This window comes from Desarmillaria tabescens (assembly GCF_030435595.1).
Source record: "Desarmillaria tabescens strain CCBAS 213 chromosome Unknown EV420scaffold_138, whole genome shotgun sequence".
Lineage (NCBI taxonomy): Eukaryota > Fungi > Basidiomycota > Agaricomycetes > Agaricales > Physalacriaceae > Desarmillaria > Desarmillaria tabescens.
The window spans coordinates 31292-92666 of record NW_026848437.1 but is presented as its reverse complement, the minus strand read 5'-3'; the positions used below and the strand labels follow the sequence as shown (position 1 = coordinate 92666).

Sequence of the window (61375 nt, the reverse complement as noted above, 5' to 3'; positions counted from 1 at the left end):
CTTGGCGACCCTACATTTTATTTTTTTGCTCTCGGTTTCTCCTTCCTGGCCTGAGCAAGTTCATTTCGGGTAAGGCTGACACCACAAGAACAGAAGTGGCGCAGTACTTATTCCTCTTCGCGCAACATCTACGGGCCACACGTCGTAGGCGGTGGAATGATATCAACGTGTATTGGATAGCAACCTGATGTGATAGCAAATTAATCCGACGACAATTCATGTATATGTCCAATTTGCAAGAGTCATGAGATGCGACTCGCAGACTCGGAGTAGGAAGGACTCGGTCGCAGCGAAATAATTAATATTATGGAGATGCATATACTCGCCGGTTCTTGGGTAGTTCTTCTTCTCCGTGCGAAAGTCCTCGAAAGGAGAACAAGAGTCCATCAAGAATGAGAAAGTCAATATTTCTGAAACGCGGCCAAATTCCAATCCCTGCTTTGCCTTCAGACTCGTCGGTTCGGACCAATCTCATGGGAAGGAGTGTGGTTGGCGGTAAGGGTACATGTCCATTCCCTGAAGGCGATAGTATCTCTTCTGGTCGCTCAAAACAATCCTCAGATGTTCTCGGAAGTCATTTGATGATGAATACCCATGGACCTACACAAACTGGAGATAAAAACATACTGGTTTCCAATGAGGAGAGAGTGGCGATGAACGAAAGGGAGACCGAGGAGATGGACGGCACCTCCAACGCGGCGGCCGGCAGGGTAAGAGTCTTCGTGTATGGTATTTTTAGCTTGGTCAAGGGGCTGGATTTGGTGGTACAATCAGCCAGCGTAAGGTAGATGAATCTAACGAGTAACGATGGCCTGAACAATGTGATGAACAGCCTTAAAACCCCCCCTGGCCATAAAAAATCCAGATCGGAAGAATGGCATGGGATCCTGCATTTATGGTGAGAATCGGAATGTCAGGTAGATCAGTCATCCATTGAAGACTTTTGCAGGAGCAATTCCTGAAAGATTGCACGACAACGAGAGGGTGGAAGAATTGGAAATTGACATCTGTACCTCACGTGGGCATTTGATTGGTGTTATTTCGTAATTCCGGTCTTGCTTGCTTCCCTCACTGTGCGGAGACGCGCGATCCCCCTTCTTCCTCAGATTGTAACTCCAAGTTGGCAAGAAGGACATCTGATCGAGATAAAAGCAATCCAGTGATGTGAGCTATATTGGTACGCTTCTGGCGACATGATAACTGATTTTATTGTCTAGATTACTTAGCGCTCCCCAGCATTTATTCAAGACCAGCATAAAACACGGAACATCCTTCCCAAGACGATAAACATCAACCGGATCTTGTCACAGAGCTATATATCGACGTTCCTTTGCGTTCCTTGGTCCCTCGCAGGTGTATATCCTCGTGACGAAGAATCATCACGTTGTAGGTGGTATAGGAAGGGTCGAAGGGTCAGGGTCAATAGTGATGAGGTTAATGCGCTGTTTGATTGGGTGGGCTTGATGGATGACGCGATGATGGCGAAGAAAAATGACTACGCCAGGTAAGACTCCCCCTGCTTCCCGGCATGCGTCATTGACAGTGAGAACCCAGATGCACAAATGTTTCCACATGCTCACAGGACTCTACATCGTATGGATGAATGCTTCCAAACTCACCATCCTCTCCAACGACTAACCGTATTCCTGCGATGAAGCCGATCTCGAGCACCACACGTGCCACGCCTACCGATCCGCCCCCCGCTGGCTCTCCTCTCCCTGAGACTACCTTCACCATAACCTCCATATTCCAATGCTACCGTCTTCTAGCTGTTTCTAAGAGAAATCTGGTCTGTCCTCATGGTCTGCGTTATCGGACGCGGATACCAATCCTCAGAGTGGTTCCGGAGAAGCACGTTGTTCACTCAACACGGAACCTAAATATCTTGGATGGATGTCAACGACGGCTAACTTATGTAGGCTATACTCCTGCATCTGGACGACAACGGGAACCCTGGATGAAATCCACTCCATCGACTTTGACCTGCGCCCAGTCAACCTCACAGCCGACGACTTAGCTCCCAGCGACAACCCCTCCAAAATGTTGTCCTACATCTGGAAGGCCTGTGAAAACGGCTACCTCGATGAAGGAGACGATACGCAGGTACCTATCCTCTACCTATTCTAAACTCGCTTATTCAACTGTACCCACAGTATGACCATTGCATGCAAGTCATCCTCACCCCAGACCCCGACCGTGGTCGAACACACCACTATCTTCCCTAGCCCACCACCCAAGTCCTCGTTCTTGTCGAACAATTGGACGGCGTTGGATTATGATGAAGACTGGGCTTGGGGAGATCGCCATTTTTCTGTTGTAGAGGAATGCATGCTCTTTTTCTGTTCAGGGATGTTCAACTTCCGCACCCTTCGGAATCGGGAAAACCTCACCAGCTCCGTTCGCAGCAACTGGTTGTTGTTCTGGGATCACGTATGCTTCATGATGGGTCCATCATCTTCCTTCTCATAGGCATGCCGGATGTTCTTAGTATCAGCTGCCAGAAAGAAAGAAAGGAAGAAGTCTCAGCTCGATGCATTTCCATGGGAACCTATTGATCAACAAAACAGTCCTGCGCCGACCACTGCTCGTTTCGCTTAACATTGCCTATATCCACTACATTCTTGTCATCGTGCGAAGTAAGGACGAATCGTGCACAATGTCGGTCCCACGCACAGGCACGTAATCATACTAGTCCTCTATGACGAACACCATCACATTTTACTCCCCTCCTTCTATGCCAAGTATGTCATTGGTATACGATCCTGGTTCCTGAATGCGAACAGCTCACAAAGCTACACGACCACATCCACGCTTTGGTGTTCTTTCTGCTGACTACCCAGTTATACGGTTTTCCAACTACTCTAGATTCTCCGACTCGCCTGCTGTCGAGGACTGGGACGGCGTCCACAACTAAATGCTACGCGTACCAGGTCGACCCTGATGGTCTGGGATATTGGCGCGGACTAGTCGATTGTGGCGGTATCATTGCATGGGTAAGCACTCTTTGCTCTGATGAACAACGGATAACTTATTTAGGTTTCAGGTAACTCGGGGATTGTATTTCGACAACTTGTGAACTATGCACAAAATCCACTATAACAACTACAGTATCTGGCCTCGCCGTCGACATCCTTGGGAGACCGGCACGCGCGAGGCTTAAGCGACGTGCAGGTAAGCATACTCTAGCTCTTCTAATCACGCTTATTCATATCTGGTGCCCACAGTACGACCGCTACATCCAAGCCATCTTCACCGCACACACCATCCTAGCCCTCTGAATGCGCCTCCATCAACCTCTACGCTGCGCTCTCCCCGACCAGTCGTCTTTGCCCCCGACCTCCACCTCTACGATACCCCACCACTTCGATGGCGTCAGTGCTCCTTCATCCGCACCCAACGGCGCTCTCTCCATCCTCATCTAGTCCGAGAATGACAACACTTGAGCCTCTCGTGCGAGCTCTAAATTATCCCGTCGTGCATTATGAATGAACATGCCTGCCTATACACCTTCCTCCAGCGAGACAGCATCCCGTCGTCCTGCGCTCTAATACACTGATATTGTTCTCGGCAGGTAGAGAACGACAGTATGCATCCATTCACACATTCGTGCCATGGGAGGAGCATGACAGCGGCAAAGCACCAATCGCAGTCCTATTCCCGGGTCAACTCATGGCGGCGTGAAGAACTTGGAAGGGTCTGGGTTTTATATACCCTTCGTGGTGTATTGGCTACGTCGTTTCCACTACCATATATCAGGGGTTCGAATCCCTTCTGAAGGTGTCTTTTATCTCCCGGATTTCTTTTTCTTCCTGCACGGAAAGAAAAGTCGAGCATTACCATGTTGGACGTGATCTCGCTTCCGTTATACTCATCCAGTTGCTGGGCCTTTGGCTTCTTTACGTTATTCAAGGTCTCAAGTACAGTTTTCTGCATGCAGCTCGATACGTACCCCGTCTTTCCGTGGTTCGATTCCGCCAAGGTGCTATTTCAAGGTACAAAAACTCGTAACTTTTTCGTTTTTTTTTGTTCGAAATAAGAAGGGTGAAAAGTGTGATTCTCCGGCGAAAGACGAGCAAGCATTCCCATGCCAGCACCAATAGTGGATCGGCGTGGAAATTGGAGCCGAGAGAAGTAACTACATCGCTCAAGCTTCATTCTGCTCTCAGCACCACCCAAGCCAAGCAACGTTAATTATCACTCACAGAAAAGTTTGATTTTGATGTCATGTCGACAAAAAGGTTCAGTCGACGGTGCAGGTCCCTCTTGATGCGAGTAATAAAATGAAAGCCAATGTTACTATATATCTCTGCTGGGATTCGAACCCAAGGTGTACTTGTATCCACTACGCCACGAAGGCGTCCTGCAGCTAAATCTTACCAGACTTCGACTTGCGTACCAAAAGTCGGACAGGTATTAATTGCGGACAGCAGGAAGAAAAAACACGCATAACATCAAAATTCTTATCCTTCGAGTTGAACGTAATGTAGCAAGTAGACATACCCACCATCGGGATCCAAAAATCAGACACTAATAATATTATACTAATAGACGGCATGTATTGTAATAACCGCACGCCTTCAGCCGTTTCTATTAATAGCACCATCAGCTCTCGAAATCATCCCTGATCCTAAAATAGTTCTGAAAACCACAATTATGATGGGTGTGCCTAATACTGATCGCTGTCGAATCTCTCTTCGCATAAAAATAGAAAGTGTCCGGATTCTTAGTTTCAAAATTGTGTGCATGTACCTTTTGTCTCAATAGTACCCACAATGTGCCGCATATAATGGCCATTTATGTGGTTACATTCTGCACCCATGCTGAACAACATCTAGACCCAGGAACATGTCATTGCCTTCGGAATCCCATCACGTATACTGAGCGACGTGTCAGGGACTCGGAGACATGTTATCTTCAAGCTATACATTCGTGGGCCAGAAAGATCTATGCCAAGCCATAAACTCATCGACCACTGACTGTATCTATCATCGCCATGGCTGCTGGCACTGCTATCGCAGTTATCCACTCGACGCGGGTATTTCTTCATCAATTCAGCTCTGCAGATATGTATGCACAAGCGGTGGAAGAATTATGTGAACCGCTAGATCCATCATCACTATAAATTGATGGCAACACGGTCGATCTGTCAAGGAAGACTTCACTTGATGTTTCATCGTTTAGCGCAGTCCTCAGTGTCGCATCCTTTGATTGACTGATGATACATGCTAGACGATGTCAAAATCTCCAATCGGTCGCTTTAAATAGCCATTCTCATCATGAACGTCTTTCTTTCAGTGCGTTACTTCCCTCTTCCTCGTCTTTGACAGACCCTCCTCATCAATGGCGAGCGACCAGAATAATTCTCAACTATTTGCCAACCCGGAAAATGTCCTGCAGTGCCATGGGCCCTGCAATCCGCCGTTCTATCCTGATAGAATCCATGCATCTTGTACCATGGAAGAGCTTCGACTATACATCGTCAAAAAAGGCATCAAGCCCGGCGTTTACACTTCCTGGTGAGATACTTCGTTCTTCGATGCTGGGTGCCCGTATCTCAAAAGGTTCTCTTTCAGGGAGTCTTGCCAGGAGCAAATCGACACGTATCGCTTCCGGCCTGAATTCTACCGACGCAAGGATTGGAATGCATGCATCGAGACATGGCAGAAGGACTGCTGCCCTGGACCCCACTCCCATCCGCCACCTGTCCCCCTGCTCGACAGCTATGCAAGATGGAATAATTGGGCAGCCAGGAAGCGGGGTGTATATCAACATCGTACTACGTCTTCAGAGCCAGATGTACCTCACGCCCCGGATGCTGCACCTTCCAATACCACTCTTCCGCCGGTTGATATCACACGGCCTTCGACTCCAGATGCCAATCCACAGGCTCCATCCTCCCCCTTTCCGGGTCATGCTGGCTTGAGCACTCCAGGTGCTAGCAGCAGTAGCTCCGTCGCCAGCAGCTCTAAGACCGGGAAAGAGGATTTTTGTGTGGTTGGCTGCATGGCTACATGGTCGTGTGGAACATGGTCGTGTGGTCGTCGGCGTGGTTGACACATCATACGTACAATCAAATGTCCATAGAACATGGCCTCGACACGTTAGCCTAGCGAATACTCCAGATTAGTACAACCGCCACTCCTGAAGAATTTTGGTATCATTAACATCATTTTTGTTGAATTAAATAATTTCTTGAGCGTTTCAATGGTATGAAAAGGTCGCAAAGGTCATTTGTTAAGCAAAAATTGGTGAGATACACGAAGTGGGGTTATTCACTTTATACTTCCCAGTGGATGCGATGGTAACAGGCTTTATAACGCAGTGACCCGAGACCATGTGTCCGTCATTGTGTGCTGAGCGGAATCAAAATCACAGACCTGGAGTCGGACTCGTACTCCCAAGAATGGCAGTGCTCGTCATGGAATAATTCAGCACAAATGTAAAAAAAGGGAAAGGCACTATTATCTGTGCACCCTATGCGACAGGAGAGTGGAGAAGATAAACAATCGAATCAAAACGCGGGAAAGACCGAAACAGACTTAGATTACCGGTGGCTGTGCCCAATGATCTTCTTCGACCCGTTTCTCGTTCGACAATCGATGGAACAAGCAGACCTTGCATACGAATAAACACCGATGAGGATACAACCTGGGAGGACATCCATCCTTCTCCTCTGCACGGTGAGGCGATTTCTAATCCTAAGATCCTGGTTAACTAAGATTACAGACGTGTAAACGGGTCAATCCGCTCACAACAGATAGATAAAGGCGTTCAGGCTCAAAATCCTCTGCGATGAGTATTCCAACTACATCTGTCGCTGGCACCTCTTACATTCCCTCTCTTGTGGATTTCAATTTGAAACAAAAAGACGATTTAGCTTCATGTAGTCGTAAGGGACAAGAAGTATGGGGTTGTCTGAAGGTATTCTGATTAGTAGTTGGTGGAGCATTTACTGGCGTGGTACGTTCTAGTTTACAGGATCGCGTTCAGGACACCAATTCAATGTCACCCTTCCTAGAAAATTGGGAGTAACAACCAGAGGAATCTGAGGGAAAGGACGGAACTCTGTGTGCGTCTGCTGGTCCAACTAGACTAAGTACTTTGCGAAAAATGGGTGCGTGTGCTTAAATTACATGGACGTAAAGAACCTGATATGATTACTTTGCCTGGGACTTTTGTTCGATATATCCCCATCACGTACTTTAAAACTGAGACGCGCCAAGAGATGAACGCGCATGAGTAACTTCGAAGGCGAACGATGCTTACAACAAGGATGACATGCCAGAAGCTTAGTGCTGTATACGATCTGTTCAGCTTCTTATTTTCGCTTCGTATTTCCAACCTTCACGCTCACATTCGAGAAGATCAACCCTTCCAATCTTACCCTCCGATTTCTCATGGAAAGATATTTTAGACCCAGCTCCGAGATATACTTAAAGATTGAATCCGTCTATTAATATTCATCGCAGGGGCTCGCTACGTATTCCATGACTGCTGAATTTTCCAAAATGTACGAATCTATATCCATTGGTGCTCTCTGCGCCTCTTTGCACGTATCCATGAGTTCTAAGCTATTTGGCGTTCACAGTTTCCCAGCCATTCAGGCGCGGTTACCATCCGAGGCCAGGCGATTCTATCATAAATTCTACCCCATTCTATTTCTGCAGAGTCAAGTTCCTCGTCAGTCACTCTGTTTATTATTACTAATACTTGCGTTCCCTGCAGGTTTTTGCCATATGGTAATGTATTCGTATTCTATCGTCAGCACTTTTTCCAGCTTATGTTTGCAGGTTCCTCGATATATACCATCCCACGTTCTACTTCATTGACATTGAAAGGACCGATGGTGAGGCTGGAATATCCCCACAATATCGCGGTAAGGCATACCCCGAAAATCGACTTTATTCCAAAAACGTAGAAACCCTGTGGTTCACCTGATACCTATGTTCAGCTTCCATCTTTCTGATGATATTTACAGGCTCTCTTAACGTTCCCTTTCCTCCCATCTCACAATATACACCCGTTGTATTGAACATATGCTTCTTCGCCCATAAGATATTTATCCGTACATCTGGTCCCGTAGATTTATCGCCCTTTAGTTAGCCGACAAAATCTTAACTCTTGGAGTAAGACCTGCTTTTTTTCATGAGTAATGAATCGATATCCCTCACACGGCACAATGGTAAACTTTTAAGTAGGGCTCGATTCACCCCTGGTGCATTTTACGCTATTTCCTTAATTTTTGGCTTTGGACACTGGTGAATGGCGCCCGCACGGCAGTAGTGAGCCGGTGTGATAAAGTTTCAGCGAGGGAGGCACGTTAGAAGAACATATACTATTTGGCTCCGGACCAGAGCTGACGTTCGACCATATTTACTAGATCGCCTTGAGATACAATTCTGTTGGTAGTCGAGTGAAGCGTGAAAGAAGGGAGCGTATACATTCATTTAATCGAGTTCTCGTACCATAGGAGCTATTGAGATACTTAGTAGTAAGTTCTCTTGCCACGGTTTGAGCTCGCATAAGAAGCTTTTTATGCTGCGAGCCACGGAAGCCACATTGTTTATTTTCTCATCTAAATAAAAGAGGAAGATCTTATCTGCGTGCGCGGTCAAGCATGAATCTGTTGTTTGGAAAGCTGTGAGAAAGGGCTGGTAATCGTTTAGTACGAACATGGGCTGGGCACCTATGATGTCGCTGTTCCTTTTTTCAAAAGAGTGAAGCAAGGGCGAGTCGTGCACAACATCGGTCTCCGCGGTGCGACTATTGCAGTACCGACCATTGGTTCTTTCCTCGGTGGGTGTAGCAGGAAGAAATCGGAATTTCCGGAAATGCCGTAGGCAAGTGGTGGGAATGGCTTAGTCACTGGTTTATTCGGCCCGTAACCGCACAGTTACCTTGGACTGCAACGTCCATGAACGACGCACCATACAACTTACCTGATGATGTCCTGATCTACATTATCGCGTTTCTTCCCGTTCCTGACATCCTCCTCCTCCGACAAGTGAGTATTTCCCGACCCAATGATCCTAGCTGCTAATAATGACAGACATGCAAACGGTTCAACGCGCTCACAAGATTACACATCATCTGGACAAACGCATTCAAACTCGATATCCTCTCCAATGACTACCCCGCTCCCATCGATGACACAGATCTTGAGCAACACACGCTTCACGCGTACCGACTCACGTCTCGATGGCTTGCAGACTCTCCTCTGATTGGACGAGCGAGACGAGTTTCACCGGGTCGCCTGTATCCGAAGTCAAATTCATACCAGGCCGACAGTACAAGTGGTTGCTGACCGTATCGAAAGGAATCTGGTCGGTACTGACAATATGGGATATCGCGCGGGGGCACAAGTCCTCAGAGTGGTCGCCAAGAGGCGCACTGTTCACTGGGGTGAAGCTGAACACGGATACAGAGTCCGAGACTAGTATGGCTGTGGCGTTGGATGGGTGAGTGCTTGTTGTTCTGATGTCCCATCGCTAACTTGTGTAGATCACAGAGGATCGTGCTCCTGCATCTGGACGACGATGGAAGGCTGCACGAAATTCGCTCCTTCGACATCGACTTCAGGCCTGTCACCCTGACTGGTGATATCGTAGCCCTCAGTGACAACTTCTCCAAGACATTGATCTACAACTGGAAGAATAACGAACGGGCCTACCTGGATGAAGGAGGTGACATGCAGGTAACCGTTGCTAGCTGATCTAATTCTTGCTTATTCATCTGTGCTCACAGTACGACCACTGTATCCAAATCGTCTTCACCTCTCCAACCATTCTCGTCATCCGCGCACGCTCCATCAACCTGTACTTTACCATGCCCTTCCTACACGGGCAAACACACTCTCCCATTGCCTCCCACTCCTTCGGCTGGGTCGATGGCGCCAGTGCAACACCAACCTCCATCCTCATCCGTTCCGAGAGCGATAACCCCTGGACATCAGAGCTTAACTCGTTCGAACTCTATTCCCTTTCTTCCTTCCCGCTAACCCTCACCAGCAAAATATCCTCCTGGCACGGTGCTCTTCGATGCACAGACGTCATCCTCGGGAAACGTGGAACCGCAGTATGGATACGCCCCCATGATCGTGCGATGGTCTCCCATTGGGAAGAACACGATGGCTGTGAGACGCTCATGGCGGCCATATTCCCAAGCCCGCTTAACCCCACTGCTCAACCCTGTGTTCGCGAGGTGTGCTCGAACCCGTTGAATAACTGGACGGCGTTGGATTACGACAAAGAACTCGGGAGAATCGCCCTCGGGTCGGGGTTTGGGAAGATTACGATTGTTCAGTTGTAGTCAAAATACGTGTCCTTCATGACGTGCTGGATACGCTAACAAAACTAGGGTTCGGATCCGTTTGGAAGGGTTAAATTTTATTGTAATCTTTTTCTTCCTTGCGCATGAGCCTAAGCTTGATTCTGCGTACCCATTCTTCGTGCAAGTGACCGAAAATTTGAAAGGCAAATAGCCTAGTGAAAATACGATCTCTATCGTGTGTTCTGATTGGCCAGCTGAGCAGTTACTTAAAGGCGGCTTGTTTCCGCTATAAATAAAACTGCAAAACCAGTCTTCACGTAAATCTTCGTGGCGTTGTGGTGTTATCGTGTGTTCTGCGCTGCTTTTCTGGGTTCGAGTCCCGGTCGGAGGATTGTCGGCCAGTAAAATATCTTTGGTATCATTGATACAAAAAAACTAGTACTCTGTATGAAACCTTCAGGTAGGTAAGTTACGGTTTTGTAGCGACACTGAGGGCAGTGTTTTGATACGATATTTTACTTATCCCGTGCTAAAACCACACGACTCGACCCGTCGCAATTGCAATTGCAATTTTTTTCCAAAACCTCCTTTTTATACATTGCGCAACCCTAAATCCAACCACTGTGTCGTGATGATGTGGTATTATCCTGCGTTGCTCACCTGGGTTTGAGTCCCGGTCGAAGGATTCGCGATCAAAAGCAACACCTTTTTGTATCATCTCGCTCGATCTCTTATCGAACCTCCTTATCTCAGACTCGGACAGGATCAGAAAGGGCTTAGGGTACCACAGACAAAGCTATGGCTTTCTAGCAGTCGGTCACGTCCTCTCGCTCGGGTATCAGTCGGGTTCCTGCTTCGGTTTTAGTGGTACTTTCATTACATGACCCATTTCCAACCGGAATTCATATCAAAGAGGATCACGATGGACTTGAAGTTCGCGAACCCGGTAGAAACGAGCCTCTTTATTACCAGAGAGCACATCGCCTTCAGCCAGAGGAACAGAGACTCGTCTGTGACAGAGTCATCATAACAGGCGAGGTACAGTCAATGAACCCTATTATTTACCCCATATTGATATCGTTGCCCAGGGACATTCAACATGGGGAGAATTCAATCTTGTCGGCAGGGTTCGCCCATGTGACAGCTTCATCAGTCTCTCTAAGGACTACGTATGTTGCCAAGGTCTTGTCAAATTCGCTAACATTTACCTATACCTTATCTAGGTTGATGGCAATCGAGGAAAGTGGCTTTATCGGGGGTACCTTATCGGGAATGCTGACGGTAATTTGGCGGGAAGGTGGCGTGGCACTTTGAGCCCTGATGCTGTTCCCGGCTATGAAGGTTGCTTCACGATGTCACGGCGTCGATGAGTCATTTTGTTACGAGCGGTGTGCTATCTACCCTACAAATACAGTGGTACTTTGTCCATATTGGTCATCGTTTTATACGATGGTAGGTGGCAGAAATTTTCTTCGGACCTACAGACCAGCTTCGTTTTTCTCATCGCGATGAAATAAACAGTGGGTGTTTAATCCTTAACAGCGCGATTTTTCTGTGGATGAAGGAAGCTGTCAATGGTGTGTAGCGCTTCGACGTGAGAGGATCAGTGCTGATGTGTGAACAGGGCGCTCTCGTTCCTAATTTGGTAAAAAGACTAAGCACATCGCATGTCATTGTGATGGTAACATTCAATTTTGATGAAGAGCGGCGGAGCCAGTAGAACACCCAGTAGCGAAAGCTGAGCAAACTACCACTGCCAATAGGCTAAGGGACCTATCTTTTTGTCACTCCCGCTCCGTCGAAGCCCCAAATCACCGCTCTCGCCAGTCCGTTTTCAATGTGGCAACTTGATCTCATGCGTGACCAGCGACACTCGGACCTCGCTTATAGGACCTTAGTGAACTTTGACGAAGAGATAGGTTTGATTTCGAGTCAAAATGCAGACATGTAATGTTGTCATTAAGAACTGAATACGGGAGGAACTGAAACGATCGAGTGATCAGGTCTAAAAATAGTGCTGGTTGTGTAGATCGCTCGAGTTGTAGCTCATTACAAAATGAACTTTCACAGCGCTTTGGGGCCCGAGACTACCGACATCATCTTTGAGCAGTGCACGGAAAAGAATTATTATAATTATACATGTCTTTCAACAAGATTAGTATACTAAAAAGGGTCTACAATCTAGTGGCAAATAGTATTCTACACCTTCTACGTAATAGCTTAGTTGACATACGATGTTAGATTAAGCAGCAAGGATCAGGTTTACACCAGCAGCTAAGAGCCAAGGCAAATGATGCGTCATTTACAGTCCATTAAGGGGTAGCAGTGAGGTGTGCGATTCTATAGTGTCGGGAATTTAGATTCAAGATATCTTCAGGGTAGTTGGCTGGCAAAAATGCCTAAGAAATGTAGAGAGTGACGTTCAGTGTGACGAGTCTATCATTTTATTTATAAATGAGAGGTGATCTGTGATGATAAAATTTACTTGCCATTACAGAATCGAGCATTTCCAGGAGGGCTGGTAGTCATTAACCATAAAGAGATACGCGAAGGAAGCAGTGACAGCAAAGAGATCCAGACTTGAAGAGAGACAGAGAACCGAATACAGAAATAGAGTGTCAGAGATGTAAAAAGCCGCCAGAGATCATGAAACAGGAAGAAAGAGGAGATTGCTCTGGAGTGGAACGGTAAGAAGGTATGGGTATCGGCAGCAGGGGATGTCTTACCGAGTGCCAGAATCATTATTTTCTGGTGCAATTTTGACACAGAGATTTTGCACTTTTAAAAAGTGACGGTTGTCCTCCCTTATCGACACAATATGCGGGACAGCGATACAATATGCTCCACATACAGGTGCACTTTGGACACTGATAAACATGGGTAGTGCACATAGAGGAATACCATTCGATGGTACGGAGGTAAAGCATCGTTACTACATAAAAATCTACTTTTTAACGAGGACTGAGATCATTGGACTCACAGTTATAAAGCGCCCCGTTCTACCTAGCTTAACGCCAAAGCAACAAAAAAGGAGAAAATGCAATATTTAGACAGCATTGGAGACAGTGATCCATTGTGGGGGTGAAGGGAAGAATGAGGTCTGAGAACACGATGCTAGTCCGTAAATCACGAAGCTGGAAGAACACATACACCCAACATACACCATGACCTGGAAAGGTAATAAACGGTTGATGTAAAGCTCAAACAAGGACCCACATGGACATTCAAGGGGTGGTCCATCTCAGCCTAGTGCTGTCCATCAAGTAGGATGCTGTATATATTCAGGAACATCGATAGATTTGTTTGCCTGGACATGAGACAGTAACAATATCTTCGAAGTGGTACCGGTGATATAGCGGGAAGGTTAGGCCTACCCGCGGACCGGGCAGCGGACTGCCATGTCACGTCATGCCCCTGGCCATCCCACTGACTCTGAGAATGTGGACCCACAATGAAAGTTCCTCCCCATGCAATAGCACACATTTGTGAGTGTACAGCTCCAGCGTTTATCTTTGCCTGATGTTGTGTAGCCCTTCTGGCAGGGGATGGTGACACTGATAGTGAACATGTCCTTGTTTGAGATGGGCATGTTCTGCGCGCATTCGCTCCAAAATGGCACTGAGTGGGGCAACATAAGTATACCCTGTTGATACATGTCAAAGTTTGTTCTAACAGCTTACTCGACTCGTTTTGTTACATAAATGTAGGTAGGATCAGTGTCTCATCTTTCATTACCGACTGTTTCCCAGGAGATCTGAACAACTTACAGCTAGACAAATCGCCTGCTGGCTTACATCCATTTCTCGGAAGGACCGCCTCCCCATCTCCAATGGATCCATGCTTGCTTTAGTATCAACCATGGCGGCAACATGTCCTGGATCCAGTGTTGTAGGGTCACCACATCCATCGGGCGGTGATTCCAGCAGCGATGATGTGTCTGACTCCTGAGAATCTGGACTTGAAGTCGCAGACTTGGCCAAATGGACGCCGAGTGCATAGTACCTATGTGTGAATTACCTTTATACGTTCAGGATTTCCACTCTTTATTCATGCCAATGACCAGTCCCAACATCTATTTTTCATCGGCTGGGTTCGTCTCTTCATCATTCAAGTATTTTGTACTTGGACTCCACTTGTCGTGTAGCTTTATGCTATCCCGAGTCCCAATTCTCCTGGCGCTACTTGTAGAATAAGACCACACTGCATAATTCTCTCATATCAATATCCGTGTTTCGATGCTTAGATCTAGATCTACAACACTGCCGCTGATTCTAATAATCTGGTTGCTATGAATTTTGGCGGATCAATTTTTGTCGGATCAGGCGCGCGCTTGTTACAGTGTACCCGGTACGTCAGTGGGAGTCTGACTTTCTGCGAGTCCTGGCAGCCGAGCTCGTTCGTAATGTTAGCTGCTTCCGACTCGTCGGAAATAGTGGTTGAGGTCGTAAGACACATCAAACAGGCGATTTCCTAACACCTCGAGGTCGTCGAAGCGGGATGCTGTTTCAGTAGGGTCAACCCTTCAAGATGCGTCAAGTCTGAAAAAGCACTGATACCTTTCACATCTGTCAAAGGAACAGAGTAACAGGGAATGGCTTACCGTTGCAGCATTGGCGAGAATGATGCCATGGTCCTTGTGGCAGTCATGACCCTGCTTTTGGCTGGGACTAATCCGATTTACACAAAGGAGTATCTTTTCTCGAATCCGACGTCACTTAGATATCTTGGTGACCGTACATTTTATTTTTTTGCTCTCGGTTTCTCTTTCCTGGCCTGAGCAAGTTCATTGCAGTAAGGCTGACGCCACAAGAACAGAAGTGGCGCAGTACTTATTCATCTTCACGCAACATCTATGGGCCACACCTCGTAGGTGGTGGAATGATATCAACGTGTATTGGATAGCAACCTGATACGATAGCAAATTAATCTGACAACTCATGTATATGTCCAATTTTGCGAGAGTCATGGGATGCGCCTCGCGGACTCGGAGTAGCAAGGACTCGGTCGCAGCGAAATAATAATTATGTATGGAGATGCATATACTCGTCGGTTCTTGGTTAGTTCTCCTTCTCCGTGTGAAGGTCCTCGAAAGGAGAACAAGAGTCCACCAAGAATGAGAAAGTCAATATGTCTGAAACGCGGCCAAATTCCAATCCCTGCTTTCCCTTCAGGCTCATCGGTTCGGGCCAATCTCATGGGAAACGGTATGTGGCAGAGTCAAGCATGAGTCCACTTTTTGGAAAGTTGCGAGAAAGGGTTACTAACATGATGGCGGGGTGGTGGTCTAAATAGTAAAGAGGATGCCCACGATGTCGCTGTTCCTTCTTGAAAGTGGTGAAGCAGGGGAGCAGCGTCGAAAATTCTCGGCAGGTGTATCCGGACTGCGGGGATGCCGTGGGAACGGCTTAGTCACCGGCTTACTCGGCCCGTGATCCCACAGCTACCTTCGACGTGAACGTCCATGAACAACATCAACTTGCCTGACGATGTGCTGATCTACACTCTTGCTTTTCTCTCCGTCCCAGATATCTTGATTTTCCGCCAGGTGAGACTACCCGGTGCTGGTCAACTCACTTACTGAGACCACACAGGTGTGTAAACGATTCAATGCACTCACAAGATTGCACATCGTCTGGACAAACGCATTCAAACACGATATCCTCTTCAATGACTACCCCGCTCCAATCGATGACACAGATCTTGAGCAACGCACGTGCCACGCCTGCCGTCTCGCATCTCGATGGCTCGCAGACTCTCCTCTGATGCCATCGAGCGAGACAAGTTTCACCGGGTCGCCCATATGGGAAATCAAATTCATACCAGGACGACAGCACAAGTGGTTGTTGACCGTATCGAAAGGGATCTGGTCGGTGCTTACAATCTGGGATATTGCGCACGGGTTCAAGTGTTCCGAGTGGTCACTGAGAGGTGCGCTGTTTACTGGGGTGAAGCTGAACACGGATACAGAGTCTGAGGCGAGTATGGCTGTGGCGTTGGATGGGTGAGTGTTTGTTGTTCTGATGACACATCGCTAACTTGTGTAGATCACAGAGAATCGTGCTCCTGCATCTGGACGACGGTGGAAAGCTGCGTGAAATTCACTGTTTTGACAGCGACCTTCACCCTGTCACCCTCACTGGTGATATCATAGCCCTCAGCGACCACATCTCTACGACACTGATCTACAATTGGAAGACGGATGAGCGAGCCTACCTCGATGAAGGAGGAGACATGCAGGTAATCATTTGCCAACTGATCTAATTCTCGCTAATTCATCTCGAATAACAGTACGATCACTGCATCCAAATCATCTTCACCGCACAAACCATTCTCATCATATGCGCATGCTCCATCAACCTGTACACTACCCCGCCCTTTCTCCATGGACAAACACACTCTCCCACTGCCTCCCACTCATTCGGCTGGATTGACAGCGCCAGTGCAACCCCCACCTCGATCCTCATCCGCTCCGAGAGCGACAACCCCTGGATACCAGATGTTGACTCGTTCGAACTCTATTCCCTCTCTTCCTTCCCCCCAATACTCACCAGCAAGATATCATCTCGACGCGGTGTGCTTCGATGCACAGGCGTCATACTCGGGAAATGTGGGACTGCTGTATGGATATGCCCCTATCGTGAGATGACCTTCCCGGATGAAGAACACCACGAGACGCTCATGGCTGCTGTATTCCCCGGCCCGCTCAACCCCACTGCTCAACCCCGTGTTCGCGAGGTATTCTCGAATCCGCTGAATAACTGGACCACATTGGATTATGATGAAGAACTCGGGAGGATCGCCCTTGGGTCGGGGTTGGGGAAGATTACGGTTGTCCAGTTATAGTCATAATACATGTCCTTCATGACGTACTGGGTCCGTTATGTGTGAAAGTAGGGTTCGAATCCCTCTGGAAGGGTTATATCTTTGAGGGAATGTTTTCTTCCTTGCACGAGTCTGAGCTCGATTCCATGTAACCCATGCTTCGCCGAGGTGACTACTAGGCTCACTCCCTCTCTACTTTTCCTTCAGCTTCATTCCGCAATGAGCATCGCCATAAATGAAACTGCAAATCACCATCCACTTAATCCTTCGTGACGTTGTGGTCTTATCATACTCGTTATCGTTATCTGGGTTCGAGTCCCAGTCGGATGATTGTCGATTTGATTGTGTTCTTTTTGTGAGATCCCCACCCAAGCTCGCAGTGCGCACCGCAGAAGACACAATCGTTCTTTGTGACCTTGTGATATTATCATGCGTTGTCTGTCATTTCAATCCCAACACATGCGGAAACTACGGTTTTGCGCAACTTTTGCGGAAAAAGGGCCACCCGTGGTTCAATCCTGCGAGTCAGCTCACCAGTACTCTGGGAGAAAGTGTTGATTATTTTGTTCTCCAACTTCTTTGTGGATAGGTTTCGCTTATTCAGGACCTAGGTTTTTGTGTTGAAATGTCCGATCGTGGGATGGTAGTAGGTACGCCGTGAAGTATACACGGCAAATATTTTGTGATCAAAATGACGTTTCGTGTATGCAAGAAGAATCTTCGTTCAATGTGTGCTTGATCTTTCAGTCGACGGGACAAGAATATAGGCTCATTTCTTTGAATATAAATCTCACACAAGCAACTGATCTATAGCTTTACACCAGCGTCGCGGGCTTGTCCTTTGAGTCCCAACTAATAAATTCGACAGTACTTGATCAAAAACGCAAGGTGAACGATCACAGGAAAGCATACCTTGAGCGCAGGAAAACGCAACGATCCGGTGATTGTTGTCCTGAGGAAGGATATTGGGAGGGATTCAGTCTGGAACTTTCGACTGTAAGAATTACGCATTCGAGATTGACGACTCCTCGACAGTCTTGTGTCCCCGTTGTCCCTGTTATTGGTCATCAAAAGGATAATGAACGGGGAAAGCCGCTTCATCAGGATACTGTTTTCGTAACGGGAGAGTTGCATTGTACTATGCTAGTGACTGCTGTATTGAATGCATCTTGTTCCAAAAAAAAGGTGCTTGCTAACGAACTGGAAGGTCTTCTTCACCTTAACATTGATGATTTCTACTGTGATACTATGTTAGCTGGAAGCCATAGTAGGGGGGAAAGGTTCGGCGTACTTTGGTGAATAGCTCCTGCAGCAAATATGGTGCGACAAGACCTCTGGGTAATTGTTTTCCGGGGTGTGAACAAGACGACCATTGCCCAGGAGTCACCCCGCCAACGAGATTTCTTCACGAGAATGGATGACAACCGATGGACGTCACTGGAGCATGCAACTAGGCAGGCCGATAAATGTACTGAGAAAAACATAACACCCAACCAAGAAAAGAATCAATCTTGAGAGGCCTGAAGTTGGTTTCTAGCGCACGGACGGTCTGCGAGAGTGGACACGCCCCCAATGGAGATACAAGTTGCGCGCCAATACATTTAAATGAAACAAGATTGCGCATTTTACATCCGCGGACGAAGCGGACATCGCCCCCGACTGCAGCTGCCAAAGAAGTTTGAAGATCATTCGCAACAGTACAATCTCGAACCACATCGCGGAGAGTAGCAGAATTAAACCGACCCATTTGTCATGCAAGGATATGTGAGAGCGGGGTCATCTAAATCGTAGGCATATGTAATAGCCTAAAATCTTCTCAGTCACCGAAAGTATTACAGGCGAGTATGAAAAGATGACAGCTATACAAATGTCTTTTTTCAGCAAGAATACAAAATGGTTTCCACTGTTTAGAGCGAATAGAATACGGAAGAGAGAACCCAGATCCAAATCGCGGAAACATCCATGTTAAAAGGACCCTGTTAAACGAATGTCCTTGATGGAGGCTCCAACATACACTGTAAAAGTACCCGAGGGTTTCACCCATGATTGACTCAGAACGTCCCATATACTAAATGATATAGTTAACAATGAAACATCTCGGTATAATGACACCTCACCTCATTTCCTTCAGGGAGATGGTCATGCTAACGGTACTTGTCTCTCCAACCGCTAGAACAACTTCATCGAAGCCCCTTAGCACCTTCTGGGGTTCTCCTGCACCATCGGGAAAACCGAGGTACATCTGGGGAATCTCGGTCCCGTTAAAAGCCCCGATGTTGGCAATATTGAATGATATCACTTTGGAACTTCCAGAGGAAGTAATGGAAAGAGACGAGTATGAAAAGGTCGTGAACGACAAACCAAAACCAAATTCGAATTGAGGCGTAATTCCCTGTTGATCCATGTAGCGGTAATCGAGGAGGAGCTTCTCGGTGTAGGTAATCTAAAGAAGACAATCATCAGTTGCGCAAAAATGAAAAGTCCAAGGGACATGGATATATGGTGGGAGAGCCGAGAATGTCGTATACAATTTTGGTGCCATACGCGTCTTCGTCCTATCAAAATACACGAATCAGTACCTTGGAAAAAGAAGAATCTGTTATTGTTCACATATGCAATGGAGAAGGGGAGCCATCCGCTAGGATTGATGGCTCCCCAAATAATATCAACAATACTGGGTCCGGTCTGTTCACCGGGAGCACCAGCATATATCACTGCCGATACGTTAACATGCGTACTCCAGTCCATATAGACCGGTCCAACTGAATGCACAACCACAATGGTGTTGTTACAAACGGCGGCAACAGCTTTAACCTTAGGATCAAGAGCACAATTAGAACAAGACCAAGATTACCGTCTCTGAACTTACGAGACTGCTACCTTTGTACCAGAGGTCCAAATCATTCCTATCATCCATATTGCCCGCCACAGTTTCATAACCCTGGAGTTCGCCACTCATTCTATGTCAGTCAACCGGAGATGAACGACAATACCACCATACGAGAAAATGGAACTGACGCATTTACAAATACAATGGCTAGATCCTTCCCTTTCGCGGCGGCAGGACCAGCGGATAAATCATTGGACAAAGACGAATTTATCGTTGCCGAACTGCCAACGAAATCGGTAATGGCATCGATTGGCGGGACAATGTATTGCAACGAGTTGGTACCAGAGCCCCAGCTTTCAACGCGTTTTAGATGAGAAACCATTTCTATGTATAGGCACATACCCAACGCTCATCGTCCCATTGTTACACTCCCCCGTGTCATTACAGTTCAGATTTGGCATCTTGGCATCCCGGCCAACTATAGCGATTGTCTTGATCCTTTCTTGTGCCACGGGGAGGCCTCTTACGGTCACCCCCGAAACGGATCCTTTACACAGAATCAACACATCAACACACGGTAGCACGCGACACAGCCTAAACATACCAGTCATAGTAGTTCGGTTGTTTTTGAGCAAGACGGCAGAAGCAGCCCCGATTTCTCGTGTCAGAGCAGTGTGAGCTTCTGACCGAACTGAGATGCCCAGGTTCAAGCTGCCAGACCCGTCAGGTTCTTGAGCGTTGAAATTGATGTCTGGGTAGTCCTGGGCTTAGGAGATCTGAGTCTAAGACAGGAACAAGCGATTTCGACAACTCACGGAATCCTGGCCGAGGTGAAGGAAGGGGGCGAGTACTCGGACGACCATTTCACTGAGTCTCTAACAGCGAAAAATTTAGTTAATACAGACTTATTGGATTTGAGAGACAAAAACTCACAGTGACGGAAACACTTCCACTGTTCACAGCACTTTTCAGGCCTCCATTGCCGTACACGCCGCCACCTAATGTGCAAGTAAACTATGAGTTGAGAAGGTATCCCTGGTTAACAGTGCGAGCATATTAATAATTACCTATCTTGAGGTAGTCTCCTGGTTGTTCCATGTCTAACCCGGCGTTCGCATTATCGCTGGCGGAATCATGCGTAGCACCCCAATCCGATACAACGTAACCTGTGATGCTACGCTTGAGGCCAGAGGAAACGCTCCGGACGGTTCTGGGTACTTACCTTGGAATCCACCTTGTCTTAACAACCCATTTGAGCCAATAAGCGCCTCATTATGACAAGACGATGTTTGGTTCAACCGATTATACGCACACATGACAGAAGCGACATCGGCCTGGAAAATGTTTCCTGTTCATGAGCATGTGGAAATAATAGACCGAGGCACATACGTCGATACTCCTCATGAAAGGCCACCAATATATTTCATGGAGCGTCCTGTCATCCACATCTGCGCTTAGACCGTACCTAAACTTTGTGTTCATAGGAAGTCATAGCAAAAAAAAAAGAATGACATGCCTGAGAAAAAAAATGTCATGGGAAAACTGACGCGAAAATTCTATCACTCATACCTCGAATGCTCCTGATTATTGGCTATGAAATGCTTGGCGCAGGCCTGAACACCCATGCTCTGGATGCCGACTATCGTTTCGTATGCAAATTCCCCACTCAGGTAAGGGTCAGGGCCGGCGCTAGAAATCGGGACAACATTTTATCAGGACACGCAGCATTCGCAATGTAACAGCAGGGTATATCACCGCTCCCATCCTCGTCCGGCTTTGGGATTTCTCATCTAAATTCTCGCAAGTCATAAGTGCTTAGAACACGACGACAAGATGTTTGTTCTCACAATATCCATAGCCAGACCAAGAAAGACGCTGAGGCTCATAAATAAGGGTCGGCAAAAATGTGGGAACCTTATTCCTACTGAACGCTCTTGCCTCTGAATTCTTCGGCGAGTGCCACGCCTCTTGCTTGCATCAGACGACGGCTAAACGTACTTGCGGCATTGATACCCGTTGGGAATCCGGTGACCTCCTTGATGAGCCGCAGACCAGCAGGACCATCATTAAAACATATAGGTGGGATAGTAAGGGTCATCGATGATAGCGTTATGGAACGGCTGGGGGGTGTAATATTTCCTACACACCGACCTACAAATTCAATATCAAAAGAGGAACCTCCAAAGAATGACGAAAACTGAATTAAAACGTACTGCCGAATTGCCCTACTCCAATAACCAACCCTAGCTTTTCGTCCAGTGTCAACTGTTGGACAGTCTCATTCGCAAGAGAATAGGCTTCTGCCCAAGACCCTGGACGTTCGGTTATGAGAAAAATATAGAATGTGGAGATGAGGATGCAATAAATACGTTGTGTGAACGCCTGGACGCTGCCAACGATTAACCAGCATACTAGGCACAACACATGCAGAGCTGGCGAAAAACGTAGCCACACCATCGATATCGTTGGAAGGGAGGACAATACACGATTCGGAGAAGATAGCCTTGACTACAATATATGAGGTTCATTTTATTGCCACTTGGCTCGTCGATGGACCCTATGGCCCGTCCGTGCATGTGGGCCGGTGCCAGCCATCAGAACAAAGAACAAGAATTTGGGGTAGACTATAGCACCGGAGCCTTATGTCTGGAGGAGCAGACGCTGAGAGGAACTTGAGCGGATTTGCGACCCTGCCAATATTCCATATGAGTGAGCTGCCAAGAACATGACGGTATGGATATTAGAACTTACCCCCCGGCCCTGCTTGTGTTTCTCCATTTTCTATTGCTGTTCATTACCTATCTTATCGATAAAATGGGTTTAAAGCTTTATGCAAGTCGAATTGCGGCAAGGGCAGAATGGAGATTGGTACCGGGATGTCAGATCAAGTCACCCAGGGGACCGGGATCCTCTTCATAGTGCCGTTCGAGGGACCGAGATCCTCGCGGTGATCTTAGCCCGACACTTGCTCGAAGACCGGGTTCCTGTTAAGACAGTGCAGCGTAGAGAGGAGCCACATCGCTCTCTCACTCACCCTCTCAGGCTGTCCTACCAGACTCAGTGTCGTAAAATCGATGTTTTTAGGGCCCCCGGGAGACGTTTCCGGGGGGCTGCTTTTGGCTACCATCAGAGTCCTAAATGAGCGACACAATTAGATAAACTAGTGACACTCAACAGTAATGGAACAACTTCCGACACCTCTCGGTATTTGGGTTGCTCGGACGTTTTCATAGATGTCCTGTATGGCGTTCTAAGAAGCTCTTGCCGCCGGCAGTAATTGTAATCACGTGATGCTATGAGGGCAGGTCCGGTCACCCTTCGGAATCTTCAATCTGAGCCGATCAGCTTCGTGCCTGCGACTAACTCACTAGTAGTAGCCATTGCCTGTTGGTCGGACCTCACGATATTTGATTGCTACAGTGATTTGGGTGGGCACTTTCATTTTGTTAAAGATCTGTTCTAACCTCCGGTTTCATTGATCAGCCTAGTGATACAGACCTTGCCCTGCTGATGGTGACCTACGTCAATCAATCAACCTTGATGTGCTTTGTGCGAGTAATCAGTGTCAACACTCGGTCTTCTCTCTGTTTCCAGTCCTACTGCCTCAGCATGGCATTCCCAAATTTGTTCGGGCACTACTAGTTAGGAAGTTGCTCTCGCAAATTCTTACTACTGCGAAATCACATTCAAGCTCAAGGATCAAGAATGCCTCCAAGGGACAATGATGAAAATGAAAATCATTGACCTCGTCCTCTGTAACCAGGGTCAGATATGATTGTCGCATTGTTTTACATATAGCCCCTGGCTGATGATCTCTGAGTTATATAATGCCTCGATTTCCATTTTCTTGCCGACTCATTCATCTCCCGCCCATCATTTCTATTATCTTACGAGACAGACGAATCTAGTCTCTAGAAATGAGGACTCTTGTTCTTGTATAGATGTTGGTCGCTCCATTTATGACATCAGGTGCAGCACAAGATCTAACACCATCGACGTCCTGGAAGGTGAGTGACGCTTCTCTGGTTGACAACAGTAAATGCTAACATAAGAACTAGAATCCTAACATCACATTGTCGAAGGATGACCGCATTACCATCACGAGTGCTGCTCTCGAAAAAGCAGTTAGCATGCTCCAGTCCAATGGGCAATTCAGTGGCACGTTTCATCTACATTCGATGTCGCGCTTCCAATTTTAAAACCATCATCAGATTCCGCATATGGAACCCCTGGCAGGCTTTACGCACAAATGGCCAAATTTGATAGACTGACAAACCAAACAAAATACAAGGAAACATTGAAACAGTGTTTCGCACTTGCCGAGTCCGTCAATTCTGACTTTTTGAATATGTTGTTAGTATGATTTTGCCGTATTTTCCATATCGCTGCTAACTGGGATTCAGCGTTAGTTCTGTTTTACTTCGAGCACTTTCCGAATGACTGACAGATATTATTCTTGACGATAGCTGAACTATGGCCTGTGAGATAATTCACATGCTGACATCATTATCTTGTTTATTTTCTCCAGGAATTATGGATATGCTGCAGCTCGGGCTTACACCGCCTATCAAGACCCAGATTTCCTCTAGCTAGCTGTAACTTCATGGATTTCTGCGAGGAAATATACCATATCTGATGAGCAAGCTGCCTCGGATACCATGGAATCGAAGCAATTCAACCTCTCATCATCATGCCAGGGCGCTGAGTGTCACAAACGCCTACAGCTGATTGATGTACTGATCGCTGCCCATAGTAACTTTAGTGGGTGGTACCTATTGGGTGAGTCATGATTTACATCAACGTTTCATTAATTAATCAAGGAACTAGAGCCTTGATTCCAACCAGCCAAAGCTCGCCAGTCTGGCATCCGGGTTCGTTTTCTTTTCTGTTATCTTTGCTTTGTAATTGACTCTGCAAAACCAGTTTCTTCCTTGTGTAAGCTTCGCAATATCCTGAGACCACGGTTGACTGACTACGATGAAGCGTTTCTGCTCTATTGGCAGAAGCAACATCCAATCAGACATATCTCAATGCAGCCATCGAGTCAGCAAATTTCATACAGGCACATCTACTCAATCTGTCTAATATCGTACTGGATTCTATTTTGTCGCAGTCAAATGAATCTTGCTCCGTAGATTCGATGGTGTACTCGTACAATTCCGGGATCTTCATTGAAGGATTGGTCGTCCTATCAGATCTCACCGTGACGCGTCAACTGAAGCTTTGTATGTCTTAACAGATTCTGACTGTTGACATACTGAATCATGACTTTTGCTAGATTGTGCAGTACTATCATTGCTGTTGCAGCTGATACGCTATGGCAAGGGTTGGACGGAGTCATCGGAAGTATGTTCCTTTTGTCCATAACTCTATCTTGCAATCTCATCGTTGTTGTTTGACAATGAAGCTATGACTACTGGAGGACATTACATCATGCGGGCCTTGGCAGCGTTATATGAGCACAACACAACAGCCTCAGATCTTCGAGAATATGTCAGGGAGTACATTGGTGTGCAGGTGCGCCCTCATAAAATCTACTCCTTCGGTTTATATGGCTTATTCAAATTTGGCACAGTATAATGCTGTCATTAATCAGGCCACTTCAGGCGGTAGTAACATTTATGGAATACCCTGGACTGGACCACCAAGCACGTCATTCTCCAGTGATAACCAGACTGTAGCAATAAGCGCATTGCTCAGCATAATACAGCTTGCAGACAATCAGCCATCATCGACATTGAGTGATACTCCCACATTGAGCACCATCCCTAGCCCAAGTAACGTCACAAGCCCATCCCTACTACCAAAGAAAAGCGTGACTGGAGCGATAGTCGGCGGTGTCGTCAGTGGACTAGCAGTTCTCGCAGTTATAATTGTGGGTATCTTTCTGTTGTGTAGACTACATCGTCGAAGCAAGAACGGGAGCCATTCTGTTGGGAACAACTCTTCCCCACGAATTCTCACCCCGTTCATGGCTACATCAACTGTGACCTCTTCAGAAATATCAGGAGAGCGCCATGGGAACCAGGCAAAATATGCTAGATACCCCGTAGCTGCAAGTGAAGGGGAGTCCTCTTTGTCTTCAAGAGCATTGGAGAAAGATGCAGTGCGGAGAAGGATGGATGTACAGACTGAGTTGACGACCACACTTACTCTGCCAAATCCACTGCAGACGGAAAACAGAGAGAATATGCCGACGGAGGAGTTGCTGAGGTTGCTCAATGAACGACTGCAGCTGGGCTGATGGAATGTCTCTGAGGACGACCTACCGCCAGAGTATCATGAAGGACGGACTACATAGAAAGTGCTGTGCATCTACAGAGACTTGATATCCGATACTCTACCACAAATACCCTCTATTACAATCGAGTTTCTGTCATTGGGAAGTCCTTATATGTTCCCCCCAGAATCTTCACTATGATGGTTTTAACCAAGCGTAAGCATCATATTAATTTATCATTTGCTCAGGAACAATAGCAAATATGTATTCAGTATCGACTACAATGCCATAGAATCCATGAACAAGCTGAAAGCAAGGAATAATAATTAGCGTACCTTCTCGACGAACTTATCCAGTGTCAAGAACACAAAGGCAGACGGTCATATATGGGCTACGCAAAGTACGTTAATCCCTGCTGAAGCTATCAAAAGAGAAAAACCAACCTAACAATGGCTCTGGATGATTTTCAAGCACATCGATTCTTGCTAACACATTGTCCGTCGTTTTTTATAGCATCTCGAAATCCTTCAGAACTCATCCAGCTTTCGTCACACTGAGTATAACCCCGCCCATGTTAGGATTGTGCAAGAAGGAGAGAAGCTGTTTCCATTCCAAGCTCTTCAGTGATTCTTTAACTTTGCGAGAGGCAGAGAGAACATTCTTGAAATTTTTGGAAGTGAGGTCATACCCACGAATCAGAGGACGATTTGCATACAGATCCTAGATGCACCAAGGGGATGCAGCTATGGACCCCCTGATCAAGCCATCAACAATCATATTTTGTCAACTGTTCTGGTCCACTTCATCACTATATCTGAGGATGGTGGATTTCCTCCAGCCATGGTGCAAATAAGCGTAGGCAGTGCCAAAGTTGTGATTTTGTGTGATGAAGATTTCAAGAACCTTATCTAGTGGCATCGGCTTCGTATGTGGTAATTTGCAGGGCCATTTGTCAGGGGAGAAGTGTCTAGTTTGTATGACATGTCGAGTATGTGTGTTTGGCCTGCTTTCAATGGATTGTAGCCTCATTCAGCTATGAGCAGGGATGAACTTCCATAAAGACTCACAAGACTATGAGTGAGAAATGGAAACGGAAAGGATACATATGGTTTGCCCTGAAGTCATTCTCTCCACGCTCACTGAGGCCTGCCGAGAGGAATCGACTGTTTCAGTCCCGAAAAAAAGTGCCTACAGTGGTACAGAACCTGTCATATCATCCAATCTAGCCAACATTCCCTGCATCAACCTCAGAGTCGTCAGATTGCAGGAGAGGCTCAACGTGATTGTAGATCGCAGACCCGACCAAGTTTATTATGCTGTCCTGTGGGAAGAAAAAAACACCAAAACCATGCGGCCTGGAAGACGACCAATCGTGTCACCATCAGCCACATTGCTGAAAGATAGACGCTCAAAGGTAACGATAATATTATCGAGAGAGAACATACAAACATCAAACGCATGGCTGAATCTCCATGATAAATGTCAAAACGATCTCATATCATAGATAGAGCACTTGAGTACTCACAATATATGTGCCCTACACTGGTTCTGGGCTGTCATATACAATGAACTGTGGCATCGGGTTTGAGGTATATCTTTGGGATGTGAGTAAAAATCCTGTCTCAACGTTGTCATCCTAGGTAAGCAAGTCAATGAGACCTCCTGCATACTTGATCAGAAACTAAAGGTGAACGACGGCAGGCAAGCATACCTTGAGTGCAGGAAAACAGATGCCACTAAAAATGACGATCCAATGACTGTTGCCATGACAAAACATGTTGGGAGGGATTATCGAAAGACTCAGTTTGATGGTCAATACTTCGTGCAAAAGCAATTGAGCAGCCTCCGAGGCCAATAACTTCGAAGGTATAATGCTTGCTTTATTGGTCATCAGAGGATACAGTGAGCAATAACAAAGGGCTAACGAACCATTCTCTACCAGGAAAGCCACATTGTCATGAGGGTCTGCTTTGAGGGGCATCAAGTGCCCTCACACGGTATCATCGTCGCATGGAAATGGTAGCGCTAATTGTCTCATCAGGATTCATCCCAGGACAAGGATTCCTCCGCTGTTGTAAAAGATCCGCCAATATCAGATCTTTAGTTCCCAGTCATCCTCTCTCCCAAAATACGGAAGTGTTGTGTTGGCAGGACATGTTTCTCCATCGCGAGTCCTCTTCTGTGGAGGAAGCAAGGGTTCTTCGGGAGAACGTGTTGGTGCTGCAGTCCAACAATGATTCTCTCTATCATTGAGCGATATATCTGCAGCAAATGGGAAGCAGATTGTGACAGAAGGCGGAGGAGAGACTATACCTTATCCTGAATATAATTACTCATCCGTCTCCTCGAGTGCCACCATTAGCAGTAATTCTCCTCCATTTGTAGGGTTCGTTGTATGCGCAATGAGAAAACAAAGCTCGTGGAGGGAGATTAGAAGACATACTTTGAGCGTGTCGACGGGAGAGATCTGCTGCAATGCTTCGCCGAAGCACTAGTATCTGAGAAACATAGCCAATGTTCCTTGATGAGAAGCATTGAGGTGTATTGCGAAGTTCGAGGCTGAGCAAATCAGAGGTGTGATAGACCGCAGTTTGGTTATAATCGAGAGTTGCGTTAGTAGCATCTACAAATTTAGTGCTGCTGCAACGACACTATCTGGTTCCGTGTTTGCGAACTAGTGGGGTCTTGTCAAAGTAGCATAGACACTTTTTCTAGGGCTGTTGTGTTGGGTGGAAGATACGGGAATAAGAGTTGGACGTACCATTTCGAATGTCTTCCCCCAATATGGTGCAGCAAGAACTCTTGATAATTGGCTTCATGGGGTGAACAAGACGGGTCGATATTTGCCCAAGAGTGGCCTCACTGGCTTGAGATTTTCACGTATTTTTGCTTCACTTACTGTATGTATAAATCAGGCACTGACTGATAAACATACTGAGAAAACGTACCGTTCTCCACAAAGAAAACATTCCATCTTTAGACGCCAGAAGGAGGTTCCTGGTGCATGTGCGATCTGCAAGAAACATGCCCGAATTGATGCATAATCGCCTAATTCCATTCTTGTGGTATTTGATGCTGTATCCCATTGCGAAAAGCTGGGATGATGCAAATAGATCTGAGAGGATGGGAAGAGATGATAATACTCATAAAGACACCTTGAAGAAAGACATTTTCGGAGGAATGGCATGACCCTCTCGATGAACGAACATAGACTAGCTGGCCAGGGAAGTTGATGTTGCATTTTTTTGAGGCATGGTGCTTCTTCTGTTGGTAGAGCGAGCACCCTGTCTATCTTCGTGAATGACTATGAAGCCAGTCCGTTAGAATGCAAGTGTAAGTATGTCAGCGAAGACTATATGCATGTGCTAAGCTAGCATTTAGGAAACCAGGCCCTCCGAAAGCCTGCTTCAGACTGAGCAACATACAATTGTCGTGGGTGCGGATCGTCATCACCTTTGTGGAGCCTTGGCAGTCAATGCATATTAGACAATGGTCACAATCTGCCTTGTCCTCGCCTCCATTTGTTTCCTTATGGTCATGAATGGTTTGTACCAGTATCAAAATGGACTGTAGGTTTGTGTTAGACGGAAGATGGAAAAATTGGGATAGCCCTCACACCATCACACCAGTACCCAGCACTGGAACTCTACAATGGTGGCTCTGATTTTCTCTTGGTTGGACAGGAGCACCTCAATAAAAGATGAGCACATTATTTCCCCATCACAACCATATTCAAGCTAAAGGCAAGATAATGGCCTGCTTGACGAGTAGTCTTGGAGTTGTAGTCACCTGGTTATCACGCGTTAATCCTGCCATATAAATGAATGAAAAACAGTGCATTTTCTTCTATATGTGTCCCAGGATAAGTACAAAACTAAGCAGAGTGGAACAGATGGCATACCTAGGTTGGTGTCGGTAAGAGAGAAGCAAGGCATGAAACATGAGCCCATGAGGTCAAATAGGTGCAAATATATCGGATTGGATCACCGAGCTTTTGGCTTGCCAACCAGCGACTTCTGCCGGTGGAGTACTTAATAGCCTTCACTCATTTTGTTCCATATGGTAAACCGTGGATGGAAATTAATAAAACTCGCCGCACATTCATCCCAGCTGTAAATGCCAGAGAATGTCAAGCAATTTTGATTCACCATTCATGTAGGTATATTATGCAGCGATTCCTCTGACAGCTGGCTCTTTTGAAGGCCCTTCCAGTAGGGTTTGCTGCTCAACAGTTTTTCGCTTTTTCGCTAATAATTGAAGCTCTGCAAGCAACACAGTAGTCGTTCCTGTTCGCTGTCCTGCTAGTACTAGCCTACAGACATTGTTCGTTCCCTATGTGGGCATGCGACTTCAGTGCCTCTGTCTTCGGAAATTATTCAGATCATTCATGGCTGCATATATCAGTTTCCTCATCCCTGCATATATTCATTCTCACATCTTCCAGGAACCATCTGCGGAGGTAAATGCCAAAATAGTATTCACCGCTTTCCATTTTAAAATTCAAGGTCGTGACTAGACTCGCTATTAGCCAGTAAGTGTAATAGTCAGTGACACAATTAGGTACACAGAGGATAGGGACAGAAGGTCGGATCTGGTCGGCCTTGACAATCTGGGATATTGCACATATGCACAGGTACTGCCAATGGTTATCAAAAGATGTGATATTTACTGGGCTGAAGCTTAAGGCAGATCCTGAGTTTGAGTCGAGCATGGCAGTAGCATTGGATAGGTAAGCACCTGTTTGTTTGATGAACAAACAACAACTGACTTGCACATGTCGTGAAGAATTGCGCTACTGAATTTTGTCAGGACATTCATGAAATCCATTCCATCGATATGTACTTCCACCTTGTCAACCTGAGTAGCGACTTCATGACACTATGTCTCGCAGACACTGATCTATGGCTGGAATATTGACGGGTACACCTATCTCGATGATGTAGACGACTCACAGCTGAACCAATGCATCAAAGTTGTTTTCGCCACAAAAACCATCCTGGTCATGCGTGCACTCCTCCCATCTCTACAAATCACCACCCCTTCTCCTCCCACTCTTTTGGCTGTGTCGATGGCATGAGCGCCACCCCAATTACATTCTCATCCAGGCTGAGAACAATGATCACTTGGCGTCTGAGCTGCTCAACTTGCTTGAGCTCTACTTCCTCTTTTCCTGACCACAAGCCTTCATCCTTAAAGTATTTTCCAGATGCGGCGCCCTCTGATGTACAGACACAATAATTCTTGGCAGGCATGGTACTGCGGTATAGATCTCTCCCACTGGGAGGAGCGTGGTGGCTGTGACACAGTCCTCGCAACTGTCTTCTCTTGCCAGCACAAACATGTGAAGTCTGTTCAAACACATTGAGCAACTAGACGATGTTGGATTATGACGAGAAACTCCATTGCTATGTTCACAGATACCACCTGGGAAAGATTGGCACGGACAGTATACTTATGAGCCAATGCTACAGCTTTTCTGCCACGATGGTCACAGAGAATGGACCATCTACGAGTTCTTGATAGCACAACTGCCCCTTGATAAAAGATGTGCATAGAAAAAGGGTGCAGCACCAGTTAAGCTGTTTTTCAGGCATTTCGATGAAACACATCTTACCCATAGCTTTAGATATCGTTCAAATATCGTTATATTTATCTGTATCACATGATTCTGGATAAACATAATGATGCACTGTGATTAAATCAGACCCAATGGGCATTCAAATTTAGTCAGCTGTCGACCTCAAGTTGGATGCTGAATGTCTTCGAAAAAAAAGCCACCTATTATCCTGATGCAGCGGTTGACGATCGATGCGATTGGAATGAAATTCATGTAAATTTTTCATGTAAAAGATGTTCATGAGTTTGCTCAGCAATTCACCTCCCAGAAGCCTGAGCTTTGGGTCCCAATGTAAAGCCTGCATCCTATAACAACACAGGGAAGCTCATATATTGTGAATGGTAAAGGTATTGGTATACGAGCCGATATATGAGCTAGAAGATTGAATGATGCACATCAATGCCTGAAATGGAAAAAAGGCATAGAAAGCCCATATAAAGCTGAATTCTTAAAGGTCAGATGTCGGAATCATCGATATGTGTTAAATTGCAATTGCCCTCATAGATGGAAAGAGTATTAGTAAGCATAGAGCCCTTGAACTCAGCAAAGCTGGAGCGGTCATCCTGGTTTGTGAGGACCGTCTTGATGCTAACAGCCCCTGAAATTGTGGGTCAGATCCCATAAACAGTGGTAGAAATGCACAAACATTTGTAGTGACCATCAGTCTTGTCATCGTAGTTGAACCAAATCCAGCCACTTGCAAGGTAACGGATGTTTCCAGTTGCTTGGATGGTACAAGTCTTCGTCATCAACTAAGATGGGGGCAGTCAGGTAATAACAAATACCGGGACAGAAAAAAGCTAACGGTGATATGCCTGGTATCAGGCTACCCATAGATTTTGCGATTTTACATCAGTTTATGCAATCTACAAGCGGTACAGAGAGCTACAGTGGAGGCTTCGCGCTGGTAGCTAAATACTACATAAAGAATGAGAGCACAGCAGTACAGAACGGACTTAGAAACGACATCTCAAAGAGTCAATTCTACCAGCCATCAACATGCCAAGCTAAGCCCTACCTAAACAAGACTATTACAGTCAAATCTTGGGGACTCATCTGTATGAAGTATAAAAACCAAGAAGTTGAAGAATGGAATGAACTAGATGCCTCATCACCTCGATGAGTAGAAAGAACCTGTCAAGAAAAATTGCTAAGTCGAGAAACAGATCAGCTTTCGAGATCAACTCAGGCTAGGAAAGGAATAACCTTGGAAGAATGAATAGCCATGTTGGGTACCGAGATAACCGACCTTGATCACGCAGTGATCAACAGAATATAATCTCAGACCTGCAGCCGATTGCGATCAGTGGTTACATCCTTGAGATCCTGCGCAGACTGCAGTATTCAATACATACAGCACGCGGCAAGCCTTGCAGATGGAAGAAGGAGCACCCATGGACCAGTAGGGCACTCCTCGATGACAGGATAAACCGGCGCAGTCACGTCAAACTGAATAGAAACTACGGAATGGCACAATACTTGTAGGATAGTGACTCACCATTTGTATTAATTCCAAAGCTCGTACCATAATTACTGTAGATACGGGCTCCTATACCTAGAACACGAATCGTATAAATTAGCAGCAACTAGACGCATAACGGCAGGAAAGCATTCCCCTGCATTTGTGCTAGTAGCCTGTATAGCTACCTAATCAATCACTGGTTTTATTGCATATCCTCGACTGAAGTGAATTAAATTACCAAAGTCAACCCATAAGGGTGACTACAGTAATCTAGAAGAGTTAAGTAGGAAGTAGAGCCGTCCCCATGTTTGCGCCTTGCTAGTTAATTGAACTGCTCCATGGACAAAGGCCTCGTGCTCTCTCTCTCCGAGATTAGCGATCTAGACGTGCTGAGTCGACTTTAAGTCAAAAGACCTCATCTAGTTGAAGTAAAATAAGCCCTAGAATGCTTTAAGTTTGAACAATCGTCGAGTTCAAGGAACTCCAGAGTCTGTGTACTCTTTGCAAGTCTTGTACTTGAAGTCAGAACCTGAGCGTTCTTTGTAGAGTGATTTTGCACTCTTTGTAGACCTTGGAGTCTTTGGTTGTTTGATTATTTGAAATGTCCGCTAGAAGCTCTTCTAGACGACGTCAAAACGAGTATAACTTGCTCGACTATACCTTGCAAAACAAGTTCATAAACCCTGCTATCGTGGACTAGTGTACTTTGTGTAAAACACATCGAAAGAAGAATTGAAGTTGTTTTCAGACAAAACCCCACTAGATTATCTAAATCTAAGTACATCGTGAGTGCTTCTATCATACTCACCCTCAAACTTATATATATTGATGATAGTGTGTGTGTGTGTGATTTAGTATCTAGATTGATGATCTAGATGCTTGTTTCATTTGCACGCTGCCCGTTACTGAGCGCATCAACAGTAACGGAGCAAGTCTTGCCCTCTGGAGCAGTCATCTTGATGGTGACTTTGCTCAACTCATTGTATGACACCTTGAAGCTAATAGCTTGCCTTAGCAAATGCGCTCTGGCCTCAAAGACAGTACAACATACATGCTCGAAGAGGTATCCATAACCTCGGTAGAGATTGTCAGGGCCTCAGTGACCTCGGCTACCTCTGGAATGCCAACTTTGGCAGTGAGTGTGTCATCAATGCCAATAGTTGAAGCAGCTGGATGCCAGATCAATAAAGGAATAGTCACAAAAGGGAAACCAGAAAACATACTAGTGACGGTGTAAGAAGTATCAGTGTCGAAGCCTTGGTCAACTTTGATATCAACTTCACCCTTGGTACCAATGAGGCTGCCTGCAGTGGAGTTATGCATCTGGCAGACCGGGTCACCTGTCCATGAATCAGAATCAAGATAGAAAGAGTGAAATTTTGAACATACCGGAGAAACTGAGCTCGACAACCTCATCAGTAATGCAGACCTGTGCAGGCTTGTCGACGTACTGGAGGAATGGTCAGGCGATAGCTGTATGAGGCAAAGTGACAACAGATCTCACATCACTAGGGTTTGTAACAATGTTGCAGGAGCCATTGCCCCAGTTATCGTTGGCATGCTGCACAATGGCATCCCATCCCGGCACTATACAAATATTGTTCAACATCATAAAATATGGAAGAGAGAAATCTAACTGATGAGTTTTGGCTTCATCGACTGAGAGCTGCCCACATTGACTGGTAGCATGGCAATTGAGGCCATTGGATTCAGCATCAGCAGGATATCTACCATAGAGAGAACCGTCCCAGTTGAAAGCGAGGTAATGACCGCTGGCCTCGTCCATGGCAATGTGGGAAATATCCCTGGGAAGGATCCTGACAAGCTCGCTGAAAGGCAGAGCAGTGATGCCAGAAAGGGCAGTCAAAAGAGTAATAAACTAGAATTGGTGCATGTTAGACCAGGTGGTAGAATAGTATAGAATAGGATGGCACTCACGGCAGCAGGTGTGAACATCGTGTAGTGAAATGCAAAGGAAATTAAGAGATGGAATGAAGAGAAACAACTGAGGTTGATGATCCTCTAGACCTCATATTGACCTGCTTTTATACACGAAGCTGTTAAGAATATGGATATTCGAGTTAATACACGAGTTTATAATTACTCAATTAAAACCTGATGCAAGGATGTCTGAAAGCCGAGTTTCAACTGCCAAGAGGGATCTGTAAGGTGCTACAAAGCACAAGGCATACTTAACAAGGGCATCAGCAAGACCGATCAAAGATGCTTAGGATGCTGTTGAAGTAGACATTTGAAAAGGTGTCAAATTAGCTTAAGATTCTTAATACAAGGACTGGGGCAATATTTTCACTACTAGTAATAAATCAAGTTATTATTATTCTACAGGGTCCTTAGCATCAGCAAGAAGAAGAGAGAAACTAAGAGAAAGTACCAGTGAGCCAATGCCAAGACTGACCAAGAGCAGGCATGTGTTGACTCGTGTACAAATCGGAAAGGACCTAATATGCATAACAGAAGTGCTGTGTTCCATGTCTTTGTCACTGTTTTCACATTGTCGATTGGTTAGCCTGCTGCCCAAGGCAGTCCTACACGATGATATTGACTGTAACCAATCGGAATGGTGGATGCTAATGAGTCTACTAAAGTGCTTCAAGTTCTCACGGTGAACTCATCAAGCTTGTCTTCTCAATACAATCTGTATTTCATTATGATATCAAGCTTGTATGAAGCATCAGCTATCTCAAGCTGTGAGAGAGTTTCTATGTAAGAAGTGGCGACTTCAGTGGCCCCAATTAATATCCACTGACGTACACGTCTTCCAGGCATAAGGATTGCCAAATTTAGGCCAGGTTACATCGTACCAAGATCTGATTGTTATCATAAAGGTATGGTTCAGTCCATTGGCGCTAATCGTTGTTATGACAGACAGCACACATACACCTATAAAGGCGATACGGACCCAATATTCCTAATACCCTGTTCCGAGCTGTACCTGCGATGTCCTCATACTTAATTCAATCACCGCAGACAATTTCAAGGAGCTACCAAAATGACAGCTCGGAACACGGGAGAAAATAACAGCTACAAGTCTTTCTACGTGCATCAATGATTTTCTGTCAGAAAATATTTCAACATTGACACCAGCGATACAGCACGGCTAGTATACTTCTTGGTCTAATGCACCTCATTGTTGTTTCAGGATTTACTATCAGGTGAGCATCGTCTCATGAAAATTCTCCATTAAAAAAACCTCAAATGGTGGAACAAGTGTGTGCTCAGTGGCAAGAATATCAAGCAACCAAATCACCCGCATAGTATGAAGGCCATTTAAACCCTCCTGTAGTCCAGATTTTCCGAAGCACAAAAAGTAGTACTGAGGGAATGGTATGCTCTGGTCATAGCAACATGGCCAACTGATGTTTCATCACAATTATCCAAGGATATCCGAGTCAACATTCCACTCATGGCAATACAACACAGCCATTTGTCTGAATCACAGGCCTGTCATGGAGATTGTGCCATCTAAAGCCACACAAAGGTCAGCTTCCAATGCATAGATACCAGATCATATCCTTGCAACGATGGCGCCTTACCAAGATTCTTCCCGCTGATGGATTCTGGACAACATAACTCCCGCTCTGCAGAAGAGCAGCTGAAACCCAGTCTCTCATCCCCATATTCAGTGAGCTAATACCTCTCCAGGATGTGGTAAAGTCTGTAATCTGGAGTGGAGGAAGCAAGTACCAGTAAAGATGTTTGTGTTGGAGCTATGTTACGGTTATTCTTTTCTTTTTCTTTTCCTTTTCTTTTCTTACGTATTCACGCTTACTCTATGCTGCGATTTCGATCGGACGTTACTGCGGCACTATCTTTAGCCTACGTAACGTGTATTTAAGTAGAGCCTCAGCTGGTCTAAACCCCAGCTTCGGCTAAGGTTTAATCTACCTAATTCAAAGCTCCCTGTTTCGTGACTATCTGTCCCGTTGACTTGCGTCGCCTTTGACTTGCTGAGTGTTGCCTACCGAAGTGCGAGTAGCGACCTTAGTACGATCTAAGTCGATTAGAGTTAGTGGCTAACATTTAGCCGAAGCTCGCTCTACGTTGCTCAGCGTCACTTCCGAGAAAGAGCGCTGCCCAACTTCTTTACGAGAAATTACCCCGCTTGACCAGAGAGGTCATCGCCTACGTTCGTGTGGACAACCCGGTGCTTGTCAACGTACAGCGAGTGGACCAACGGAAAAGCACTCACCGTCACCATTCATCCGATACACTACTTCGTCGCACTAGCCTTGTGGCTAATACCCCCTCGGCTACTCCTTCTGTTGTTAGTAACTCGGTTAATTGTTGAATCAATCCTTTACGACGACCTACTTCTCGCAGTCTTTCTGACTGTTTACTTAACCTTCCTCCTAATCGCGCTTGGAATACCGGCAGTGTTGCTAGCAAGCTTGCTGGCCGCCCTGTACTCGTTATATCCTCGCCTCGTTTAGGACCACGTATCCTAACACGAAACCCTTTGTACTCGCCCTCCAGCTTGCATCGCTATTGACAATCATCTTGTTAATAGTAACAAGCTCCCCTGATTCCAACGAGTGTGAAATCTTGTTAATGAACGGTTCTAATTACGAAACCGACCTTAGCCTGATCATCGCGCTCTTAATCGTTCTCACCATTCTTGCGGTATACCAGCTTGCATGGTCAATCGTCGACCTACGCCAAGGATAGATCCCTATACGGATGCCCTGGTCCGACGCCATTCCAGCAATCTTCGTAACTTTTATCGCCTTTTTCTTGTCCATTTCTTTATATTACACACTCCGCTGCTGTCGGCAACAGAGAAGGGTTCGACCTCAGCTTCCCTTCCACTACGTGCCCAGCGCACCCGCATACCCCCCGCAGGTGATAGATATCCCCGCGGCCTCACAGCAGACCCTACCAATCCCAGAAACCCCTCGGCTAGAGCTACACTCTCTCTATGGAGAGTCCCTCTACGGATCGTCGCGACCCAGCTCGCGATCCTCAGAGTCGAGCACCGACTCCTACAGAAGCGCCACCGCCGAGTCAACCGACTCCCTCGACATCACCGATACCAGGGGCGTACTCCTCGACAGAGGAGACTCGCCCCTACCAGGTCTCTTCGACCAGTCTCCAGTCGAAGGCGAGTCAAGCCCCGACGGAGGCCGAAGACAAGACACCAGGCATCTGGTCGCGCGCGAAGAAAGCCCTGATACCGAGTTCGAAGGGGACGAGCTCACCGAGTGGGAAAGAACCCGCCTCGACGACATCCTCGACGACCTCTACCCGAATACGGAGGAGGATGCAACCTATTCCGGAGACAACTGGTCCGGAAGGTCGTCCACAAAGTGGGTCGAAGCCCAGTGGGGAGACTCCGACCTCGGAGCAGAGCGGAGAAGGTTTATACAGAGGCAAAAGGATGACTACGACGCCGATGCAGGAGAGCTTGGCCTCGGAGCCTCCGCAGCTTCCACCAGTACAACTTACCCACAGTCTCTTCCAAGGGCCTGGCCAACCAATCGAGGCCCCCCCATCGGTTGGCACCCCAGCACCAGTTGGGTCTATGCCGACAACGGGGAAGAGACTCCTGTGGCCGGAGAGCAAACCGGACCTGAGTCCGACACGATCGCTGCAGGGCCTGAGGCCCCAGCGCTCTCTACCCCCGTCACCGCGCACGAGCAGGAGGGTGGGGAGCTTTGGGGCGAGTTCCCAGACCTCGACAACGAGGAACTTGGAACAGTTACCGCAGCCGAGCGACGCGCCGGAGTCTCCGATTGGGAGGCGTCAGTCTCGTCGCGAGCCTTCGCGGACCCCGTCCCCCTCGCCCAGCGGCCATGGCCGCTCCTTTATCACACGTACGTCGAGTCCCTCCGACTCACTCGAGCTGCCAGGGAATCCCCAGAGGTCCAGGCCCGAATGGACAGAGGCCGAGCGCACGATGCACGCATCCGACGTGCTGAAGAGGACGCCCTCTACGGACCCGACGGCTTCTGGGACCTACCCGTTGAGCCCGACGCCACTCCCACCGAAATCGATAACCGGGTACGAGCCGCTGCCGTTCGCTACTCCGGATACGCCCGGAGGGCAGGAGCAGACCTCGAGGCCAGAGCCCGAGCGTGGAGAGTCTATCAGGAGGAGATCTCCAACGAGGACTCCGACATCGGGAGGTGGAAGCGAAACAAAGAAATTGACCGAATCGCCCGAGAGAGGAAGAAGGCAGAGGATGCCCAGTCGGCCCCCAAACCAGGCCCTGGAACCGACGGTAATGGCGGCGGTGAAGCAGGTCCTACTTCAGGGGCCGGTGCCTAGACCGGGTATCTTCGAATTATTACCTTGGCACGGGCTATATGAGATCATGATGGAAGATATGGAGAGAGACCCGCAGTGGCTCTTCTCCGAGGCGGGCGAAGATTATCGCCACGCGAAGCAAATGGGGGATGTATATCTGATGAAGAACATCCTCGAAGTAGAGACCTGGCACCGGGCGGCGATCGTCTGGAACCTGGTCAACCCCAACGTACCACAGCGGGGATGCGAACCGTACAGGAGGCCTCAACCGATGCCTCACCCTACGGATCCCTCGGACTTCTTCCCCGAAGGGTTCTTCGGTGGGGCAGGAGAGGACGACGACGACATGGACGACCCAGGTGCGGGGCCGTCCCGCCTCGATAAGGGGAAGGGGTCTACGGTACCCCCATTCCCACCAAAACAGCCGCCATATCCGGACCCCGCGGGGTATCCACCCCCGGGGGCAAATCGAAATCTACGGTCGGTATCGCGACCACCTAAACCGCCGGTGCCGCCGCACGTACCGTCCCCCCCGGACCCAATTCCTCCCTGGCAACTTGCGCCAGGGGCCGTCAACAATCCCTGGAATGATGTCAAACCCAAGTTAGTAACTCAGCCTGAGTACTTTACTGGGGTTTCCTCAGACATCACACGCTTCTTACACCACTGCGAAGTCTACTTCGCGGTGTTTCCCATGTATTACTCTATGAACGACCAGGGACACAACCCCTACCGCATTACGTTCGCTCAAGGATATCTACGAGGGGACGCGCAACAATGGTGGGTCGACCAGTACTACCGGTACCGGGACCCGCAAGGTCATTGGAGGTTCCCCACCTGGGCGGAGTTCTCCGAGGACCTCAAGCGCGAGTTCCGCGAAGTAGCGGAGTTGACCATATGGAAAGCGGAGTGGAAAAAGATCCGACAGTCGGACTTCAAGTCCGCAGTCGAGTTCTTTGCCAAGTTTGAGCGACTGGCCCACAAATGCGAGGAGTTCGGAGACGAGAAACAGATGTTCGAAGCGGTCGAAGCGGCGATAAGGCCAACGGTGCGGAATACGGTTATGCATGGGGACAACGAGCGCCCCACAACCTACGCACAATGGAAGGCGCGAGTCCTAAGGATCGACGCCAACTACAGGTACGGAATAGCCCAGGGACTGGGCAGTAAGTCCTCCTCGAACCAAGGTGGTTCGGGTCGAGGCAATCAATCGAAAGGAAGCGGGTCGGGTGCCGGAGGCGATAAGAAGGACGCCACGGGAACCACGTACGGTGGAGCAGGGCAGCCAATGGAGATCGACAAGCTGCGGTCCGACAAGCGGTGCTTTAAGTGTGGGAACACGGGGTGGAGCCCCAAGCACAAATGCCCTGACGACAAGTCCAAGTGGCTTCCCGTCAAACTCCCACCACGCAAAAAGCCCAACGTCGCCCGCCTTCGCCAGTTGCTCGAAGAAGCCGTCAAAGAAGAAAACGGGAAGGAGACGAAGATTGAAGAAGTCAAGGAGGAGAAGAAGTCGTCAAAAGACGAGCCGGCGTCGAAGTAAGCGATTCGACGGCGTCGGCAAAGGACTCAGTTTCCATTGGTGCGCACTCATGTAATACTAGTCGGACTTATACTACGTATGTAGGGACTCCGTATGAACAATATACCAACTTTTTCGCCGCGTTACCAGTCGAGGAAACTGAAAGTGAAGAATCGCAAAACACCGATGGCGTAGGAGGGGATTACCGCCTCCTGGCGCGGTCTGCGCTTGGAACCGAACCCCTAGGGGCCGTCCGAGCTCAGGAACCCCCGGCGCACCGCACAGGGAAAGCCCCTCGAGGGCAGAGCCCCCTAGGTAGCGTCTCGACTGCACCCTTGACGAAGGGAGGTCAGCCCGGAGAGGGAGAAAGGACGTCAGCCCAGCCCGCTGGGCCTGCGTCTTCGTCTGTGGAGGCGTCTGTTCCAGCGGGAAGCGTCGGAAAAGCAGCTGAGGCCGGGAACTCGAGGGACCACCTGCCCCTAGTAGCCAAGGGACACCCAACGGCAAACAGTGCAGACCCCTCGGGGGAGCCAATATGTGTGCCCCCGCGAAGGGCAACCCGAAGTACCGCCGGGTCTAGGAAGAGCAGTAAGTCTAGGACCGCAGTGGAGGTTACAACGCCGAGCACAAACGCCCGAGGCCAGGGCCGAAGAAAGGGCAGAGCGCCCTCCTCCACCACCTCGAATACCAAAGGCGCCCAAGTGCCGCCTCTGGACCTTTCTCGTCCAGGTGACCAAATGCCACTTCGAGGGAAGAACCCTTCGGTTCTATTGGAAGAAGTAGAAGACGAAGAAGCACATCTACGGTCCGATATACCAGTAGTAACTCCCCGAAGACCGACGTCTCCCGCCATGTCCCTCGCCGCCAATGCCAACGACAAGAAGGTGTTCGCGGAAATGTACTACGAGCCACATGGGATTCTGTGGACCCGTCGGGCCCTACGAATTGCGCGAGGGGACGCGGCGGCGCGCGCCGTCCTTAATGGATGGGTACACCCCCGCCGACGCGAAGAGGTGACCGATCAACTGTGTCATCAGCTGGAAGAACAGACCGAGACAGCCGCTCAATCTAGGGAAAAGTGGCAGTGGATGGAGGACTTGCAGAAACCACCCATGTATATACGAGGGAGGAAGGGGCGCAACGTTTCAATAAAGGTGCAGTTGGAAACTCTAGACACGAGGCAGACCCATGCCGTGAACGCCCTGGTCGACAGCGGGGCCACCGGTAGCTCAATTGACCGGGCCTGGGCCCAGGCTCACGACCTTAATCTAAAGAAGGCGGCCCGGCCCGTCCCGGTTTACAATGCCGACGGCACCCGCAACAAGGGCGGAGACATTACAGAGTATGCCGAAGTACGGCTACGAATAGGGGACCATGTGGAACGGATCGAACTAGCCGTAGTCGATCTAGGCTCCACACCCTTATTCTTAGGGCACGACTGGTTGCAACGTCATAATCCGCTAATTGATTGGGACACCGGAGCGGTCACTTTGGCCCGATGTACGTGCCGAAAAATTCCCTTTTCCCTCCCTGACACCGACCCCTCGGCGCGATGGGATGAGTACGAAGAAGGAGACACTATCTTAGTGGTCGACTTTGAAGAAGCCTTCCACGTACGAGCTATGGGGACCAGAGCTAACGAGCTAGCCGCCCAAGCTAACGCTAAAAAGGACGCCAAGTCGTTTGAAGAAATAGTACCCGAGGAGTATCGGGACTTCAAGGATATCTTCGACAAAGAAAACTTTGACGAATTACCCCCGCGTAAACCCTGGGACCACGCCATCGAGCTCATCCTTAACGCTAATGCCAACCTTGACTGCAAAGTCTACCCACTCAATCCGGCCGAACAAGAAGAGCTGGACAAGTTCCTGGACGAAAACTTAACCACTGGGCGCATTCAGGCCTCGAAGTCTCCGATGGCCTCTCCATTCTTCTTCGTAAAGAAAAAGGATGGAAAGTTGCGACCTGTCCAGGACTACCGAAAGCTTAATGAGATGACCATCAAGAACCGTTATCCATTACCGCTTATCGGGGAACTCATGGACCGGCTGAAGAAGGCTAAGTACTTCACTAAGCTGGACGTCCGGTGGGGGTACAATAATGTACGGATCAAGAAAGGAGACGAGTGGAAGGCCGCCTTCCGAACCAATCGCGGCCTCTACGAACCTCTCGTCATGTTTTTCGGGCTCACCAACTCCCCGGCCACCTTCCAGTGGATGATGAATGACATCTTTAAAGATCTCATCACCGCTGGGGAGGTATCGGTATATCTGGACGACATCCTTATTGCCTCCAAGACCAAGACGGAGCATAAGAGGATTGTACGAAAGGTCCTCCAGATATTACGGGAGAACAACTTGTTCCTTAAAGCCGAGAAATGTGAGTTCGAGGTGGAAGAGACTGAGTATTTGGGAGTTATCATCAGCGAGGGAAAGATTCGCATGGACCCTATCAAGATCGCGGGCCTCCTAGATTGGCCAGTTCCCCAGAGGAAGCAAGAGTTACAGTCCTTCCTCGGATTCTGCAACTTTTATCGACGATTCATCCGTGACTATAGCAAGCACGTTCGACCACTGACCATGCTTACCGGAAAGCAGGAGTGGAAGTGGGGGGAGGCTCAGCAGAAGGCATTCGAGAAGCTTAAAGAGTTATTCCGTGAAGACGTGGTGTTGGCCATTCCCCTCGACCAAGGACGATTCCGAGTAGAGGCAGACTCGAGTGAGGGAGCGGTAGGAGCCGTGCTTTCCCAATGGCAGGATGAGAAATGGCGTCCAGTCGCGTTTCTGTCCAAAGCTCTTTCAATTACGGAGCGCAATTATGAGATCTACGACAAGGAACTGCTCGCCATTATGATCGCCCTTGACGAATGGCGCCAGTACCTCATGGGCGCCCGAGAGGACTTCGAGATTTGGACGGATCATTCCAATCTCCAGTACTTCCGCAAGCCCCAGAAGCTTAACCGGCGACAGGCCCGTTGGGTAACTGAGTTAGCAGAGTACCAGTTTAGCCTCCACCATAAACCCGGGGCCCAAAATCGTAAAGCCGATCTCCTATCAAGAAGGGCAGACCACAACCAGGGGAAGGAAGACAATCGGGACGTTGTAGTCCTCAAGGCGGAGCATTTTAGAGCCTTGATAATGCCGACTACGGAAGACTTACATGAAAAGATCAAAACGGCTACACATGATGCTCGCCGCTGGGACAGAGGCGTCGCGGACTCCCTCAATCATGAAAAGGGGATATCCCGCGAACAAGACCTTCTATGGTACGATGGGCGCATCTATGTGCCCATGGATCGGGACCTCAGAGGGCAGATCATCGCCCTCAAGCATGACCACGTTACGGCAGGACACCCAGGAATTGAGAAGACCAAAGAGTTGGTACTTCGCGACTACTGGTGGCCACGAATGCGCCGGGACGTAGAAGCCTATGTGAAGGGATGCGAGGTCTGCCAGCGAACCAAGGCAGATCGTCGCCCGAAGCGGGCCCCTCTGCATCCAAACGAGATACCTACACGACCGTGGACCCATATCTCGGTCGACATGATCACTAAACTCCCCGACTCCAAGGGATATGATTCCATTCTCGTTATCGTCGACCGTTTCTCGAAAGCCATCATCCCTATTGCTTGTACCGAGGAACTCACTTCCCTCGGATTTGCAAAGATCCTAAGAGACTACGTCTATGTGCCCTACGGCGTAATGCCCGAGAAAGTGATCTCCGACCGAGGCCCGGTCTTTGTGTCCAAGTTCATGAAAGAGTTCTACCGACTACTCCATGTCGAAGGAAATCCTTCAACGGCATATCATCCACAGACAGACGGCCAAACCGAACGGGTCAACCAAGAGATCGAAAAGTATCTCAAGATGTTCGTCAACGACAGGCAAGATGATTGGAGCGAATGGTTGCCGTTAGCAGCCTTCACCCACAACAATCGCCAACACTCAGCGACGGGATACTCCCCCTACCGAATTATCTTTGGAAGGGACGGAGAGGTTATCAAGAGTCCTCAACGAACCGCAACCGTTCCAGCAGCAGGGAAACTAGTGGAGGAGATAGGAAAAGCGCAAAGCGAGGCTAGGAAATCGCTAGAAAAGGCGGCAGAGTCCATGAAAAAGGCCTACGACAAACAGAAGAACGTCGCGGTGGAGTACCAAGTAGGGGACAAGGTGTGGCTTGATTCGACCAACCTTCACCTCCCTAGGCCGACCAAGAAGCTTGGGGATCGACGTGTTGGCCCCTTCGCCATTGTAGCCAAGAAGGGGGCCTCCGCGTATGAGCTAAAGCTGCCAATAAAATGGAAAATCCACAATCGCTTCAATGAAGCGCTCTTAACCCCGTATGTCGCTCCAGCATTCCCAAATCAACCACGACCCGAGAGACCCCCGCCAGAGTTAATCGATGATGAAGAAGAGTATGAGATCGAAGAAATAGTGGAACAGCGGGACAAAATCGTAGGCCGCGGACGGACTCGCCGCACCATCACCGAATATCTAGTAAAGTGGAGAGGATACCCGCGGGAGGAGAACTCCTGGGTCAAGCGCTCAGACATGGCCAACGCGGAGGAGCTGGTAAACGAATACGAAGCCCATCTCCACCGGATTCATTGGGAGGTCAACAGGTATGGACGCACGGTGGGAAAAGAAGACAAAATACCCCCAGACACAAAAAAACCCTACGATGACCCAGGGAGCCCATGCGTCACCAACATAATCACAGTACCCTCTTCCCAATGCTCGGCGATAGCCCATTCTGAAGAGATCGACGGAACAATCGCTAATCTTCCAACTCCCTCTGAGGCGGAAGAGTATTGGAAACAGACATTCAAGCCAGAACGGGAAGCAGCCTTCCTGGAAGGCAAGTGGCCTACAGTTACGGCAGAAGAAGCAGACGGGGTACCGGTCGTGGAAGAAACCCCCGACCATGAGGATTCCGAACTCGACCTCAGAAACCTACAAAAAGTCTATGAAAATTGGGACTTCGACTCAGAAGATGGGGACAACGATGAAGAAGACGACCTTTCGTTCTACTCTGAATCCAAAAACTCTACCTCAGGGGGAAGCAACGAAAACTCTACGGAGTCATTCGAAACGGATGACTTTTAGAGACCAACATACGGTGTAGAAGGGGATTTCCACCGCTTACTCATAAGCATTGAACCCTTAGGGATCGCGGATCCCGACAGACAGTCGAGGCCTAACCGGCGCAAGGTGGCTCAGGATTTATAGGAACCTGAGTCCAGGGGGAGAGAGGGTCAGAGGCCGAACGCAACGAGTGGCTTTTCATGGCGTAGCGGAGGTCCAATCGATCCTGTTTTAAAGCAGAAGGGAGCCCCTCGACTCGCTTGTGTGGAAGGAAGGAGATATATTCTCATTCGGGACGAATGAGTCTTAAGGAGGGGGTAATGTTACGGTTATTCTTTTCTTTTTCTTTTCCTTTTCTTTTCTTACGTATTCACGCTTACTCTATGCTGCGATTTCGATCGGACGTTACTGCGGCACTATCTTTAGCCTACGTAACGTGTATTTAAGTAGAGCCTCAGCTGGTCTAAACCCCAGCTTCGGCTAAGGTTTAATCTACCTAATTCAAAGCTCCCTGTTTCGTGACTATCTGTCCCGTTGACTTGCGTCGCCTTTGACTTGCTGAGTGTTGCCTACCGAAGTGCGAGTAGCGACCTTAGTACGATCTAAGTCGATTAGAGTTAGTGGCTAACAAGCTAAGATCTACGAGACGACACTTCGGCAACACAGGACGATCAATTAATGATGAAAGATAGAGGAATGATCTTCCATTGACCAGAGATTCCCATTCATCTGAAACCTTCATTCCTCGTAGTCTCCACCATCAGCAGCAGCAACAGCATTCGTTTGTTTCTTCAGTTGGCTACATGCTCCACCAAGATACGGTACTTGTGTAGATCAGCAGGCATACCTTGAGCGCTCTTATAATAGGAACCGGATGCAACCCTGCTAGAATGTGATAAATATAGCAGATGTTCTTGGCTAAGGAACCGCTGATGGGTTTTGCACAGCGTGGAGCTGAGGAATATCAGAGGCTGTGATGGACACCGGTTTGATCATCATGGAGAATTGCGTCTACAAAGCAGGTGCTGTTGTAATGAAGGTATCTGGTTCTGAAAAGATGGTTCTTTTTGCATTTAATCCTGCTGGCAGCATCCTCATCAGCAGAATATCAAGATTTTCCTATTACCATGCTGTTAAGTGGAAGGCATGAGGATACAAGTGCAGCATACATTTCAAATGCCTTATCTCAATCCAGAGGGACAAATCTTCTCAATAGTTGGTTTCATGGGTGTGAGAGAGACGGTCGCTGGCTAAAAATATCCTCATCAGCCTGTGGTCTTCTGATCAGAATGGATAACAGCCGATGCTTGCCTTATTCATTCACTGCATACAGCACAATCAGGCATTGCAGCTCATGAATATAACGAGGAAATGTACTGCCTCCATTTCGACATGTTATCACCACAACCTGATCCCTTTCCATCGGCAATTGATGTTGCGTCCCAGTACAAAACATTTTGCCGAAGGCGAACAAGTTCCAGAAGCGAGCATACGAGTAAGGGCCTTACAGGCCCTACTGTGTGAGCCATTCGGTAAAATACCAGTTGAGGAAGACTGTACTCACCTGCTACATTAGTTTTATGCAGTCATGTCCTTGATGTAGAGTTCCATTGTTTCACGGGTCAACGGCATTTCTCCGATAGTCTATGCGACTTGGTGGATGGCACCAATATGCCCAGCAGTCCTCGCATCTGTTCACATTATTCAGGAAAATTTGTTCTATGCATCACCAATATGGACTAATTATACCACAGAAGCCGTGTTTAGCTGGAATCTGGAAAGTCCTCGCACCATTACAAAACTACCTCAAACTGGAACTCTGTAACGGGCATCTTGGGTTTACTCTTGAGTGGTAAACTGTAGATGGCGGCCATAAAATAAGATAAACCACAGAATTTCACAGTGCAAGACTCATGCCAGTCAACAGCATATAACGGCCAGTTCAGTTTCATGGTCAAGATTGTTGGTCTGGTTGTTATACGTGTTGAGCCGGTATCCTCGAAACATGTACATCAAGTGAAAATAAATAAAACCAGAAATGCATTTCGTCTATCTCTAAGGAAATGTGAGCAAGAAAGCAAGCAGAAAGGAACAGACAATATGCCTAGTTCAAAGTGTCAGAGCAATGCTGGAGAAGCAAGCCAGGACTGGAAAGAAAGGGCTGACCAAGGCAAACAAGTTCAAATACATCAGATCGGATTACCGAATTCTTTTACTTTTAACCACCATCGCTGCACTTGCTGTCATGACCTTGCTGTGTTTTCTCCTTTCTTCTCACCCTCTATGCCTCTTGGATTTTTCTATGTTATACCTGTCTCTCTACTCTGTCTCATGGCAGCAGTCTAGGTCCAATCATCGGTAGCGACAATCTGCTGCATCGGCCCATAAGCCTGCGAGTCTCGGATGTTCATGAACATGACTTGTTTGACGATACTGCCTTTCCTTGTCTCTGATATTTCTCTATCCTGCCAAGTCAGACTTTCCCCTTTGTACAGTGCTGGTCACTAAAATTACAGGCATGTAAACAGTTCCACATATACACCATGATTACACGGCATATGGACAAACACATCAAAACTCAACATCCTCTCCAATGAATACCTGTATGCCCTCAATGATGCCAATCTTGAGCAGCACACATGCTGGCTCAGCTCGCAGACACTCCTCTGATGCGGACGAGTGAGGCGAGCTTCACTGGATTGCCTGTATCTGATATCAAATTGTTCCCAGGAAGCTGACACAGCTGGATACTTACCGTATCACAGAAGTCACGGTATTCACAGGAGTGAGGAGATCCAGAGTCTGAAGCGAGTATCACAGTGGCATTCGATGGGTAAGTGCCCATTGATTTGATGAACAACGGCTAACTTACTCATGTCACAGAGAATTACACCCCTGCATTCGGACTGACAAAGGCACAAAATCCACTCCATAGACATCGACCTCCACCCGGTCAACACAACAGGCGATGACATATTCCTACGCCTCGAGATATCTAAAACGCCGATCTATGGGAAGGCGTACCTACCTCAATGATATAATATCATTTCTCTAGCTGTTCTAATTCTCACTTGTTCATCGCTTCCCCACACTTCAAAATTCAAGTCATCCCAGCTGCATAAACCATGGCCTAAGTCCTTGGTCATAAGATATCTTCATTAACTGGATGCAGTGGATTATGATGAAGAGTTCGGGAGAATTGCCTTTGGCTCAGGATTCGGAGACATTACGATCATTCAGTTGTAGTCAGAATATGTGTGTCTTCCTGGTTTAGAAGTTCCATGCTATTTTGACTAAGGATATATTGGAGTTATTGGTACGAGCCATCGGAATCAACTGGCTCTGAACCTGTTACATACCGGTACTTTCCCTTCCTTTACCATTTACCACCATGTCGACGTACTAGATATAAATGAGTCACTCTTTTTGTTCCCTCCCATGCTCAAACTTCAACAGGATAGAACTTGAGAGCATCATGGAAGGTGTCTTCGTGATGTATGGAGCTGCCAGTAATAAGTATGGCTACTGTGAAAGTTCGAGGGAATGAGAAACCTTCAATCTCTATGCTCATCAGTTCTTGTAAGTATAAAATGCTAAAATACTTTACCAGCATCACTTTAAATGCAGATCCTACTCCAATGAGGGATACAACAATGGCAGGAGCCACTACAGAATCAATACTGGAAGATTCGAAGGAGACAGCATCTTCTGGGTATGGGTACCAGTCTCATATATAACGCAAGTTTCCGTCACCATGGAATGGACAGTACCATATCTAGCAGGTTTTCCATCATCTCATCTTTGGAAAGTTCCAGTCAGACGCTAATTTATCCTTTGATAAGGTCTGGATCGCTTATGAGTGGGTAATCAATCACATCAAGGAGTACCAGCGACTGCTACCAACTATTTGTATGATGGTTCTGCAACACAAACGTACGCATCCCAGCATGTCTAGACGTGTTCTCATAGACAGTTTTGCATCATCCTCTTACACTGAAGTGGAGTCATTGGAGATATCGTGTCGAAACCAACCGACGAGCATGCCAATGATTCAGAACATATGGATACACGATAGTATGCTTGCCGCGACATTGGTTTTGACTTCAGGCCTGTGTAACAGTGTCTGGTATCATTTTCATCTTGTTCAGATTCTGCATATCCCCTGGCGCTGAACTCGATGTGATCCAGTGCCGTGATTCGAATCCTGTCTTCTTGGCAATTTGTCTTGTCTTTCACTCGGCATTCCCATCATCTTCCAAACCCATGAAATTACTGCCTGTCCTTCTCATGTGAATGCTGCTGGGGCTCTCTATAGCGTCGGGTGATGCAGCCCGGCGGTTGGACCTTGGGAAATTCGATTGATACAATGATTTATGTGTGTGCCATTTTGTTAGAGCTGTTCTAACCACCGTTAGCATCGATCAGGCTCCCAGTGATACACATCTGCCAGGTGGCGGTCATTCGCTGATGGAAGCTCACCTTATTAATCTCAACCTTAGCGCACTTTGTGCGAGTAATCAATGCGAATGGCGGATCTTGCTCAGTCTTTTCCTAGTTGTACTAAGCATAGTGTTCCAATATCTGTTCACACACCACTAGTAGGGAGGCAGCTCTACAGAATTCTTACTACTGCAAAATGCCTTTCAGGTTAAGGATCAAGAATCCTTTTAATGCACCATGTACTATGAGAATTCTACTTATATCCCATGTACCGGCCTTAAGTCTGAAAATCATCTGCAAAGTCTTTCTGTGGCTTTTTCTTCAGTTATTTTATCCATATGGGTTGTTGTTGCAGAGCGCTTTTGCTTGACCATTACCATGGTTAGTGCATAAGTTTGTTTGCCTCAGGAGTGGTGAGTCAGGCCTGGGAATCATGTCTTGGTGGTTACTATGGAGCATCATAAATTCTACTAGTGCGGATTGCCACAACAGCATAATGTAATGTCCAGAACAGGCATTCACCATGTGGACATTGCTATGGATTGCTACCATTGATGCCTTGTTTTGCATTGCCGCTACTTGATCTCCATGTACTTTGTTGCTTTGATTGCCATCTTCTATCCATCTTGTTCTTCTTTCACTCAGATTATCTTCCATGTCTAGTGAAATGCGACCTCTCCACCTTGCATGGATGCTAGTTGCGCCTTATATAACCTTAGTTTCTGCACAGGACCTCACGCCATTTACATCCTGGAAAGTGAATTACTCTTCTCTGGTTGACAAGGGCAAATGATAATACAGGAACTAGAACCCTAACATCGCATCGTCTAAGGATGACCGCATTAGCATTGCGAGTGCGGCTCTTGAAAAGGCAGTTAGCATGCTCCAGCCTAATGGGAAATTCGGCGGTGCATTCATTCACTCCATATCCAGCATTGAGCCTTTTATTTAAGTATCCTCAGATTCCACACATGCAACTTCCAGCAGGCTTTACGCACAAATGGCTGAATTTGATAGATTGACGAACCAAACCAAGTACAAGGAAACATTAAAACAGGGTTTTGCACTGGCAAAGTTGGATAATTCTGAATTTTTGAACAAGATATCAGTATGTTCTAAGTATACTAAGCTATGGATCGCTGCTGACCGACACTTGATTTAGCGTTAGTTCTGTTTCCTACAAACACTTTTCGAATCACTGACAACACCACTATGGATATGGATGATAGCTAAACTATGGGCTGTGAATTATTTTATCTGATGATACTCTTCTGTTCTTCATCTTCCATAGGCATTATGGATATGCTGCAGCTCGGGCTTACATCACTTATCAAGACCCAGACTTCCTCGATTTTTCTGTGACTTTGTGGACTTCTGCAAGGTGTTATATGATATCTAAGGAACAAGCTGTGTCAGGAAACACAGATGTTAAGCAATTCAATCTCAGTACCTCATGTCCAGGTGGTGAGTGTTATCAATGGCTACAGCTGATATGTTTACTGATCCCAGTTGACAGCAACGTCTTTAGCGGGTGGCACCTATTGGGTGAGTCATGATCTACATCAATGTTTAATTGATCCATTAAGGAACTAGAGCATTGATTCCAATGAGCCAAAACTCGCTGGTCTAGCTGCTGGGTTCAGTTTCTTTTCCTTACCTTCGCTTCATAATTAACGCTATGAAATCAGCTCCTTTCTTGTGTAAGATTCATCACCTTCCTGGATTCATGCTTGCCTGATTGCCATAAAGCATGTCAGCTCTGTTGGCGGAAGCAACATCCAATCAGACATATCTCGATGCTGTCATCGAGTCAGCTAATTTTGTGCAGTTGCATCTTCTCAATCCGTCTAATATCGTAGTCGATTCTATATCATTGAAATCAAATAATTCTTGCTCCATAGACCCGACACTGGTCTCATGCAATTCTGGAATCTTCATTGAAGGACTGGTTGTCCTAGCGGATATTACTCATAATACTTCAACTGAATCCTTGTATGTGCCAATAGATTCTGAGTGTCCACATACTGAATCATGTCTTGTGCTAGGTTGCGCAGCACTATCGCTACAATCGCTAGATGGCAAGGAGAGGGTGGAGTCATAACCAGTATGTGTTTTGTCTGCAACTTCATCTCTGGATCTTATCGTTGTTATCTAATGATGAAGCTATGACCACTGGAGGGCATTACATTGTACGGGCCCTGGCAGCGTTATATGAGTGCAACACAACAGCCTCAGATCTTCGAATATATATTAGGGAATACATTGGTGTGCAGGTATGCCCATCATAAATTCTAATCCTGTGAACTGTGGTTTAGATAGCTTATTTTAATTTGGCACAGTATAATGCTGTAATTAATCAGGCTACTTCAGGCAGTAGTAACATCTACAGAATACTCTGGACAGGACCGCCGAGCACATCGTTCTCCAGTGATAACTAAACTGTTGCAATAAGCTAATTGCTCAGTGCAATACAGCTTGCAGATGACCAGGCATCCTCGACATCGAGTGATGTTCCCACTTTGAGTGCTACTGCTAGCCCAAGTACAAGCACATACCCGCTGCCAACAAAGAAGAGCCTGGCTGGAGCAATAGCCGGCGGCATCGTTGGTGGACTTGCAGTTCATGCAGCAGTAACTGTGAGTATTTTACTCTTGCATAGATGGCGTCGTCGAAGCAACAAGAGCCATTCCATTGTGGACAACTCTTTGCCATGAATGCTCACACCATTCACAGCTACATCTATTCCAGTTTCCTCTGGGATATCACCGGAGTCTCATATGAACCAGAAGAAGGATGCTAGATATACCAGGGGTGCGAGCAGAGCAGAGTCCTCTTCATCGTCAGGACCAGTAGAGAGAGACCTGATGCAGAGAAGGATGGTCATACAGACCTAGTTGATGACTCCAGCTCATCCGCCAAATCCACTGCACATGGAGAGTAGGGATAATCTGCCCACAGAGGAGCTGGTGAGGTTGCTCAATGAACGATTGTAGCCAGGTAGATGGAATGTCTCCGACGATGAGCTACCGCCAGAGTATCACAAAGGACGGACTACATAGGAATGGTTGTGTGTCAACATAGGCTCGATACCGGATATACCACAAATACCCTCTATTGTAATGTAGTTTCTCTCATGGGGAAGCCCCTATACATTTTCCCGGAGGCTTCATGATGATGGTTTTAACATGGCATAAGCATTGTATTATTTCATCATTTGCTCAGGAGCGCATTATCGACTATGGAATAATTCAGCACGAGCCAAAAGCCAGGAATGACAAGTAGCCTACCTTCTCGGTGAACTTATCCAGTGTTAAGAGCATAAAGTATGCAAAGGCAGACAGTTGTACATGGGCTACACAGTACGTTAGCACCTTCTAGATCTATGAAAAGAGAAAAACAAACCCAGAAATGGCTCTGGAGGATTTTCCAGCACACCTATTCTTGCTAACACATTATCCGTCAGCTCTACAGCATCTCTAAATCCTTCAGAGCCCATCCAGCATGTGTCACGCCGAATATACCATGCCCATGTTAGGATTGCATGAGAAGGAGAGAAGCTGTTGCCAATGACATGCCATTCCAAACTCTTTGGCAATTCTTTAACTTTGCATGAGCGTAAGAGTCGGCAAAGGAAGACTCATGGGAGATCGCAATCTTGACAATGCATGAATTGTTGATGTGAATGAGGTGCTCTATAGGTGCTAGAGCAATGCCTCATCCTGCAAGTACTTCGGGGAGAGGTGGTGGTATGAGTCAAAGGGTGGACTGCTGAGGTAATCTACTTCTAAACTCGGACTAAACTATCTGTAACTACTAAATCTGGCTAACTGAATATTACTATGAAGAAAACATAATCCGAGTTCAAAACAGGGTACACCCCATCATCGTGGTGCTGACTGTTCACTCTTTATTTGGGAATCCACGTGTTAGAGTGGAGGAGGAAGAATGCTATGGGAATCTAAGCTTCTTTGATGACACATATTATGCCTGAATCATTGTATCTGTCATGAAGATAGATGAAACTATACTTCAAAGTCATATTGGCTAAAGACTGTAAAGCATAGAAAGCCCTCACACCCCGACAAAAGTACCTCACATTTGAACTATGCAATTGTTTGCTCTTGGTGGAAAAGCTCTGGATTATTATGACGTTACCCCTATTTTCCTTATCTTATACTATCCTTATCTCTCGGAACCCCAGACCTGCCTATCTTATCTCCCAGACCCATGATATTCCGCCAGCACACTCCTTACCTGTTTACCCAGTTGCCGTCACCCCAGTTCACAGCTGCCACCCCCAGATGACCAATGACCTGCATGCACCATCATGCTTCTCTTGATGGCATCATGCTTCTTAGTAGTTGGACGAGAGTCGACCGCCAGTCGAGGGCCGTCTACAGGATGCAGCCTATTCAGACGGAGTCCCATGCAGATGCAGGTGATATGCACTCTTTACTCTCATTTGTCGGGAGTACACTTCTTTTAGTGTCCTCACTCCTCATTCGTTGAAAGACGCACTTCTTGTTGCATGCGCCTTTGTAGATACTATTCTTAGTATGAGTCTAACATGTATTTAAGCTAGCCTACACTGTGGCCTTAGACCCCAGCTTCGGCTAAGGTTATATATTCCTAACTCTTACAAGCTCCTTGCTTTCGCTATAAAGTGACACCTAACTTCTCGCAATCTACCAACGCCTCTCTAACACTGAATCACCAAACACAAGTGACAGGATAGAGACCAGCCTTGGTTCAGATTAGAGTTAGTGCTTAACATTTAGCCAAAGCTCGCCCTTACTACCCTTACCGTTGTCAATGATAACTGTACCGCTTCAAGGCAGTCACTGCTATACTTCCAAAGAAAGAAACCTTCAGCCCATTATTTAAAACAGCACCCATCATACCTCGAGATCATAGACATTCATTGTGGTACAACGAACTCTATGCCCCTCACCCCCTCAGACCGCACCGCCATTATCTTCGGAAGTACCTTCAGTACCTTGATACTACTAACTGTGGTTGCAGTTATCCATTTTACCTGACCAACTCGATGCCAAAGAGCACCGACCCCTGGAAGAGGGAGAGTACACGGACTCAATGGCTCATCAACCGGAACCTCATGAACAGGAAGTACCATCCGGCTCAGGTCAATCACACCATGGCCAAGGGGGGAGCGAAGCACACTTTGACACCCCTTACCTGACAGAGAAGACCGAGCCCCCATGCTCGAGCTTCAGAGCAAGGATCAGTGAGACAGTGAAGGTGAAGAATCCCTTCAGGAAGAAGAGCTCAGATGACTCAGCATCCCTCCCAACGATGATGACCGAGTTGACCCCAGATTTACAGCCAAGTACTGGACCGATACGAATGGATCCTGGGATGACCCAACCTGGGGCGACGACAATGACTCCAGGGAGCCATCGATCGCCTCCACAGAGTTATCAGCTGCCATCCCAGGGTTCAATGACAATGGGGAGCATCTCTACTGGAGGGAGACAAGTGGGTTCTACATCGATGTATTCAATCGAATCATCCATGGATGAACCAGGCGAAGAACCACCTTCGAAGAGGGCGAAAACCCGTTCCTCCCTGCCCAGGAACAAGGGGAAATACGGGGAGTATCCGACGCAGGAGGATATCGAAGAGATGAATCTCCCAAGCCGGAGTGGCATGATGCCCCAACCTCTCTCACCTCATACACCCCCGACGGAACCTACAGGGTTGAAGGACCCCCTTCCTGGTGGGACGACGAGTCCATTCATGAGTTGGACTTCGTTTGGCCCTCCCCCCAACCCGAATCCGAAATCCTCCCCTGAACGATTATCACCATCGCCGACCTCAGAGATTTCGCAGAGCCCTGCTTTGCCCACATCTCAGAGACTTCCACCAATGACGCCATCAGAGACGGACCTGACAACGTCATACTTGGATGACCCGAGGACATCGTATTCACCAAGTACTCCGACAGTAATAATGAGGAGCTCCCAGAGTACTACACCCACCCAGGATCCCCATTTAGCCAGGGACAGTGGGTCATCTTCCCAGGAGACATCCCTGAGGGAGACAGAATCCTTGATTGGTTTGCCGGAGACCAACCCTTTCTGGACCCTGTCATCCTCCCGAACTGCGTCCCGAGGGAGCTTGACCAGACCCCCCATCCGTACCCCTACTGCAACTGTTCCATCTGCTGACGTCTCAGGACCCTGGCCACCGATGAGTATGAAGGAGCAGAACCCCCCATCGAGCTCGAGCCCTTCCTTACCCCAGAGGGAGGGTTCCTACCCGATGGATACTACGGCTATCTCCCACTCCAAGGCCTATGGCCCTGGGTCTGGAGATGTGAAGATGCCCTGGAGATCTGGGATGAGTACTACAGATACTGCGGGGGTGTATGGGACTGGAACGATGACTGGGATGCAGGATATGGGATATTCTCCCGATACCAGATCATCTGTTTTCCACCCGACCACGACAACAAGTCGGACCCCTGGACCCGAGCCAGAATGGTCATCGACCAGCGACTCGAGGAGAATGACCCCAGCCACCCCCCCAGTAGAAGCCTCTCCTATGACCCACCCGAGTTCATCCAAGGCTCAAGCACAGGAGCTCATGGCCTGACAAATATATGATCTAACATGGCAGCAGATGTTAGAATGGACAAGCAGGTGACTACGGTACAATGTAAATTGGACCACGTCTGATCAAGGACAAGCATACCATGCTGCAGAATTAGGTTCCGTGCTGGAAGACAGGATACTTCGTACCGAGACCTGGTATCATGCTGCCATTGACTGGAACAAATTACACCCCGACTGTCCTGTAGCCCCAGGACGACGCTATGGTGAAGAGTCATTCCCAGACCTAGGAATCGTAGGGCCGGAAAACCCAATCCCCGACACGACCTGGGCACCATCCAACACCCTGGGGATAACCACTGCAGGAGGAGGAGGAATGTTCCATGCCTGAAGTATGGGCGGGGACCCCTCACAATTGGTGCCAACGGGAGAAACGGCGGACCAGCACCCATTGCTCCCGGAGGAGGTGGAGGTGGCCCAGGAGGAGGTGGAGGAGGACCTCCACCAATACCACCTCGACCTCCGGCACAACCGCCGTCACCCCATAGTGATCAAAATCTTCGATCACTACCATGACCTGTCAACCCCCCATTACCGCCGGATCCGCCGGATGGGTGGGCTATTGCTGATGGACAACCGAACCCCTGGGGAAACGTAAAACCAACGTTAATAGAAGTCCCCAACAAGTTCCATGGGAAAGCCAGCAATCTAGATCGCTTCTTTAATCACTGCGAATACTACTTCGAGGTCTTCACCCAATACTTCGCACTAAATGAAGCATATGGATACAGACCAAGTCGAGTAGTCTTTGCAGCCCACTGATTCGGCGGGGAAGCGATGACCTGGTGGGTCCATCAGCAACAACACTACAAGGACCCACACAGTGGGAGACATCGCCTCCCTACCTACGAAACCTTCCAGGAAAACATCCAAACACATTTCAAGAAGGTAGCGAAAGTCCAAATCAAGTGGATGCAATGGAAGAAACTGCAGCAAGCGCAGTTCAAGATGGCCATCGAATTCTTCGAGAGATTTGAACAGCTGGCCATGGAAGCAGAACGCTTCGACAACGACGTGGAAATGGAGGAAGTCATTGCCCTCACAATCCGGCCCAGGGTCAAGGAGATCATCATGGGTGGAGACAATATGTGGCCTACCACCTACTGGGAGTGGAGGTGCAGGGTCCTACAAATGGATGAGAACTACCGAGTTCATCTCGCCCAAGGCAGGAAGTATCCCAGTGGGACCGCTGGTTCCAAGCCCAGAACAGTGGGGGGCTCTTTGAGTGGCTCAAAGAGCAGAAGGGATGCCACTGGATTCACCTACGGCAGTGAAGGCGAACCTATGGACATTGATCGTCTCAAAAGAGAAAAGCAATGTTTCTGGTGTGGACACATCGGACACCAGAGGCGGGACAATAAGTGCCCACCTGACAAGTCAAAGTGGCTGAAATTCCCGAAGAAGAAGCCATCGACTTTTGCAACCTGTCTCCAAGCCGTTCTAGCAGAAATAGAGGAAGAAGACCTTGCTAGCTCAACAGAGATTGAGAAAATAAAAGAGATGCCAGCGTAGGACTCTGCGATTCTACTTCATTGGCTGGGGTTTATCATGGTGCGCCTTATGACACGAATATTCATGCTTATGTTATATCTGTAGATACTTGTAACAATATATCGCATTCATCTTGCATTATGAAGGAATCGCAAAACAAGAACGGTGTATCAGGGGATTACCACCACCCGCTGGGCAATGAACCCTGAGGGTCGGGCACGAAAGAGTTGGACACAACTAGCAGCTCGAGGCCGTACCAGTGCGGGACGGATCTCGATCAGACGATCGAGGATCCAGAAGCAACTCTTGATCGTTTGATCAAGAACCCAGAACAAGTTCTCGATCAACGGATCAAGAGTCCAGGCATGACCAGGAACGAAGCCCAGGATCAATGGGGCTCCTCGCGCCTGTCCCCTCCACCCAACGCTTGCATAAAAGCAGGAGGGGGACCCTCGAACTTGCCCATTAACAGCGTACATGGGATTTCCACTGCTTTCACTAGCAATGAACCCCATCAGCCAAGTCCTAGTGCTGGCGGTACCTGCTGTGTCCAAGCCACTGCAAATACCCCTTTGGGGCGCACGTACGACACAGAGGAGCCTACCAGTTCGACAGGCAACCAAGGGTGGAACCTTGGGGGTGCGATGTCGTTGTTTCCTGCAGGCGACATCCACCATACGGGAGGTCAAAACGAGGACTATGTAGTCCAACTCCTGGGAAAGTCGCATATAGCGACAGTGGATCCAGATGATGGTGAACTGGCATCTCCTCTGTGCATCAAGGTTTCCCAACGACAGACCACTTCAGTGATGGTGAGGTCAGGGAATCCAGGCGAGCCTAGGGATGAAGCTGAGGGCTGGCAGAGCCCAGCAGACCCGATGGCGGACTGTTGTAAAGCCTCCAGAGATAATCCAGCACCACACGTGGAACCAAGTAGAAAGGATACCCAGGAAACAGCCACCTCTACCCTAGAAAACACCGGCCGGAAAAGCTCAATCGCCCACAAGGATCAAGCGGGCCACACAAGGGAGAGAGACTCCCCATTTCAGGTACGTCTCCCCTTTAAAGATAATGCTGACAGCAGAGATGGTCCTAGGTATTTAAAGAGTTTATGGAACTCTCCAAAATCCAGTGAAGTCCCAACTAACCCGAGTGGGTGTCCGCACTGAGGTGAAAGGGAGCTGACCGGTCGCACCACCATAGGGGCAGGGCCTTTGCCGCCTATGGACTGCGACAACGAGAGGAAGACCCCGATACCTTCAGCATCAGTGGAGTACTCTCCAGACTTCGAATGGCTGAAGCCCTTCGGAGCTGCCTGGTATTGGCGAGCTATGTGATTCGCCAAAACCCCAGGGGAGAAGGTGTCACTTCTCAAGCAGTGGGTCCACCCTCGGCGACTACCAGAGGTGGATGAGCCGCTGGCCACTGACTTGGAGCACCAAGTCGGGGAGTCCTATTTGGACGAATACCGAAAGTTGGAACACATGGACCAACTTACTAAACCACCCCAATATGTCTGAGGAGCCAAGGGGCAAAATATCACAATCACCCTACAATTGGAAACCTTCGATACTATGGCCCATCACTCTGTGAAGGCCCTGATCGACAGCGGCTGTACCGGAAGCGCTATTGACCAGCAGTGGACCCGTGATCATGGTATTACCATGCATAAAGCGGCTCACCCCACTCCGGTCTATAACGCGGATGGTACTCATAACAAAGGTGGCGACATCACCGAATTCGCTGAAGTCTGACTCAAGATCGGGGACCACAGCGAACGCATCGAATTAGCAGTTGTTGATCTAGGAACAATGCCCATCTTCCTCAGACATGACTGGCTACAAAGGCACAACCTGCTTATCGACTGGAACACAGGTTCGGTAACTTTGGCATGCTGCGACTGCCGCAAAGTGCCGTTCCGTCTCCCAGATGAAGATCCAGAACAGCAATGGGGAGCCGAAGTCGAGGATGGAGACACCATCCTCATCATAGACTTCGAAGAAGCCTTTCACGTGCGAGCGGTGGGGCATAAAGCCAATGACCTAGCTGCCAAGGCCAACGAGGGAAAGAAAATAAAGTCATTCGAGGAAATCGTCCCTGAACACTATCAGGACTTCATTGATGTTTTTGCCAAGGAAAACTTTGATGAACTTCCCCCTCGCAAGCCTTGGGACCATGCCATTGAACTTATTCCCAATGCCAATGCCAGTTTGGATTGCAAGATATACCCCTTGAACCCAAAGGAGCAGGAGGAATTGGACAAATTCCTTGATGAAAACTTGGCTACCAGCCGAATTCGACCCTCCAAATCCCCGATGGCATCTCCCTTTTGCTTTGTCAAGAAAAAGGATGGGAAGTTGCGGCCAGTACAAGACTACCGCAAACTTAATGAAATAACCATCAGAAATCGCTATCCTCTACCGCTTATCTCTGATCTTATGGATAAGCTGAAGGATGCGAGATATTTCACTAAGCTAGACGTCCATTGGGGATACAACAATGTTCGAATCAAGAAAGGGGATGAGCAAAGCCGCATTCCGCACTAACCATGGGCTCTATGAACCCATGGTTATGTTCTTTGGGTTAACCAATTCACCGGCCATGTTCCAGTGGATGATGAATGATATCTTTAAAGATCTCATTGCGCAAGGAAAGGTCACCATTTATTTGGATGACATCCTCATCTTCACCAAGGACAAGGCAGAACACCAAAGAATTGTGC

At 47.7% G+C, this 61375-nt stretch overlaps 12 protein-coding genes across 12 annotated transcripts; 8 read left to right on the top strand and 4 right to left on the bottom strand.

The window, feature by feature from the left end:
• Positions 1 to 1893: 1893 nt before the first annotated feature.
• EV420DRAFT_1652887 (uncharacterized protein) lies at positions 1894 to 3278 on the top strand (the record flags this gene model as incomplete). Its single annotated transcript, XM_060478693.1, has 6 exons — positions 1894 to 2103; positions 2173 to 2430; positions 2784 to 2993; positions 3037 to 3057; positions 3109 to 3171; positions 3225 to 3278. The coding sequence occupies 6 exons, from the start codon at positions 1894 to 1896 to the stop codon at positions 3276 to 3278; spliced, it is 816 nt and encodes a 271-aa protein (XP_060322120.1).
• Positions 3279 to 5284: 2006 nt separating this feature from the next.
• EV420DRAFT_1753928 (uncharacterized protein) lies at positions 5285 to 6098 on the top strand. Its single transcript, XM_060480470.1, has 2 exons — positions 5285 to 5516; positions 5574 to 6098. The coding sequence occupies exons 1-2, from the start codon at positions 5341 to 5343 to the stop codon at positions 6052 to 6054; spliced, it is 657 nt and encodes a 218-aa protein (XP_060322119.1). The 5' UTR covers positions 5285 to 5340; the 3' UTR covers positions 6055 to 6098.
• A 2816-nt stretch (positions 6099 to 8914) lies between these two features.
• EV420DRAFT_1487812 (uncharacterized protein) lies at positions 8915 to 10308 on the top strand (the record flags this gene model as incomplete). The annotated part of the gene is made up of 5 exons (XM_060470568.1): positions 8915 to 9004; positions 9050 to 9180; positions 9210 to 9458; positions 9502 to 9694; positions 9745 to 10308. The coding sequence occupies 5 exons, from the start codon at positions 8915 to 8917 to the stop codon at positions 10306 to 10308; spliced, it is 1227 nt and encodes a 408-aa protein (XP_060322118.1).
• Positions 10309 to 15730: 5422 nt separating this feature from the next.
• Positions 15731 to 17152, top strand: EV420DRAFT_1674068 (uncharacterized protein; the record flags this gene model as incomplete). Its single annotated transcript, XM_060479131.1, has 4 exons — positions 15731 to 15814; positions 15861 to 16270; positions 16314 to 16506; positions 16558 to 17152. 4 exons carry the CDS (start codon positions 15731 to 15733, stop codon positions 17110 to 17112), a joined length of 1242 nt encoding a protein of 413 aa, XP_060322117.1. The 3' UTR covers positions 17113 to 17152.
• Positions 17153 to 19056: 1904 nt separating this feature from the next.
• On the bottom strand, positions 19057 to 22699 carry EV420DRAFT_1623561 (glycoside hydrolase family 3 protein; the record flags this gene model as incomplete). The annotated part of the gene is made up of 19 exons (XM_060475950.1): positions 19057 to 19159; positions 19209 to 19534; positions 19620 to 19646; positions 19702 to 19905; positions 19961 to 20051; positions 20110 to 20274; positions 20324 to 20441; positions 20526 to 20682; positions 20737 to 20796; positions 20855 to 20919; positions 20989 to 21087; positions 21144 to 21255; positions 21311 to 21386; positions 21491 to 21610; positions 21677 to 21711; positions 21769 to 21796; positions 21847 to 22072; positions 22135 to 22186; positions 22673 to 22699. The coding sequence occupies 19 exons, from the start codon at positions 22697 to 22699 to the stop codon at positions 19057 to 19059; spliced, it is 2091 nt and encodes a 696-aa protein (XP_060322116.1).
• Positions 22700 to 24905: 2206 nt separating this feature from the next.
• EV420DRAFT_1281487 (uncharacterized protein) lies at positions 24906 to 25157 on the top strand (the record flags this gene model as incomplete). Its single annotated transcript, XM_060468261.1, has 1 exon — positions 24906 to 25157. A coding segment is annotated over one exon (252 nt), but the record flags the coding sequence as incomplete, so codon positions are not given.
• Positions 25158 to 28233: 3076 nt separating this feature from the next.
• On the bottom strand, positions 28234 to 29851 carry EV420DRAFT_1487807 (uncharacterized protein; the record flags this gene model as incomplete). Its single annotated transcript, XM_060470567.1, has 8 exons — positions 28234 to 28403; positions 28585 to 28639; positions 28903 to 28942; positions 29041 to 29063; positions 29090 to 29236; positions 29349 to 29425; positions 29567 to 29708; positions 29768 to 29851. 8 exons carry the CDS (start codon positions 29849 to 29851, stop codon positions 28234 to 28236), a joined length of 738 nt encoding a protein of 245 aa, XP_060322114.1.
• Positions 29852 to 30528: 677 nt separating this feature from the next.
• Positions 30529 to 31218, top strand: EV420DRAFT_1487806 (uncharacterized protein; the record flags this gene model as incomplete). The annotated part of the gene is made up of 5 exons (XM_060470566.1): positions 30529 to 30600; positions 30647 to 30672; positions 30775 to 30870; positions 30927 to 30945; positions 31033 to 31218. 5 exons carry the CDS (start codon positions 30529 to 30531, stop codon positions 31216 to 31218), a joined length of 399 nt encoding a protein of 132 aa, XP_060322113.1.
• Positions 31219 to 32213: 995 nt separating this feature from the next.
• Positions 32214 to 32507, bottom strand: EV420DRAFT_1674065 (uncharacterized protein; the record flags this gene model as incomplete). Its single annotated transcript, XM_060479130.1, has 2 exons — positions 32214 to 32356; positions 32405 to 32507. 2 exons carry the CDS (start codon positions 32505 to 32507, stop codon positions 32214 to 32216), a joined length of 246 nt encoding a protein of 81 aa, XP_060322112.1.
• A 1333-nt stretch (positions 32508 to 33840) lies between these two features.
• Positions 33841 to 35265, bottom strand: EV420DRAFT_1674056 (uncharacterized protein; the record flags this gene model as incomplete). The annotated part of the gene is made up of 7 exons (XM_060479129.1): positions 35159 to 35265; positions 34895 to 35099; positions 34725 to 34807; positions 34610 to 34670; positions 34444 to 34560; positions 34272 to 34389; positions 33841 to 33880 (listed from the first exon to the last, which is right to left on the bottom strand). The coding sequence occupies exons 1-7, from the start codon at positions 35174 to 35176 to the stop codon at positions 33841 to 33843; spliced, it is 642 nt and encodes a 213-aa protein (XP_060322111.1). The 5' UTR covers positions 35177 to 35265.
• A 15932-nt stretch (positions 35266 to 51197) lies between these two features.
• On the top strand, positions 51198 to 52123 carry EV420DRAFT_1281477 (uncharacterized protein; the record flags this gene model as incomplete). Its single annotated transcript, XM_060468260.1, has 5 exons — positions 51198 to 51287; positions 51339 to 51438; positions 51493 to 51649; positions 51822 to 51994; positions 52047 to 52123. 5 exons carry the CDS (start codon positions 51198 to 51200, stop codon positions 52121 to 52123), a joined length of 597 nt encoding a protein of 198 aa, XP_060322110.1.
• A 157-nt stretch (positions 52124 to 52280) lies between these two features.
• EV420DRAFT_1227377 (uncharacterized protein) lies at positions 52281 to 52526 on the top strand (the record flags this gene model as incomplete). Its single annotated transcript, XM_060466516.1, has 1 exon — positions 52281 to 52526. A coding segment is annotated over one exon (246 nt), but the record flags the coding sequence as incomplete, so codon positions are not given.
• Positions 52527 to 61375: the final 8849 nt, after the last annotated feature.

Bases quoted from the DNA above. Each gene is read 5' to 3' on its own strand.
- EV420DRAFT_1753928 (XM_060480470.1), top strand. From the start codon at position 5,341: ATGGCGAGCGACCAGAATAATTCTCAACTATTTGCCAACCCGGAAAAT. The intron at 5,517-5,573 runs GTGAGATACTTC...GTTCTCTTTCAG, and splicing joins CCCGGCGTTTACACTTCCTG to GGAGTCTTGCCAGGAGCAAA.